This window comes from Salvia splendens, chromosome 1 (assembly GCF_004379255.2).
Source record: "Salvia splendens isolate huo1 chromosome 1, SspV2, whole genome shotgun sequence".
In the NCBI taxonomy this organism is placed as follows: domain Eukaryota; kingdom Viridiplantae; phylum Streptophyta; class Magnoliopsida; order Lamiales; family Lamiaceae; genus Salvia; species Salvia splendens.
This window is the reverse complement of record NC_056032.1, coordinates 16,435,540-16,507,628: the sequence shown is the minus strand read 5'-3', so window position 1 is coordinate 16,507,628 and position 72,089 is coordinate 16,435,540. Positions and strand designations below refer to the sequence as shown.

General features: G+C 35.1%; 5 protein-coding genes and 1 long non-coding RNA gene across 6 annotated transcripts; 3 read left to right on the top strand and 3 right to left on the bottom strand.

Moving 5' to 3' along the window:
- Window positions 1–834: 834 nt before the first annotated feature.
- LOC121746858 lies at window positions 835–1,223 on the bottom strand. Its single transcript, XR_006039079.1, has 3 exons — window positions 1,120–1,223; window positions 935–1,007; window positions 835–855 (listed from the first exon to the last, which is right to left on the bottom strand). It is a non-coding gene; the product is annotated as an uncharacterized LOC121746858 (long non-coding RNA).
- Window positions 1,224–13,060: 11,837 nt separating this feature from the next.
- Window positions 13,061–13,918, top strand: LOC121809949 (ethylene-responsive transcription factor ABI4-like). The gene has a single exon (XM_042210803.1). The coding sequence runs from the start codon at window positions 13,061–13,063 to the stop codon at window positions 13,916–13,918; it is 858 nt and encodes a 285-aa protein (XP_042066737.1).
- A 10,820-nt stretch (window positions 13,919–24,738) lies between these two features.
- On the top strand, window positions 24,739–25,466 carry LOC121803134 (RING-H2 finger protein ATL66-like). The gene has a single exon (XM_042202838.1). It carries the CDS (start codon window positions 24,863–24,865, stop codon window positions 25,301–25,303), a length of 441 nt encoding a protein of 146 aa, XP_042058772.1. The 5' UTR covers window positions 24,739–24,862; the 3' UTR covers window positions 25,304–25,466.
- A 7,446-nt stretch (window positions 25,467–32,912) lies between these two features.
- On the top strand, window positions 32,913–36,291 carry LOC121807188. Its single transcript, XM_042207432.1, has 2 exons — window positions 32,913–33,068; window positions 35,743–36,291. Exons 1-2 carry the CDS (start codon window positions 32,913–32,915, stop codon window positions 36,289–36,291), a joined length of 705 nt encoding a protein of 234 aa, XP_042063366.1.
- Window positions 36,292–47,177: 10,886 nt separating this feature from the next.
- Window positions 47,178–50,671, bottom strand: LOC121796733 (GDP-Man:Man(3)GlcNAc(2)-PP-Dol alpha-1,2-mannosyltransferase-like). The gene is made up of 7 exons (XM_042195523.1): window positions 50,337–50,671; window positions 49,589–49,875; window positions 48,720–48,906; window positions 48,424–48,492; window positions 48,125–48,318; window positions 47,678–47,787; window positions 47,178–47,587 (listed from the first exon to the last, which is right to left on the bottom strand). The coding sequence occupies exons 1-7, from the start codon at window positions 50,637–50,639 to the stop codon at window positions 47,343–47,345; spliced, it is 1,395 nt and encodes a 464-aa protein (XP_042051457.1). The 5' UTR covers window positions 50,640–50,671; the 3' UTR covers window positions 47,178–47,342.
- A 3,864-nt stretch (window positions 50,672–54,535) lies between these two features.
- Window positions 54,536–66,961, bottom strand: LOC121744202 (clathrin heavy chain 1-like). The gene is made up of 30 exons (XM_042137679.1): window positions 66,601–66,961; window positions 66,136–66,340; window positions 63,910–63,998; window positions 63,722–63,800; window positions 63,507–63,634; window positions 62,743–62,841; window positions 62,543–62,651; window positions 62,342–62,421; window positions 61,993–62,220; window positions 61,840–61,905; window positions 61,462–61,578; window positions 61,160–61,357; window positions 60,930–61,046; window positions 60,761–60,820; window positions 60,543–60,629; window positions 60,295–60,378; window positions 60,061–60,195; window positions 59,908–59,970; window positions 59,729–59,833; window positions 59,429–59,541; window positions 59,079–59,331; window positions 58,859–58,995; window positions 58,501–58,779; window positions 57,412–58,414; window positions 56,808–57,293; window positions 56,534–56,704; window positions 56,271–56,456; window positions 55,685–55,807; window positions 55,188–55,298; window positions 54,536–55,035 (listed from the first exon to the last, which is right to left on the bottom strand). Exons 1-30 carry the CDS (start codon window positions 66,643–66,645, stop codon window positions 54,886–54,888), a joined length of 5,106 nt encoding a protein of 1,701 aa, XP_041993613.1. The 5' UTR covers window positions 66,646–66,961; the 3' UTR covers window positions 54,536–54,885.
- Window positions 66,962–72,089: the final 5,128 nt, after the last annotated feature.

Here is a 72,089-nt window from a genome sequence, read left to right as displayed (position 1 = left end):
AAAACCAAAATACGGCATGATAAACAATTTCCATTTCATTCCCATCGATAAAATAATTAGGACATTGTCCTTATTTAAAAGAAAGCCCACTTCAAGTGCTTAATCCAAATTAATTTAAATAACACCTTTAGAATTTAAATAACACATAGATCAACGCAACATTTCAAATAAATAAATAAGATGAATGCATCCTATGTCTCCATTTATTTTCTCGATCAAGATTTCAAATTTTTCCTAACTAGAAACTTAAGTATTTCGATTAAATTCCGGCCGCTCGCGCCCCAATAAAACAAAAAGATATATGTACTCCCATTTAAAAAAAACGTACACCCACTGCCGTTCCATTTTAACAAACCAACCTCAAACATTTACATATTCCAAAATAAAGAGCTAAGTGTTTGCATAAAGATTTTAAAATAAAAGAGGCGGAAAGCTCCCATTCCAGAATTATACACGTACTGTATACTCCCATTCCCATTTTAATCAAACACTACAACCCCAATTAAAAAAATATTTTAAAGAACAAGAAACAAGGATACCCCACTTAGGTATGCATACGGTTCAAAAACCGTTGGTTCCGGTTCGGAACCGGAACCGGCAGTTCACAGTTCAAAAAATTCATGAACCTGAACTGGCCCGCCAAGGGTTTTGATTTAATTATTTTTTATTTTTAATTCGGATTGCTTCGATTTATTCGATTAGGAGATAAATTGCAGATTGAAGTATACGGTAGTGTAGGATGTATGAATGTAATGAAATAGAATTTGATGTTGGTGTTGGTGTGAGAGGACTATACCTTAGATTGGCAGATTTGCAACTGAGCAACAGAAACTGCCTCTCTCTAGCTCTCGGTTTCTGATAGGAATGATGAATTAGTTGATTTCCAAAACATTGTAGAATAGTAGGAGGGGGGTAATTCAGCATATGAGATTACCTTGAATCTGTTTCGATTGAGATAGGAGGAAAGACAGCCTTGTTCTTGCAGGAAACTTAGGTTTGGTTGTGACCTGTAGGATTTCAGAGTGTATAGCAAACAAAAATTGGATCAAGTTTAGCAGGATTGTGTAGTCTAAAACCAGGGTAACCGAGAGGAATGGTGGAGCATAGAAAAAAGATTACCGTGCACTCAATTGAGTAAGAGTTGAGGAAAATTGACCCTCCTGTGGATTCTTGTAAGTTCAGTAGAGCAACTTGTGAAGTTGAACTTGATTGTGAATGAAATATTATGGAGGAGTGGCAGTAGAAATAGAAGGAAGAATAGGGTTGAAAAACCGAGTCTTGCAGGAGTGCTTTTGGTAATTGATTCACACAATAATTGAAATTAAAGGCTGATGGGTGGTTATTTTTGGAGCAGATTGGAGAGTGGAGGAACGGTTAGGAGCATGAGAGAGGGAGTAAAAAGAGTAATTGATTTCACAAATAAATTGGGTTTGACTGATTTTGAATTGAAACATTATTTTGCTTTATGGGAGAGGAAAATCACGGTAGAGGTAGAAGAGATCTGAAATGGGACCCTCTATTTTCCTTGGAATTATTTTGTGCAGGATTTAATTTATTTGGCTCAAGACTCTTTGTATTTTATTTAAATTGTGTAGCCCACAATTTATATTTCACAAGATTGAACTTGTATTAATTATTTAATTTATTGTACCCAACATGAAATTGAGTGCAATAAATATTCCTAAAGAAAAGAAGTTATTAAAATTCAACTTGTGATTTCACCATCACAATTTCGAGCTCATAAAACAAACAAATTCACCAAGTACCCATAGTTCAAAAAGCCACGTCATGTAATCAATGAAATTGATTCAGAAAACGCATAGTCAAAACTCCAAATCAAAATAGGTCTCAAGCATTTCGAAAACCAAAATTCACTCGCTAAGTAATCCACGGACTTCACGACATTAAAAGCATTAAATGCAAAAAAAATTTAGGGTTCGAAAATTAGGTTCAAACATTAGGGCGTTACAAATTAGATCTAAAATCATACTATCAAAGTAAATTATAATATTTTTAATTTTTCTATCAAAATTATAAGAATACAAGTAAAAATATACAATGATGTCTAAGTGAAGAAGACTAAAGACGGCGAAGCCATGCTCCTGCCCTCCGATGGTGGAGGGCTAGTCGGTGTCTTCGAATTCGAAATTGAAAGAGACATCCTAGACCCAAATCAAGATACAAATAAAATTGGAACTGTCCATTCGCATCAAATTAGTCTAAACAAAAATATTGAACATATAGAGTTACATGCGAGCTCCTGATTTTTAGTATACATTTTTTAGAATTTTTACATTCATCCAAAATATTAATAAAACATACATTTACTTAGTTAATTAAGTAACGTGTTAAATTAATTTAATGATAGTATTAGAACGACTTGAAATTCGCACGGTGGTTGCATATCATGGATATAGAAAGCTAAACCCTAATAAATGAATAATTTGTGTGTATTTAATTTGCACTGCGTCTAAGAAAGAATGACTTGAGATTCGCACGGTAACTTGAAATTTGCACGGTACCATAGGTTTTGCAATCACCTTCCTTTTTATAACTATTCCTACTATTGCAAATCTTTATCTAATGAGGTCTTTTAATCTGCGATGGGGTCAAAATTAGGGATGTCAATGTAGCCCGCAACCCGTGGGCTGACCCGAATAGCCCGCCAAATTTATAGGGTTAGGGCTGGAAATTTCTAGCCCGATAAAATTAAAACCCGATTAGCCCGCACCCGATTAACCCGCGAGCCGTTAGGGCTAGACCCGAAAACCCGATGGGCTGGCCCGAAAACCCGATAAAATTTCTATTATTCTATTTTTTACTCATAATTCGACATTTTATTGATTAATTTTATAATATAGATAACTAAAAAAATAACTTTCAATTTTATATTAAATATACAAATTATATATTGAATTTTTATTAATATAATAATTGATAAATAAATTAAAAACTTCAAATTCACTTAAAAAAATATTTAAATTTCTACAACATGCATTAAAATTTCTCGAAATATCTCAAATATTAGTATTTGATCATGTTTATGATTGAGTTTGACCATATATCTCAAATGTATCATAATTAAATATTTTACATTTTATGAATATAACTAATTTTCATCGTTATTTATTGGATTGATTGCATGTAAATCTTATCGGTAGCAACCCGATTAACCCGCTGGGCTAGCCCGAAACCCGAGCTTTTAGGGTTAGGGTTGAACTTTTACAACCCGAAAAAATTCACAACCCGATTAGCCCGCACCCGATTGACCCGCAACCCGAGTATGGCCGGCCCGAAACCCGATGGGCCGACCCGATTGACATCCCTAGTCAAAATATAAGAGCACAATGCTTGAAGAGCCTCTCATCACTGGACATCCCCACGCCTGTGGCGGAGAGGTCAACAAGCCCGAAGGGAACAACGGATGCCTCCACATTCCATCAGCCACCGCTGATGTGGTTTATTCCAGGTATGTATTGCATTTATTAAAAATAGTAAAAGTAAAATAAGATATTTACTGATAAACGGTCGAAAAAGAAAAATGAGACATTCATACTAGGCATAGAGTCTATTTGATTAGATATGAAAAAGAAAAAAAATAGAACATTGGACCGTGGTGCCAAAGAAGGCGGATTTGAAATGGGCTAGCCATAAAGTACATACCCACTCTTGTCACGCTCTTCACCTCACCTATCAATTAATCCTTTAAATGTCGAAAATAAAATTAAAGTACAAATGTGAAAACTTACACTCTTGAATATTTAATTAGAAAATAAAAAAAGAGGTTGGGGTATTAATTAGAGAGAAAAAGTTATTAAAAATAAAAATGTGGCATCTTAGTTGGGACAAACTAAAAAGAAAAGTGTTGCATCTAAAGTGGGACAGAGAGAGTATTATAATTAATAGTTACTTATTAGTAGTATTATATTTGAAAATTACTATAATTTATAATTTTAAATTATCATTAAGACTGATTTGATAATTTATTAATTTATAATAAAATGATAATACTAATAATAATAATTGTCATTATTATTAGAATTATTAGTTATATTAAAAGAAAACAATAACAATTATTATTATTAGTAGTATTATCATTTAATTGTAAATTATCAAATCACGCTTAATGAAAATTTAAAATTATAAATTATACTTTTCAATTATAATTAAGTACTATGATTTATAATTTAAATTATATTAAAAAATAAATAAATTATTAATTTATAAATAATAATAATAATTGTGCTTCATTAAATACTTAAATTTGTATGAACCCAAAAACTGAGAAAAATAATACCTAGAAAAAGCTAGAAATCAGAATTCTAGAAAATCGTAGTAATATTTTCTTCATTGTTCAACATGCTGATTACTTTCTCAGTTTAACTAAAAATCCAATTATACATTGAATTCTAAAAATTTGAAGAATCATATTACTTTCCTTAATAATACCCTGACAAATAAATATAGTTGAGGGTGTGTTTTTTATTTGCGAAAAATGGAGCATGAGATTTGGTGGGATGGAGTTAGACGCGATGATTGGATCAAGCTATATGGAAGATAACCGAACCGAGTGGATCAGTTAACAAAGGTCGTTGCCATTTGATCAAGGCGTTCTCTCTCGTTCCACCGAAAGAAATATTTATAACTCCCAAACTTGCACTACTTTAACAGTAAAGCGGCAAGTACGGGGTCGATCCCACAGAGAAACCGATGCGTTGAGTGTGTGAGTAGTGAACAGGAGTCGACTGCTGCCACGCTTTGAGATGGGAGTTTAAAACTACTAGGTTACGCTAGACGGAATGTAAACTAACTACTGGATCAAGTAACTCATCATGCTGGAAATGGACTTAACTACCTAGGCTTGCTACGAAAACACAAAACACTTTTCCATTCATCATGATTAAACACTGGATCAGAGACTTTAAAGCTGGACTAAACTAGAACAGTAAACAAGATGACGAAAATAAAATAACTCCGATTTTTATACTCAATGCTTAAAACAGAACTGTGATCATGAAGAAAAACAAAAACAAGAACTATTCTTTAACTACGAAATAACGAAGAATTGAACTTAAGCAGCTAAAACTGGAAAGTAAGAAAGCAAATACAGCCGAGAAACTCTCGGTCGGAAACTTGAGGCGGCGCCAAACAGATATTGACTACCCTGTCGCGCTCCCTTAGGTCGCTCTCTTTCTAACTGACCATCTCTCTAACTAAGCTATCTTTGGAACTGGAAAACCAAACTAGAAACAAGGAAAAGAAAAACTAAACTAGAAGCTTAATTAGGATGGTGCATCCTCTATTTATAAGCTCGTCGCAACAATCTCCAGCTAGGGTAACGTCTTTGGCAGCGAATATTCGTCCTTGCTGGGATTGAGCGCCTCATCGATTGATACGTGCCCTTCTTCTAGAATGACGTCACTGCTCAATAACAGAATGATGATCGGCTTCGTCCTTGCGTCTTACGTATCAGCACGTGTCCCCTTCTAGAATGTCGTCCTTGATAACCGATTGATGATCGTCATCCAGCGCATCAGCCTCACGTGTCTTTCTTCTCGAACGAAGTGGTCCCCCGGCTAACTGCTTGATTACTCCCCTTGATCAACCCACCCGGTTTTTGGCCTTTTTCGCCTTCTGTACCAGCTTGATCAGCTTGGCCTTGTTGCCCTTGGTCAAGCGGCATTCATGCACAATTAACACTCGCTTTGCGCGATAAACTGATCAAGTAGCATATATTTTATCCCTAAACCGATGCATGAAATAGGCCTTATCAAGATTTCATCCATAACTTTCTCTTATAATATTGAAATAAATTTTTAATTTATATCACAATTCAAAATTTATTGAAGTAAAAGTATGGAATTTATGCATATCACTACACAGTTGCATGGCTATACTCTCTATCTACTAGTTAAAATCTTGATAATGGACAATACGAATTTTAAAAAGTATACGAATTTATGCATAACTTTCTCTCATACATTCATCCTCGTTCCGGAATTTTATCCATTTCACTATCATGTAGTATGAAATTGATATAAATCAAAAAATATAATAATATTTTCAACAAATTAACAAAGAATTTAGAGAAAATAATTAACAAGTAATAAAAAATATACTATCGATCATCAAAATTATAAAATATGCGTTAGCACTTGAATAAAACAAAGTAAATTGCGTTGCACTTTTAAGTTAAGGCCATTACTTGAACAAAAATATTATTTCAAGTTATTAAAATTCTCAAGTTTCTTACGCTAGAGAAGTTTGGCATAGAATAAAAACTCAGCTACCCTTTGAACAAATAAGATTAGATTGTCAATTACAACAGTAATACTATATAATCAACTCATTATCGTACATGCTTGTTCATTGTCTATGTAACCATGAATTTATTTAAATCTTGATATTTTACTTGAATTTGTATAGATCTATTAAGCAGAAAATCATTTTGATAAATACTGAAAGAGCTCTCTATATAGTTCACCTTATATTTTATGTTGGCAACATATATTGGAAATGCATCTACAATTTGCTGGACTTCATGGGCAGTTTATGATAGTTAGCTAATCTAACATTTTCCTGTGTAAACCACAATATTAGTCATTAGATCCAAAAATAAATCAAAGTAACTTATCCATTTTACGATCCTATAGCATAAAATTAATATAAATTAAAACCGATATAATAATATTTTCAATTAATTAACATAGAATTTAGAGAAAATAACTAATAAATAAAAATTATACCTTTAGATAACAAAAAGATAATGAGGCAAGGTGGCTACGGCCAAAGAGACTACTTTGATTCGAAGAATTTACAAGGTAAGATTGAAAAACTGTAGGAAAAGATTGAAGAAATCGAGTTGGAGAGAAAATGAAAAAAGTAAAATGAGAGAAGTGAGACAGTAGATCTTATCTGAATTGATATCCTCATTTTTCTGAGCACCTTGCAAGTGCTAGGAATTTTCCGTGCACATTCAGTCCGTCCGAGCACATTAAAGTTGTGCTCGGAAATATTTCAAGCACTTTTATGGTGCTCGCAAAACATTGGTGGAAAGTGAACACCGGTTTTTGTAACACGGCAATTAGTCTAGTAATTGAGAGAGAAATGAAAAGTCATTTAATTATTAAAGAGAAAAAGTGAACAAGTGATTGAATTGGTCGATCACATAGATATAAATTATAAAAAAAAGTCAATATAATTAAATACAAATTTTCATAAATACACAGAAATTAATTTTGTTTATGATCTGATTTTCATGTAAGACTCTAAATTTTAGTAGCACAGTATTAGAGAGGAAGCAAAATTTTTTAATTATGTTCATAACTTTAAAAGACAATTAATGCCAGAATTATAAATAAAAAGCAAAACAATCTTTATGTCATATTCAAAGGGTAATTATATGTTTCATACAAAATATTTTACCTTTGTTTCAATTTAGTACAAAAAATATTAAATTTACATATTTCATACAAAAAGTTTACTTAGTGTTACAAAATAATACATTTCGTTAAGTCCCTACTAACACCGTTATTTCCAATTACGTCATACATATAAAAAGTTTCATCAATATTTCAAATTTGTACAAAAAGTTTAAAATTAAAACTTTCCATTATTTATTTCAAACACAGTCATTTTTATTACTCACAAATATGAAAAACACGTAGAAAAAAAATCACCACTCTTCACCATCAAATTACCGAATTGCATTTTATTGTCGAAGCTTTCTCATGTAACAATAATGGAGAATACAACTAAAAAGATATTGAATCTTTTTATGAAAAATTAAATATTGACTTATTGACTGTTTGAAGCTCAAATTAGCCATTTTTTAAATATGAAATATGGACTTATTTTATATTGTGTTCTATAAAGAATACAATAAAAATAGAGTATATTGAGAGACGGGATTTTTTAGAGTGATTAATTGTATTAAATCTCTAATTAATTTTTTATTATGATGATAAGTTGGATAAATTATAAACTAACTAACGGTGTTTAAAATATTTAAAGGAATGTATTAATTTAAAACACTAATGTAACTTTTTGTATGAAATATGTAAACTTAATACTTTTTGTATTAAATTGAAACAAAGATAAAACATTTTGTATGAAACATGTAATTACCCCACATTCCGCCCTAGCTATTTAATACTCTCTCTGCCCCCAAAATGACAAAGTTGTATATGACACATATTTTAATGTGAAATTGATAAATTAAGAGAGAAATAGGAAAAAGTAAGAGAGAGGAAGAAAAATATAGTGAAAATAAGAAAAATATAGTGAAAATAATGTTAGTAGACTGTGGAATCCACATTATTAATAATGGTGTGTGTTTATTCAAAACTTTTTTTATTTAGAATTTATCTAATTTTAAGGGAATGGTCTAAAATTGAAAAACGAATCTATTTTTCTTAGGGAGAGAGAGGGAGTACACAATTGTCATCAAGTCAAAGCATATGTACCATAAATGATGATCGAATTCCCAGGAATGATAGTAAGAATTGCGAAGCGTTACTCGTCCAAGATTATATAAAACATCATCAACTTCAAGATTTTGTGTTCCTTTTCTATGACTTGATATTAAAATACTACAGCTACAGCATGTTTTTATATACGAGTATCTCCATCAAGGAAGAATAAATGAAAAGGATATATTATCTATTTATCTTTTCAAAAAAGTAAAATATATTCTTCTAAAAAGTAACACATTCCAAACTTAAAAAGGTATATAGAAAGGTAAATGATTTTTTAAAAATAAAATAATAGTATAAAATATATTAAAAAACATAAAGTGTAATATCTTCTCAAATACATTCCCCTTGGATAATAGTTTTTCATGAAAAGAAGACAAATATGATAGTTATAATATTTTACCTCTCCATTGATGGAGAGGTAAATATACCTATTCAAAACGGGAAATTTATAATAACTTCTCAAATATCTCCCCCTTAGAGAATGATTTTTCATGAAAATAAAATAAATATGATAGTTATATAACTTTACATCTCCATTTACTTCTACTCTTAGAGATGCTCTAAGAAAAGAGATTTGAGTATCCGATCGACTCCAGTATAAAATGGGAAACTATATAATAAATTTATACTCTAATATGCGGATTTGCATGTTCGATAGTTTATTTTTATATCATAAATATAGACAGTTTAATTTACATTATGAATGTAAACATATTATAATTATATATAGTTTATTTTACATAATAGACAATTTATGTTCATAATTAATAACAAAACTAAGCAATCTTATAATGCAAAATCGCATATAGCAATTTGTGGAAATTCATCTACAACATCCACTAATCTGAATTGCATTGTAGTGTTCTCAATTTTTGCATGTTAGGTACCATGTGGCAACATAGGATTAGAAATATGTTGTCACTTTAAGGATGGATGCACCCTAATATCCAGTGAGGACTTTTTTTTAATGAGAACTTTGAGAACTAAAAATCATATCAGTTCTCTAATACGTTAATATTAGTTGCATTACAAAATATATTAGTTATTGATATTGAGTCAGAAACTGATATAGAGTCGTTAACTAATATTCAAGAATCAACGAACTGATATTGAGTAAAAATCTGATATATTTTGTGATGTCAACTGATATAAATATATTTACGAATAACTAATATAGTTATATTTGCGAATAACTGATATAAATATATTTACGAATAGATATAGTTATAGGCTATAACTTTAAAAAAGTTTTGTAATGATCCATCTCTTATATTTTCTATAGTTAGAAAAGTAATAGTGGCACTCACTCTTGAAATATAAAGAAGCACAAATAGCAAATTATGAAGTAAGACCATAGATAATTAATTGAAGTATAAATGTTACTCACGAAATTAGTTAGAGATACTACTAGTTACAGTACATCACAACAGATTTTATGCCATGAACAACATAAGTAAATGCAATTTATTGATACACAATGAGAAATTCACCAACTACAATCAATTTTTAACTAAAATTCCAATAGAAGTCCCGTGATAAATTATTTTATCTTGGTCGCCTAGGGCAGAATAAATTATTTTATTCTTTTACAAAGAGATTTAATAATGCTTCTTCATGTGTGGACACGAACCTCTTACCTATTGGTTAAAGATGAAACGTTGAGTTGCGCTTTATTGTCTCCTTTCGTATCTTATTACATTTCTCACTTTGATCCCGCATGAGTTTAAGAAATATATAAAAAAAAGTAGTAAATAATAAAAGTACTCCCTTCGTCCATCAATACAAAGACAGATTTGACTGAACACAAGTTTTAAAAAATGTAGTACAAAGTGAATTAAAAATGTTAATGGAAGGTATGTCCTACTTTTATATATTAATTTTATAATGAAATATGAGTTGGATAAAGTTAGTGGAATATGGGGTTCATTGCCAAAAATTATAAAAAGTAAATGGACTTTTATTAGTGTACGGACGAAAATAGCAAAATGAGATATTTATTGATGGACGGAGGGAAATAGTTGAATGTGAAGCTTATTTTCATATACTATTAGTAATATTTATAATTTTATTATAAAATTAAAATTAAAAATTAATAAAATATGAAATTTATTATTGCATACAATAAAACCAAAACAAGACGATTGAAAATGAAACATTCTAAAATAATAAAGTTAGAACATGAAGGACAGACATAAGTAGTACTCCACTACTATAGTGAGGAACTCGAAATTAGATTAATACGACTGGCGTCATTATATATACTCCCTCTTTCCCCTCAATTTAACTTGCGTCATTATACTCCCTCTTTCCCCTCTATTTAACGACTTTGGATATAGTATAAATTTTAATTTGGATATAATATAAATTTTAATTTGAAGTTGGTAAAGTAATAAAAATATAAAGAACAAATTATTGAAGTATTATTATTAGAAATTAACCCATTTTATAATAGAGAAAAAATTATTAAAAATGAAAATGGACTAATTTTACTGTACTATACAAACCATTAAGTAATAAAAGAAGACTGTTATTTGGGGATGAATAGATGTCAACTGAAGCTGCTCTGATTACTAAACTAGGGCGGTTTTGTCTTATTTGAGACAAAAATAGTGGGGACTATAACAAATGTCTATGGAAATAATTGTTTTTTTTAAATTGTGGAACAGTAATGTATAAACAAGGGACCGCTAGAAGAATTACTGATCTGTAGTTCCCTTTTTTGTGTCAACGCTCAATTTATCTGTGAAGCGGCATTAAATTAAAATTTAAAACCCAGCCTAACAAACTTGTAGCAAGCATGCATGATACAATAAAAACTTGATGGAAAATTTGATAATTAACTGTTTTGCAATGTATGACATGACAAATTAAGCATATATATATGCACGTATGAAAATTCAAAAGAAAATTATTTGCTGTCAGCTGTCACACTTGACACTACAATATGTGAAAATACCGGATTACATTCATTCAACTGAAAAATATATTCCCTCCTTCCGCAAATATGAGTTCAGTTTTATCATTTTAGTTCGTCCGTAGATAGAAATCACAGTTCATTATTACTATAAATGATAAGAGACCACATATTCCACTAACTCATTTCACTCACATATTATTTAAAACTATATATAAGTGGAACTCATATTTCACTAACTTTCTTCCAGTCACTTTTTTTAACATTTCCTAAAACCCGTGTCGAAAAGAAATGAGACTTCTATTCACGAACGAAGGGAGTCACAATATCTTAAATTAAGTGAACCGTATCCATTTACAAATATTTGTTCCAAAAACTACTCCATCTATCTTTAAAAATTTGTCACTTATTTCCATTTTCATCCGTCCCTATAAATTTGTCACTTTTCCCACTCACATTTTATTACTCCCTCCATACCAAGGAAAATGACTCATTCCTTAGGCGACAAGAGATTTTATGCAGCTTTATTTTATGTGTTAATTGGAGAGAGTAAAGTAAGAGAAATGGAATACAGTAGAGATAAAAGATGTTTCCAATTTTAGTAATGACTCATCTTAGTTGGGACAAACCAGAAAGGAAAGTGCACTACAAAAAACATATTTTGAGACGCAATTACTTGCGTTGTAAATTTTTTTAAAAATAACAACAATTAAGGATGCAAAAGAAAGCATCCTTAAATTAATGATAAATTAACATGATCTTTTATTTTTTTAGGACACTTTTGTTTGTGTTCTCTAATTTTAATTGAAACACCGACAATAAGGATGTTTTTTGAAGCGTTGATGGTATATTTAGAAACACAAATTAGCGTACTTGAATGCATTAAGTGGGTCATTTTTAATGGCACAAAAGAAGTATAAGACTAATTGTAGAGGTGGGTCATTTTTAATTGTACAAAGGAAGTATAAAACTAATATACTCCCTCCGTCCCACAATAATTGTCACTCTTTTTCCTTTCGGTCCGTCCTATAATAATTGTCACACTTCATTTTTAACATAAATGTTAAATAGGTCTCACATTCCACTAACTCACTTCACTCACATTTTATTATAAAATCAATATAAAAAAATAAGTCCCACATCCACTAACTTTTTCAGCCAACTTTTCTTTACATTTCTTAAAACACGTGTCCACAATAAGAGTGGTAATTATTGACAGACGAAGAGGGTATAAAAGTAGAATTCACCCGCCACTAACTTTTTCAACCCACTTTCTAATATTATTTCTTAAAACTCTGCAAAAGTTAAATAGTGATAACTTATTAGTTATGGAGTGAGCACTTAACTTATGTTAACTTCATCCCATATATAGTATCATTTCCAATTGAAAAAATTTTAAAAAAAATTGCATGTCCAAATACTCGAATGTATCTTCGGGATAGAGCAAGCAGGGTCGTATAAATATTTAGAAATCGGTAGAAAATAGAAAACATATTTAAGAACATGAGCACCGCCCTCTTCAACCATTTACAGTGGAAGCCCTTTGAACAGAAGCATAAACACACCCAGTCTTCTCAATTGGGTAAACACAGAACGAGGCAAACCCTCTCTCTCTCTCTCAAAAATTTCTTTAATTTTAATTTCCCACCTCTCTCGGCGTCCACTCACCATGAGCGGTGCTGCAATTTCAGACCCTAATCAGCACCCTCCCCAAGACGATCACACCAACATCAACACCTCCTCCAAAAAGGGCAAGGGCAAGGGCAAGGGCGGCCCCGACAACGCCAAGTTCCGCTACCGCGGCGTCCGCCAGCGCAGCTGGGGGAAGTGGGTGGCGGAGATCCGCGAGCCGCGCAAACGCACCCGCCGCTGGCTCGGCACCTTCGCCACCGCCGAGGACGCCGCCCGCGCCTACGACCGCGCCGCCGTCATCCTCTATGGCTCCCGCGCGCAGCTCAATCTCCAGCCCTCCGCCGCCGCCGGCACCGGCGCCGCCTCCTCCTCGCAGTCGTCGTCGCGGAGCAGCTCCTCCTCCTCCTCCGGGCAGACGCTCCGCCCTCTCCTGCCGCGGCCGTCCGGCTTCGGCCTCACTTATCCCTTGCCCAATTACGTGCAGTACGGGTTGTACCCTAGCGTACAATACCCTAACATTTTGCCCCAATTAGCTCCGCAGCAGCCGTACGGAATTCCTGATTTGGGGATTTCTGAATCGAATTCCCAAATTAGGGTTAGTTCCGATACAATTACAAACCCTTCCTTTCCAAACCCTAACAATCACGATTGCCAAAATATGCAACAAAATCAGAATCAAAATCAGAATACAATTAATTATGACGAGATCAACTCGCTCGTATGCTCGACCGGTTCGCTGCTGTCGGAGCCTGCGCCGGTGCCAGCACTATCGGATCCGACGGCGGTGCTGAACGGATACGAGGCCTCGCCGTCGTGGCCGATGATGGCGCAGGAGGAGTATCCAGCGATGAGCATTTGGGATTACGGCGATCCCTTCTTCTTCGATAGTATCTGAAAATTAGGGTTTTGGACATTGCATGCAAAGAGTGTTAGTGTTACATGATTGAGGTGAGGTGGTGAAGATTTGGAAGATATATATGATTGTATGTATATGAGGTAAGTTGCATGGAGGGATGAATTCTTGATTTTCCTGCATTTTATGTGTGTTTTAGGATTTGGAGGAGGGGAATATGTTTCAGAATTATGTCTTCAATTCTTGATTTATTGTTCCTTTTTCTTTGTTTTATTAGGGTATCATGTTATATAATGTGTAATTAAACAGATTCTGTTATAGAGTAACTTTTATGTTGTCGCAATTTCAATATTAAGCCTGTCATATGTTTCTTTACCATATGCAATCTGATGGATATGACAATTTCTTGTAGTAGGGAATTAGGCTTCTTTAAAGAATAATACATGTAGAAATTCACTGATATTAAAAATTAGGCTTCTTGGAAAAATATACTTTCTCTATCCCAAGATAAGTGACTCACACTCATTTTTCTCTCTACCCCAGAATAAGGGAACCATTTCCGTTTTTGGCATTCTCTCTTACTTTTTCTCTCTACTCCAGGATAAGTGAGCCATTTCTTTTTTTGACATTCTCACTCTTACTTTTTCTCTCTACTTTATTAACTCTCTTACTTTATTCAGTTTCCACTTTACTAATAAAACTTCATTTTCTTAAATTTCATGCGAAAAGTTTTGGCTCACTTATTTTGGGACCGTGGGAGTATCAAATAATCGAGATCATTAATTATTGCTTTGGGACTGTGGGAGTATCAAATAATCGAGATCATTAATTATTGCAATAGTGGTTAGTGTAGTGAGCTTCATTTAGATTTTATGAATCATCTTACACAAAGTTATCCACAATGCATCACGTGTAATGATGGAATTAATAAAGAACGGTCGTGTAAGCTTGAATAGCAAGAACACTTGACTTTTTAAATTCTTGAGTTTTCCAACTGTGCATTCTTTGATTTTTAATGTGTTTAATTATATGACCAAATGGGAGCTCCTAATTGCTGATGAGATCTAGGGATTTGGATCCCCTTGCTGTGGTTGATAGCGTCGCAGGGGTGCTTTTCGACCCATGTTAATATTTTATTTGAAAATAATAATATTAAAGTATTAATATTTTTTATTATAAAAATTTTGATGTGTGTGTGCTTAATAGCACAGCCCCGGCTGTGCACAGCAGGGGGTGAATCCCACCCCGAGATCTAGCTAGTTTCGGAAGTTGATACGCTTAGACAACAAATTCTCTTACTTGTTCACTGATTGTAGTTTCACTTATGTATATAAAAAAAATGAGTGATGCTAAATGGCCATAATGTGGCCGGCCATAAAAAATTAATTTAGTCTATTTACATGTATAAAAAAATTAGAATTATCGATATAAACTTATATGTGTGTGAATGTACTTGTGAGTTGATACTTATCTTTGAATTCCATTACGTAAAACACATTAATATCACGAATTAGTGTATACGTTGAGAAACAATCAAGAAATGACAGTAGTAATAAGTTGAGCAAAAACTACAAAAGAGTAACACTAACATGTTGAGCAACAAATAATGAAGATGATATAAAAGTAAAATCAAGTTGTATTAAACCAAAAATTCAAAAAAAATCAATTTTTTATGTTATTTAATTAATTTATGGCCGGCCATAATGTGGCCGTATAGCTTTATTCAAAAAAAATTGTATATAAGAGCATCTCCAAGGAGTAGGTATATAGAAAAGGTATATCATATATTTACCTTCTTAAATTGTGAAATATACATTTTTAAAAAGTTACATATTCCAAAGGAAAAAGGTATATACAAAGATAAATTATTTTTTTAAAAATAAAATAATAGTATAAAATGTATTAGAAAATATAAAGTGTAGTACCTTCTCATATACCTTTCCCTTGATTGTTATAAGATTTTACCTCTCTATTGATGGGGAGATAAATATACCTCTTCAAAATGAGAAAATGTATAATACCTTCTCAAATACCTCTCCCCTTGGAGAATGATTTTTCATGAAAAAAGATAAATATGGTAGTTATATTAGTTTAACTCTCCATTTAACTTTTTCCTTGGAGATGCTCTAAGCTAGTTACATTTTATAGCTATAAGTAGGGCTGGGGAAACATATCGAAATACCGAAATACCGACCTTATCATACAGAAAAAATATCGAAAATACCGAATTTTTAATATACTGTGATTTTCGGTACGGTATGATACCTTACCGAAAGATTTCGGTAAGGTAACGGTATGAATTTTCATATACCGCGGTTTACCGCTTTATACCGAAATTCGGTATATACCGTAAATTAAGGTATATACCATAAAATATAAATATAATTATATATAAAATATAATTTATATTTTTTTAAATAATAAATTTTATTGTGAAATATAAATATAATTATGAATAAAATATATTTAATATATATATTTTTAATTATAAAATATAAATAATATTCTAAAAACTCAAATTATTTATTTTCATTGATCTTGAAAGTATGGTATACCGCAAACGTACGGTATACCGAACTTTGGTACGGTATATCAAAAATGAGGTACGACATCGGTATGGAAATTGGTCATACCGAAAATAAGGTATACCGAAGTTCGGTATGCCGAAAATTTTGATAAGGTAAAGGTATGATTTTTTCAAATACCGAATTTACGGTAAGGTATACAGTATGGTGGTTTCGGTAAGGTATACCGTACCTACCCACCCCTAGCTATAAGCTAGCTATTCTCGGATACTAAATCGTATTAATATATGTTTGAAGGAAGATGCACGCTTAGACTATAATTAAGTTAATTATGTATGGTAATTTTCGTAATTTTTGGTATGTCTATATTAAACATAATTATTACTGTGTCAATAAAATTATCTCTAAAAAAAGTGTGTTTTGCAAGCACCTAAGTGATCATAAATAACCAAATATGCTCTCCATTAGCCTCGTCGCAAATAATTACTAGGCACTAGCACCTGCTAAACACATATGTCTAGGATGAAAAAATGAATTTTATATTTAAATACAATAAATAACATCTTATAAATATACAAATAGAACACATTATGACAAAACACTCCTTCTTACTGACTGAAAAATAAATAAAGAGTTTTTACCATAAACAAGCAATCGAAAGATGTGATACGACAAAACTCACACAACTCTTACTTGTCAAACCTACATTAGCTCCTGTACACTTAGGTGGTGTTTAATTAATAGAGAAAATAGTAGCAAGGTATAATCTATGATTAAGTTGTGAGATTATTTAGTAGGAGAGGGTTGACTACGACTAATTATCACACGACTTTTCATCAAGAATTAATTCATGAGATTCAATCTCATGAACCAAACATAATACAAATTTAATTATGGAATATAATCTTACAAACCGAATACCCTTAAGAGATTACTTAATTAGTAAAATAAAAGCGAGTCAGATATAAGTCTTTGTAGTCTCCCCTTCTCCACCTGACAGGGTGGAACTTCAAGCACAACTCTTACCCAATCTTGTATTAAGCTGTGGCATTAGCCTTATGTTGTTCAAGCGCTCATTCTTCCTTTTTAACCCCTTTTCACCTATTTCTTAACATATACTCATTAAAGCACCAAATAATATGAAATTGATTGAAAGCCTAACAATCAAGCTATAAATCCCAATAATAAGCACGTCAATAAATTCTAATTTCTACTACAAAATATGACTTTATTAGTTAATGAACAAGAAATCCTAAAGTGAGTTTTTTCTACTGCTTTTTTTTTTTCAAAGTCAAAACCTTACTTATATGTTTTCCTTAGTTTTATAATAGTATTATACTCTCTTCATCTTATTATAAATGATTGATTTTTCATTTTTTTTCTCATTTCTTGATTTCTATTTTTAGCTAAACATAAAACATTTACTTTCTCTTACTTCACTCTCTTTTCATTTCTCTATTTTATTCTCTTCACTTAACTCAATAAATACCATTTTCTTAAATCTCGTACCGAAAAGAAATCCATGACTTGTAGTGGAGCGAGGGAGTACTAACTTACTACTCTCATTGTACAATTTTCATTGAAAATGAAACGTTTTCCTATTTGGATTGACCCATTAAAAATGAAACGTTTCCTAAATTGGAAACAACACCATCTCTACTTTTTTCTTCTCTCACTTTATTGTCTCTACACTCAACTCACAAAACAACAATATATAAATCTTGTGCAGAAAATCAAATATTTCATATTTAGTGAGACGGAAGGAATATTATTTTAGTCTTAATAGTACAACCTTCGTTCTCAAAAAAATAGAAACTTCTTTTTGGTCTGTTCCCTAAAAATAGAAATTTTCTACTTAAAAAAATTTCTTTCTCTCTAAGGCCATCCCCAACCATTTACTCAAACTCATTTTTGGGTATATGTTAACACCAAAAGTAATTTTATTCCAATCATTTATACTAAGCTCAAATCCAAAAGAATATTCCGTATCCATCTACTTTTTATACCTTTTTAATTACACCTACATACTTATTTAAATTTTACATTAATCTCACAACATTATATCAATAATTTAAATCAAATAGTTAAATAAATTTTCTTATTATATACATATAGTACTTTATACTCCCTCCGTCCCCAAAGAATATGCACTTTGGGTTCGACATGGGTTTTAATGTAAAATTGGTAAAGTAAGAGAGAGGTAGAGAGGAAAATTAATTAAAGTATTGTTAGTGGAGAATGAGTCTCATCTCATTAGAGAGAAAAGACTTTCAAAAATTAGAAAGTGCATATTCTTGTAGGACGAACTAAAAAGTAAATAATGCATATTCTTGTGGGGCGGGGGAGTATCAAAAAAATTACACTAACTTGAAAATTAATATACACTTCACATGATATATGATAAAATTAAAATATAAATAAAAATATATTTAAAAATTTCACATTTACAAAAAAAAATACCACAATACGCATATAAAATTTTAAAAAAAAATCAACTCAGAATTTATGTTTGTTCCCACAACTGATCAACTAGTGCAAGTCTAGAGGAACAGTTTATTTCTAATTGCGTCATATCAAGTCAAATACTTTTGAAATCGACATCTTCATCTGTTATTGTACTTTGTTTTTCCTGTTTTAATTCACTTTATTAAATAATAATGGACTGATTTGCAACATCTCATAAATTTTTGCAGTAACACCATATTTGGTGTAAATCCGTAGATAACACTAAAAATAAATTTGAGTTTGTTGTATGATTGAAGATGATTTTTACACCAAAAATGGGTTTTGGTGTATGGTTGGAGATGATTTTTACATCAAAAATGGGTTTTGGTGTATGGTTGGAGTTGGTTTAATGAGGTGAGTCTCATTTTCTACTAACACACTTTTCTTTTTCCACAATTTTGCATAAAATTCATATCATTTCAAAAGTTCTTATTCTTAGAGCATCCACAGTAAGGGCGGCGCGCCGGCCGCCCCGGAATTGCCGCCGCCCCGGCTGTCTATTGTAGGAAAAGCGTCCGCCCGACGCGGACGATTGGGAGGGGGGCGGAAGCTCCATCGGCGAGCAGGCGGCTAGGACACGCCGGTGCGTCCGCCCCGGCGCGACGGTGGCCGGATTTCCTTTTTTTCGTTTTCTTTTGATTTTTTGAGAGAATGCAACAAATTGCAGTGAAGAAGAAGATGGGTTGATGAAGAAGACGAAGGAGATGGATTTTTTTATTTTTGATTTTATTTTTTTATTTCTTTTTTTAGTTTTCTGTTTTTTTTGGGTTTTGACTTAAAAAAGGAGCTGGGTTAATTCAATTAAAATTTTTATTCTAATTGAATTAAAATATATAAAAAATAAAATAAAGTGAAATGAGGCTAAAAAAAGTGTCCACTATTGCTGCGGACACTTTTTTTTGTGGGCGCGGACAAATACGAAGTGGCTGTGGACAGTGGCGGATTCAGGATTTTTAATTCGGGGGTACGACTTTTACATTGATTTAGAGCATTAAAATTCGATCGATCATTTTCTTTTATTTTATTAGTAGTGAATATCTTATATCAATATTTTTATTAATTGTGAATGAATAATATATACACAAAATGAAATATATATATATATATATACATAAAAGTATAATAACTAGAAAATAGATAGAAACATAATAGCGCAATGAAATTGAAAAAAAAACAAAATGGAGCAAAATATATAGTACTAATATTACAAATAGCAAAGCATAAAAACAAAAGGAGCAAAGTTGAAAATAAAATACCACCCCCGCTGAGAATCGAACTTGGGTCTGTAAGACCAGAAAGCATGTTCCTACCGCTAGGCTAGACCAAGTCTATTAACATTGTCTAAGCAATATATTAAAGCAAGCAAGATTTGGGGGTACAGTGGTACCCCTTGTTCTACACTGGATTCGCCAGTGGCTGTGGATAAAAAAATGGCGGAGCTATTGGAAGTGCCCACCTTATAGTGGATGCTATAGGAGACAAAGCAAGGAGTACTATGATTTATCTTAGATTTAGATAAATAGTGTCTCTTGATTTGAAGATATTACGTTCTTAGTTCGATATTGTTTAATCTATTGTTAGAACGTCTTATAAATTCCTTCTTAGATGTTCTACGGTTCTATTCCATATCCTAAAAAATAAATGGAATCACATGATTTACACATTTTAAATAGACTCTGACATTAAAACGAACATGAGAGCATCCACATCCGTGCTCTTGCCAACGAGAACGGATGTAGGCCCGGACCCACTTTTACTCCCTACTCTTAGGCAAGAGAACAACACCCACATCCGTGCTCTTCCGCAAGGATAAGCTCAAGGGTCCCACCATTCTATTATTCAATTTAAATAAAAATATTTCCACAATATTAAAATACATTAAAAATAACCGGAATAATATTACAAATTACAAAAAAATTAAAAATTACATAATTAAAATCCTAAAAATTAAAATTTTCATAATTAAAGTCTTAAAAATTAAAAATTACATAATTTAAATCCTAAAAATTAAAAATTACATAATTAAGTTCATAAAATTAAAAAAATCCACTACTCGTGGCCGAATTTTGCCCAAATGTGTTTGATTAGGTCTTCTTGTAGCTCAATGTGGGTTCGGGTATCGCGCATTGTGTGCCTTGTTTCGATCCTCTCACCCACCGTCGTATGCACACCTCGGCGTGGGGGAGACCTTGCGGTTGAGCTTCTGGCTTCATCCTCGTTGTAAAAGCTAGCCGCCCTCGGTCCTTCATCGGCTATAATCATGTTGTGCAAGATAATACACATGTGTACATGATGTCGGCGATATTTTTCACGTACCATAGCCGAGACGGGGCCTTCACAATGTTGAATCGAGCTTGAAGGACCCCAAAAGCTCTTTCGTCGTCTTTACGAGCGGACTCTTGACGCTACGCAAAAAGAACCCATCTCGGGTCTTGCGGGTTGCTGAGTGTCTTCACGAAAGTCGACCACCTTGGGTAGATACCATCAGCGAGATAGTAACCCATGTGGTATGTATTTCCGTTGGCGGTGTAGTCGATCACCAGTGCTACACCATTCAACACATCATTGAAGAGTGGTGAAGAATAGAGCACGTTCAAGTTGTTGTTGGATCCGACAACACTTAAATATGCATGCCAAATCCATAGGCGGTAGTCGGCGACCGCTTCAAGGATAAGTGTTGGGCCGCCGCCTTTGTAGCCGCTTAAGTGTTTCCCCATCCAAGCAGTCGGGCAATTCTTCCATCTCCAATGCATGCAATCAATGCTGCCAAGCATACTGGGAAAACCATAGACTGTTTCGTGAAGACGAAGCAACCGTTGGCAATCATCGGTGGTGGGTGCCCGAAAGAATTAATCCCCAAAAGCTGAACAAACGCCCTCGCAAAAATTTTTAAGGCAAAGGATTCCAGTGGACTCACCTACATGCAAATACTCGTCGAAGAGGTCAGTCGTTTGCCCAGTAGCAAGTTGTCGGATGGAACACGTACACTTCTGCAACGCCAAGAGACTTTGCCGACCGGCTGCGTCTGTACTTGTTTGAAAGTATTCAACACGGGCGGACGATGTGTTGACAATACGCATAAACAAGTGTTTTGACATGCGAAAACGGCGCCGAAAGTAATCTTCCGGAAACCGCGGTTGGTCGGAAAAATAGTCGGCAACGAGCCTTTCGTTGGCTCCCTCCCGGTCACGATGGATGTATCGGCGAGTTGATCTAGTTGGTTGAGGAGGAGGGGTGGGGTGCGACATAGGCGGCACGATGTTGTTCATAGTATTATTGTTCTTCGCACTCCGCTTCCGCAATGAGATGGGTGAAATTCATTTGAGGGTTTGAGTGAGAGAGGAAGCTGTAGATATAAGTTGTATGAAAAAATATGAATGAGAGATGAATGAGAGATGATTTGATGTGAAAAATGGATGATGAATGTGTGTATTTATAGATGATTTTGGGGATAATAAAAATAAAAAAAATCCAGAAAAATGGTAAAAAACGGCCATATTTTTGGCATTCTGAATTTTTTTTTGGTATTATTTTCGATTTAAAAAAATATTGAATTTCCAATGGAAATGCCGTTGGCCAATCGCGTCACGTCAGCTGCTCGCTGGTACGGGCGTGCTCTATGCATCGAGCAGCGCCGCGGCGGACAGTGGTGCCGTGCCGCTAGCACGGACTGACGGACAACGTCCTGCTCACCGCTGCGGATGCTCTGAAGACGTTTTTATTCCCAAACTCCATTTCAAAGCCTAACTTCTTTATCGATCCCTTATCTCTCATCTCACGTGGTCTCCAATCTCTCTGTGCTCTCGCCGTCGGTTGCCTAATAAAGGGTAACAATTGGATTGTTAGGAATTGGCGGTGCAAAAAATGAAAGATAATTGTTTACTTAATGATATGTGATAATAATAATAATAATAGTAGTAAAAAAAATAATAGTATCTGATTATGTTTGCACTACTAAAAAATGTTGAAAACTGGAATACACAAGTGTATTTTTTCAATAAAAGTATGTAGCATTATTGTGTTTGTAAGAGATTAAATATTTTATTAGGTTTACGCGTGATATACCGACTAAGGTTGAAACCTAATATCATTAGCCGCAATGTGATATGTGATGGGTAACGAAATTTGATTGCTGTAGACATGAACCGTTTAGTGTAAGTCAGTCAATTCAGTGTGACAATTTTATCATGCTCAACACATGTTATTAACCAACTATCACTCTACCATTATTGCTGATTTTATAACTAGTATTAATAAAATGGTAGGAGTATGAAATAATTTTTCAATTACCAGCTATTTTGGGTCATGTCATTTTATGATCAACCGTATTCTCAAGTAGTTGGACTTGGCTAGCTCATCAAATATCCCTAGTCCTTAGAGCATCCACTATAACACGCCCGCGGCTATAGCCGCGTTTGGGGCGGAAGCGGGGCGCCTTATAGTGGCGGAGTTGTCCGCCCCGGAGGTGGACGCGGCGAGGGGGGAGGGAGGCGGCGGACGCGGGATAGCCGCGTGCGGGGCGAGGACGCGGCGATGGAGCTATAGCCGCGCCTATAGGCGCGGCGCCTATAGTGTAACGAGGAAGAAGCCGCGGCTATTCGGCGCGAATTTTTTATTTTTTTTTACATTTCAATTCACCTATAAATACACCCCACTCCATTCATTATTTTCACACCATTCAAACACAACATCTATACAAATTTCTCTCACTACAATTTGGGGTCGGAAATGAACAATTTGTGGAGAGACAACTGGAATGCTCTGATTCAACAGGTGCAACAGGATGTAGCGTACCACGGAGCAATGAATATTTGATCCAACGCTTCGCTGATATGCGCAGGACCACATCACATAACACACTGCAGGCCGATTTGATTGAAGAAGTATGAGCACGTAGGGGAGGTAGTGGCGTTGTGTAAACTTGGTAGTGATTTGTACTAGATTCAATGTAGTGTGTGATTTTAATTTTAATTTAGTGTGTAATTCTAATTTTAATTTGTATTGTATTTGTATTTGTATTTGTATTTTTATTTTTATTTTTATTTTTATTTTTATTTTTATTTTTAATTCGTATAGTCGGCCTTTCTTAATCCACTAATTAGAGCCCGATAAATTTGTTAATAATTACTTGATATATTATAAAATGAAAGTTGATTATAAAATTTTGGGGCTATTGGAGTTGTCCACTATAGTGGCGGAAATAGAATTTTGGGGCTATGGATAAAAAATTGGGGCTATGGACAAAAAACTGTAGCGGGGCTATTGGGCGTGTCAACCTTATAGTGGACACCCTTAATAGAAGATATTTTATATACTCCATCGGCCATCGCTCTTGTATTTAATTTTTTCTGTCATAATATCCAAATAATATCTAGCCAAATTTAAAATAGACCATTGTTTTTCCCAAACCTGAACAAAACCACGCGCACATAATCAATCTTAAAATGTTACGTGATGAAATTTATTACTCTCTTCATCACTAATGAGAGTGAACTCGTTTCATTTTAGTCCGTCCCTAAAAAGCATGCACTTTCTAATTTTAAAGGCTCATTTCTTTCTAATCGGTGAGACCCATTTTCACTAGCAATATTTTAAATTTTTTTTTTACTTTATCAATTATACATTAAAATCTATGTTAACTTAAATGTTCATATTTTCAAGAAAGGAAGTAGAAACTAATATTGAAACGACATACTATATTTTTACATTAAAATAAAACAAAGATATTTGATTAATGGAACCAAAATTAAACCCAAAGAAAATAGGTGAGCCGAAATGAAATTAGTTGATCCAATTAACATCCAATAAACTCCCTAATCCCAACACGTTTAATGCCTAAACAGAAGCACGCGCCTCCCGTGGCGCGTGCATATGCAAGCGGAACTCATCTCTATTAATAAACCCCTTCCTCTTCAAATCCAATCCAATTGCATCAGTAATCTTCATTCCCAAATCGATGACGTCGTCTGAGCCGGAGCCTTCGATGCAGCCGTTCAAGTGGCACTACGCGGAATTCGACGACAGCAGCTTCCAAATCCGAGGGCGCACGCTCTTCCTCATCGTTGTCCTCTTCTCCGTGATTCTCCTGGTGGGGTTGCTCTTCCTCTACGCGCGGTGGGTGTGCCGCTTCGACCCCCCGCCCCCACCGAGCGTGCAGCTTCCCCTCCCTCCACGGCTGGGACTCGACGCCGCCGCCATCGCCGGCCTCCCCATCGTGCTCCACAAGGCGGAAGGAGAGTGCTGCATATGCCTCGGAATATTCGGCGACGGAGATAAGGTGAAAGTGTTGCCGCCCTGCCAACATTGCTTCCACTCCGAGTGCGTCGATAAGTGGCTCCTCACTCAGTCGAGTTGCCCACTCTGCCGCTCCTCTATCCGATTCGACTCACCTGTTTGACTCGCCATTTCTTTTTTTCATTCCAAAGTGGGATATACTGTTGCAGTGTAAAGCTGCTTTTTTTTTTTGCATAGATTGTAGAATCTTTGCTGGAAACTGTAGATAATTTCGAGTATTCTTTTTCAAAAACTAGGGATAATTAATTGATTTGGGTGTTCTGTCTTGGGCCATCTTATTTATCACATATCATCACATAATTTCTCTCCCTGTCGTTATTTATTTCATTTTTTTACAATATGCTCTTTTTTAAGATTTCGAAAAGCTAACGACGTTGGAGTTGTTCAATTATCTTTTACCCAACGCAAATATCTTCTATTTTATCATAATCTAATTTCTATCGTCAATCACATGCCAGTTTAGGCGCATTTAATATCTCTTATTATAAAAAAATTTGATGGGTATGTGCTTAATAGCACAGCAGGGGATCCCAGCCCCATTTACTACTATCGAGTAGGAAGACGAACAGAAATTGATTGCTATAAGATGAAATTAAAGGATGGGATACAGAAGTTTTTCTCTAAACAATTTATATCAATCAAACTATTTTTTTCATCAATCACAAATGGAGAACTTGCCGCAAGGAAGAGAAGAAAAGAATAGATGTAACAGGCATACATTCATGAAAAAAATGAAGGGTACGTTAACATTTATTCAAATATTTTGTTAACAAATTCATTACAGGTGTGTGCTTTTAAATTTATTTCGAAACTATAGCTACACTTTTCCATTCTGATCGTTGTCCAATTTATGAAAATATTAAGCGAAAGTTTGATTTATAGTTTAGGGGTACCTTGGTTGATTCGTTGAGTGAAATTTAAAAGGCCGGTCGTTTGTACCATAACAGACCATTTGGATCTAATCTTGCACAGCGCTGCCGGTATGCTATTGTGAAACATAGGTGGAAGCGCATACCATGTTTTAGGATTGAGAGGTGGTGCTAAGGTGGGATAGGAAGCTATACTATTTTAAATGGATACATAAGTACTACTCCAAAATAAAATAAATTAACTCAGTATATACATGTAAAATAATCATGCATCAAATAATAAATTAATTGGAATGTACATGTTAAGATATATCTTATCAAATTAGTACTGTTATATAATGCATGTATTCAACATAAATTCGTGGATTAATATAATTAAAAATGTTGATGATTGAATAAGAAACTGATATCATCTCTATATTTTGAATTGTTTGATAATAGAATAAACACGGAATTAGTTAGAACTAATATATTTAAATTTTAAATTATACAAAATCAAAATGATTTTATACTATAAGTTGATTTATTATATAATAGTTTATTTGTATATAACTAACTGATAAAAAAACTACACACAAGATTAGGATTTTAGATTTTTTAATGTTAATAATTTGTTGAGTACAACTCCTTTTTGGTCCAAAACATATGGTCAAATTACGAATTTTGTCCATAACATTCATTTTCAGGTTTTCGGGTCCATAACATACGAAAATCGCTCTCGGTTAGGTCCTTTTTGGACGGCTCCGTTAAAATACGCAAATCAACCGTTACTTAGCAAAAGTTTGACTAAATTAAACAAAAAACTAGATTATTAGTTACTAAATAATTTGCTAATTATTTTCTTAAAAAGCACCAATTATCTTTTTTTCCTTTGGAAAGGCACAGCGTGCAGTGGCACAAGCGAGGAAGGTGATCGAGGGTGATGTAATCAGGCAATACAAGAGGTTACATGATTACAGGGCAGAGATTATTAGGTCTAATCCAGGGAGCACCGTTATGCTAGCTACGAGGCGGCTGTCAGATGGGACTGAGAAGTTCTCTGGCATTTATGTTTGCTATGAAGCGTGCAAAACGTTATTCAAGCAACATTGTAGACGTATTGTGGGTCTGGATGGATGTCACCTGAGGGGGCAAGCGAAGGGCATACTGTTGACAGCCATTGGATTAGACCCGAACGACAGATATTTCCCATTGCATTTGCCGTTGTAGCCGTCGAGAGTACAGAGACGTGGAGCTGGTTCCTGGAATTTTTAGTCAAAGATTTGGAAATCAATGACTCATGCAAGTGGACATTTATATCGGATAGACAAAAGGTATATATACTCTGAAAGTTATCATAATCACAGTTGCTAATTATGGACTTATGCATAATTTACTATGTTGGCAGGGGTTGATCAATGCGGTACGGAGTTGCTGCCATATGGCCTAGCACCGCTTCTGTGTTTGGCATATGCATAATAACTTCCGGAAGGTGTTCACCTCGACAACGTTGAAGGACAAGATTTGGGAAGCCGCTCGTGCGACGACTGAATATGCCTTCGACAGGGTCATGGATGAAATCAAGCAAATAAACTCTGGAGCACACACGTGGCTGACCACACATACTTCGAAGGAGCACTGGAGCCGAGCCTTCTTCGGTTTTGAGGCCAAATGTGATATACTCGTGAATAATATTTCGGAGTGCAATAACTGGGTTTTACTTTTTGCACGTGATAAGCCATTATATGGTATGCTGGAATGCATCCGTATGTATCTGATGGACAGATTCACAACCCGGCGAAAGATGGCTCAAAGGCTCGAGGACTGTGTCGGCCCCAAGATACGGAAGAAGATCGAGAAGTTGAAGAGCAAAGTTGGAGACTGTAGGGCACGTTGTCAAAGTACGATCGTGAACATGCTTCCCGAAGGCGGTGCCTCATCCTCTAACCCTCTCAACAAGAAACATGGTTCATCCTCACTCACTCGAAAGAAGAAAGGAGGGAAGAAAACAGATTGATTTAGTGTGATCGGTTTTTTGTCATGTAACATATACAATGAATACTTGCTGGTTTTCCTGCCTGTTGCTGGATTGTTGGTTTTTGGATTTGAGTGTTGTTTTGTTTTGGTATGTGAAGATGCAACCAGCTGCAAGTAACGTAACGTTTGTTTAGGACCAGTTTGAATTACTTTATGAATATGAAGGATGGCTTTCGCACGTATATTTTTGCATATTTATGCCCCAAATTCAAAACCCAATTTCGAACAAGAACATGTTCGAATGCCAAAGAAGAAGAAGCAAGCAAGCTAGCTCGCAAATGGATCGAACTCAAAATACAAAATTCAGACAAAACTAGGATTTTCATCAAATTAATTCACCATACAAAATAACCCAACAATAACTACAAAACATAGAGCATATACAACAACATACACTAATTTCTCCAATTTTGCCTTCATTTCTGCTTTAATTTCGTCCAACATCAACTCTACAGCCTCAACGTTTTCATTAATTTCTGCTAAAACCAACCCTAAATCAGAAGCAACAACTGAGGTTGACGAAGAAGAGGCTTCGCCTTGATTAATGTCACTACTGACGATTCGGAGTGCCGCTACCTCTTTACAAAAGCAGCGCAGGGTCCTAAATCGAAGGTCGCGCCAACAGCCGTTGTCTCCGGAATTGCCGCTGGAAGTCTACCAATGCATTTCAAACGGTTTGTCGGTGTGTTGCAGGGATGGGGGAAACCAGACGAAGAAGTAGGGTTCTTCGCTGATTGTGTGGGGAAGAAAGAGAGTAAGAGTAATACAAGAACAAAATGTTAGTGTTTTTTATTTTTTAATACAATTAATAAATGTTAGTGTTTTTTTAAGAAAAAAAGATAATTGGTGTTTTTTAAGAAAATAATTAGTAAATTATTTAGGCACTAATAATCTAGTTTTTTGTTTAATTTAGTCAAACTTTTGCTAAGTAACGGTTGACTTGCGTATTTTAACGGAGCCGTCCAAAAAGGACCTAACCGAGAGCGATTTTCGTATGTTATGGACCCGAAAACCTGAAAATGAATGTTATGGACAAAATTCGTAATTTGATCATATGTTTTAGACCAAAAAGAAGTTGTACTCTAATTTGTTTTATTTCAAAAATAAGAAAAAAGAGGAAGGTAAGGGGAAGAGAAAGAAATTCATGAAAAAAGAACGATTGAGGCAACAATGCATAAATTCAAAGTTAAACAATTACTAATACTTTGTTTATTTTTTATAATTGGATTGAGTGGGCTTTGAACGGATCATCTATTCGAATAATTTAGCTTGTGAGTTTAAATGAATCAATTCTAATTCATAATGACTTATAAATATTTTTTTAATAAAAAACGCCCTTTGTGGGCGGGAGGTTTAGGCAGACCTCCAACCCGTAAATAATATCAAAATAAAATGTTCTAACAACATGATCTTAGCCCAAAAGTGACTAGGATCTAAACAAGAACACGAAGAAGCCAAATAGAGGTCCCACAAGTCGAGATCCTCCGTACTATCGAGTTGAAAAAAACTGACTATACACATACGAGGGAGAAACGAAAAATTATCAAAACCAACCACCAAAGAAGCTGGATCAACCCACATCTCTACGTCGGAATCGGAAGTTAGGATATCCCAGCTGGTCCATCCTAACCAGCGCATTCAGATACCGAGGCGCAGAGATTGGATCATAGTAAGTAAGGGCAGGGGTCTGAACCCCCTTACCTGCAAGAAAGTCAGCAGTAGATACATTAGATTTATTTATCATGTACTTCCTCCGTCCCACGATATATGTCACACTTTTCTTTTTAGTTTGTCCCACAAAAGATGTCATATTTCCTTTTTTGAAAAAAGCTCTCTCTTACATTAATAAAAATATATTATTTTCTCTCTCCACCCACCACACAAAACAACATCACCTAAAATCCCATGTCAATCCCCAAGTGTGCCACCTATTATGGGACGGAGGGAGTACTTTTTAGCAAAATCATTTTTTAATACGTGCGAAGAAAATGAAATGGACCGTGGATAGCACGGGTGTGATATTAGTTTTATTATAAGAGTGAACTACATAAATGGTACATGATCTTTCACTTTGGCACATAAATGGTACCTGATCTTTATTTTATATCATTTTTGGTACTCCATGACAAAAATAACCCTAGGTACCAAACATGTGATTTTTTTGTTATGGAGGATATTTTTTGAATTTCAATTAAATAGAACCAAATATGTGATTCTTTTTCTTCCTTTCTTATTTCTTTTTTTCTTCTTTAGTTTATTCTTCTTTCTTTTTTATTCATTTTCTTCTTTCATTTTAGTATTTTATCTTCCTTTCTTCTTTCTTTTTTCTCCTTCGTTTATTTTTTTTTCTTTTCACTTCTTTTTCTTCTTTCTTTTTAGTGTTTTATACATACATATAATTGCATTCATAATATAAATCAATAACAAAACACCTAATTAAATTAATTATTTAAATAAATTAAATCGATTGAATATTTTTAGTTAAATTATTTATACTCATTTTAGGGTTGAAACACCTAACTAAAAATATTCAACTTTTTATCATTATGAATACAATTCACAATTTTAAATTTTGACTAAGACTATATTGATTAGTTATTAATTTAATATAAAACATTAATTATTATTTATTAATTACTACTATTTTTTACTATTATAACAATAATATTATTATAATAACTAAATATAATTATAACTATAATTATGATTAATTATATTTAAATGATATTAAAAATTAAATTATTTATTAATTTATAACATCAAAATAATAATATTAATATTGATTAATAATAATAGTATAAAGAGTGAGGATAATGAGAGAAGATATTATAATATCACATTTGGTACTAGTTTTGTCAATGCCCAAAATATCATTTATGACACAAATGGAAAAATGAATTTGTTTAGAGGGTATTTTGGGGTCAAAATTGCATCAGGTACCAAAAATGTGATTTATAGGTACCAAAAACGATATAAAATAAAGATCAGGTACCATTTATGTGCGAAAGTGAAAGATCAGTTACCATTTATGTAGTTCACTCTTATTATAAAACTAATACTTCATCCATCCTACAAGAATATGCACTTTCCAATTTTGAAAACTTATTTCTCTCTAATGAGATAAGACTCATTCTCTTGTCACCTTCCACTTATACTTTTTTTGTAGTGGGAACACATTCCACTAACTCATTCTCGCTCACATTTTATTACTCCATCTGTCCTACAAGAATATGCACTCTTTCCTTTTTAGTTCATTCCACAAGAATATGCACTTTCTAATTTTGGAAAGTCTTTTCTCTCTAATGAGGTGTGACCCATTCTCCACTAACAATACTTTAATTACTTTTTCTCTCTACATCTCTCTTACTTTACCAATTTTACGTTAAAACTCGTGCCGATCCCAAAGTGCATATTCTTTGCTGACGGATGGAGTATAAAACTAATACTCCATTCGTCCTACAAGAATATGCACTTTCTAATTTTGAAAACTTATTTCTCTCTAATGAGGTAAGACTCATTCTCCACTAACATTACTTTAATTACTTTTTCTTTCTACATCTCTTTTAACTTTACTAGTTGTGCATTAAAACCAAAAGTAAATATTCTTATGGGACGGTGGGTATACATTTCAATAAATTTTTTTGTCAAAATATTTTTGTTGTGAACTTGAAATTTCATTTCATCCCTTCATCTTATTTAGTGTTGAATTATATTTTTTTGGGCCGTACTATTACAATTGTTATTTCGTTGTTGACAAAATACATAACTCAGAGTGTCCACCAAAAATACTTGTTAACACTATAGTGGACAAGCCCAAGCCATCAAATATTATTTTTTTTTTCATTTTTTGAGGTATTTTAATTTAACTATAATAAAAATTATCGGACTATAATAATTATAAAAAAATGCATAATTTAATAAAAATAAAAATTAAAACCAAATCTTCGTTATATTATAGAAAGGGGTAATTATACAACGAATTTTTTTTAAAACACTAACAAAACACCGAAAAAACACCGCCACCGCCGCCTACTCGGTGGCGTCATCAGAATTAGTCCCTTCTTCTTCACCAGCTGAATCGCCATCGCCGTCACTGTCGCCGCCCTCAGCTCCAGCCGCCGCCGCTTCCTCCCACCCCAACCTCGACCTCAGCCGCAATATGAGGTCGTAGTATATCCGCTTGGTAGGCGGGTCGGCCGACTTCTCATACAAGGACAAAGTATCCTGAAGTTGCTTCGTCTTCTGCACCTCCAGGGTGTTGTTCAACGCCACTTAGGCCGGTCCGGGGCAGGATGCAGACGCGTCCGCAACAGAGTGTTGGGAGGCGGATCTAGCGTCTCGGATTGAGGACTGCTTCCTCTGTGGACGTGGGCACCGGGAGAGTGACGAGGATGGCTCCCCCAAAACATCATCGTTGAGGTCGAAGGGACGTGAGCCGCTACTACTACTGTAGTTGTCGGCCCTACCGAGTCTTGTACGCTTCGGCCTAGGAGCAATCTCTTCCTCGCAGATGGCTCTGAATTTCGGGAGTCCCGCAGAACGAGGAATTCTTCCCAGTAGGCGAACTTGGGGTTGCCTTCAGTATTGTACAACTACATCGACAACGCTTTTATGTCGGCTTCGATGTGGCCACTCTCAGCAGTGCGCATTTGGTTCTCGTATATGCCAATGGACCTCTTGAGGGCTGTAGTGATCCTGCCGAACTTCTTCCTGACCTGGTCGTGTGTACGCTCGGCGCTACCTGGTGGTTTGAATTCATTGTACACCGCCAGGACACGCTTCCAGAAGCATATGTCGGTCTGATCCGTGCCAACTATGGCATCCGTCATGACCGCGTCCCAGGCCCTAGCAATAGCAACGGACTCCGCCTCTGTGTATAGAGTCCCCCGTCGACCACTACTGCCATCGCCATCTCCGACCCCGCTACGGTCCCGCCACCACGGCTACCTTGCTGCTCTTCATCGCCGCCGGCGCCTCGTGCAGGTCTGCCGCCTCGACTCCCACCGCCACCGTGGCTTCACCCCCCACTGCCGCCGTCGCTTCGCCCCCCACCGCCGGCGATGGTGGACTCCACATCTGGGATGGAGGGGGGGTGGGACTCGATCTCCAGTGTTGGGGAGGTGGAAAGCTCTCGTATCCCGAATCTCCATAGTCGGGAGAATTATCATCTCCTCCTTGCATTTTTCGAAAGTTGTATAAAAATTGAAGAGAATGGGGTAAAATGTGTGTGAGATAAAAAAAAGAGTGGAACGAGGTATTAATAAAAAAAATTGAAAATATTAAAAAAAATTCGAAATTTAAGGAGCCGTGGCTCTCGGCCGAGTCGCCGGCGTGGCTCTCTCCTGGGCACACCCCCCCCCCCCCCCCCCCCCCCCCCCCGAATTCCATGACTCTCACTATAGGGAGCCGCGGCTCCCCTATAGGGGACGCTCTTAAGGCCTTCTTGGCAGAATTTCCGGCCAATTTGTTTAGCCAGTCATGACACGGTGGGAAACCGAAGAGCCAATTTGTTTGTACTTTTCTTTTTTCTTTTTTTGCTTATTTATTGATAATAACTTGAGCATGTGAGCAATAAGTTAGATTAACTCAATTTTATTTTTTGTTATCTACTTTTTGCCTAACTTGGAAACTGTATAATTCATATTCGAGATACGTGTTAGTACTAGGATTAGACACTACTTTGTAGTTATTCTTTTACAGCTTGTTAAAGCGCTTATCTTTTGATAATTGTAACGAGACGAAAGTTAAGTAGTACACCTAAACCTCACTTAAATTACACCAATTAAACCTAGTGCTACAAACTGAATTAATTAGTTGTCAAATAGTATATGCATTTTACATGATTAGTCACGAATGGAGTAGTATAGAATTCATAAGAAAAGGAAAAATATAAATAAAAAAGTAATATACCCTAATCACATGACGTTCGCTAATCTGAAATTTAATGGTCGGGCCTCAATCAAGAAATATAGTAATAAAAAAATTTAAGATTCAAGCCAAGAGAAATATCAATTAAGTATATGGGCGAAGAGAACAGCCTCAATAGTAATAACATTGTCAGTGAGTGACAGAAAAGTTCAGCTTCACAAATAGCGGTGGATCCAGAAGTTGGAAATGGAAAGACCGGATAAAAAAAATAAATGATTAATTATAACAAAATAAATAATACTATAACACAAATCAATCATCATTATAGCGCATGTGACCATGATAACTAACTTCTAGAAATATTCCAAACATTAAAACGTTTTCAAAAATTCTTTTATTAGGAATAGTAGCAATACTAGCAAAGATGATCATTTCTCTATATGTCATCAAATCGTCATTTAATTACTCATCTCGAATCTTATTTTGAAGGTAAGTCTTGACAAATTTCACGGCAAAAGTCATATTTTAACCCTCGATACAAACTAGAGCAATACCAATTAACTCAATTGATAAACTAATAAAAATATTACAGTCGTTAAAAAAATTGGTTTTTTTTTTCATTTAGGACTTCCACCAAATTTTTCTTTATCTATTTATGGTATTTTTCTCTTTCTAATAAGGTAAGTCACATTTTCACACTACCAATATTTTAACCATAATTTCTCTATATCCCTCTTTACTTTGCATTAAAATTCATATCCTCCTCCCAAACAACATGAAGCATTTCTTTCAGAAACGAGATTTTATATAATGTTATTTTGTACTATGTTAAGTGAAGAGAAAATAAAATATAGATGGTGATATTTAAAAAAAGAGTGAACTACAAAAATGTCCTTGGACTATGGGTGTATATCGCACATTCGCACATAGTTCCTGGACTTTAAAAATATCGTCAGTAGTCCCTGAACTAAGAGTTTATTTCAAAATTGGTCATTTTTGCTTTTTTTTTACCCGAAAATGCCCTTTTGGGGTGTTGCCGTGTTGGGTAATTTGGTCTTTTTATACTTTTAACTTTTTAAATTTGATATTATTTCAGTAATGTACTAAATTTGATATTATTTCAAAATTATCATTCTCCTTCCCTTTTGGCATCCTTCACTTTGTTAAACTAACTACTACTATTAGTAGAACATCATAAGTTTGTTTTTAATTTACAAAAGAACTATATAAATACAATATCATTTCATATGATAGAAATTTAACTTTATAATAAATTTATGTAATATACTATTTTAACTTGTTTATGAATGATTTATTAACTGTTCCGTATTAAACCAAAAAGTCATAACAAGATCAATTAGTATTGAAAATTCTATCGAATATTTATTTAGCAAAAAAAAAGGGAAATGGAATTCAATTTAAAATTCGTTTAAAAAAAAGCTAAATTTTAGAACTCCTTATTTTATAAAAGAATTGCCAACATAAACTAGTCCAACCTATTACACTTAGCATCCTCTTACCCATTTACGAATATTATTGTATTGTTGGTTTGCATTTTATTGTGTATTTATTGGAATTTTTAGGTATTATTTGTTATATTTTCAAATGTTTGATTATTATTTTATTAGGACTAAACGTCCATTTTGGTCCTTAACATATTGCGATTTTTTTATTTTGGTCCAAAACATTATCTTTTAAATTATTCGGTCCCTCACAAATAAAAACGGGTCACATTTGGTCCATTTTTGGACGATTTCGTCAAATTTTTTACGGAAATTCCCCCCTCCAGCATCTCCGCCGCCAAGCTCCACCGTACCATCACCTTCGGTCCTCCTCCTCCCTCACCAAACCAATCCAGCTCACTGTCACCGCACCATGCTCCTACCCCCTTCTCCAACACGATTTCTCCTTCACCTACGGCCAGCCGCCGGTCCTCGCCGCCTACACACCGCCGCCGCACTGCCCCTCCCCAAGCTCCGCCAAAATCGTCCTCGAGTGGACGGTGACGTGCAAGGACAGGCAATTCGACCGCATCCTCGACTCCGTCAGCCCAGGCAACCCCTGGCGCCGCCTCTTCCCCGACGACCTCTGCTCCTCCGCCCCCCACGGCGTCGTCTGCGACTTCTTCTACACCTCCGCCATACCTCGCACGTCACTGAGCTCAGCTTCGGATATGTCTCCGACTACACCCCCAGCCCCCTCCCCCCCCCCCGCAACCCTAACTCCACCCTCACCCCGCAATTCCTCGTTAGAGGAGCTGATCTTCATCGAGATCGGCGGCGCCGAAGGCCTCCTCGTGAGGTTTAGGTCAAATTTTAGGGTTTCCGTCAAATTTTAACGGAACCGTCCAAAATGGACCAAATGTGGCCCGTTTTTATTAGTATTGAATTATTTAAAATTATAAAATAGATTCGGATTAAAATTATACATCGATTCCGGTTTCGATCCAGAACCGACCGGTTCTTAACCGGCCGGTTCCAGTTTCAGTTCCGGTTCTAGAATTTATGAAAAATTGAAACCGGTTAACCGGTCAACCAACCCGGTTAGAATCGGAACCGGCCGAATAAGCAGGACTAGTTAGTTCATAAAAATAGATTGGAGAAATAATTATAGATTCAAAGCATCACAGTTTAAATATTTTAAATACTTTAGAAAACAGAGCTTGCAAATTTGACTTTGTTTAAATCTTAAAATCACTAAATGTTTCAAGTTATTTTATTTCAATTCAATTGAGTTAGATTTATTAGTATATTAAATTATAAAAAAAATTGAATTGTAATCCGATTCCTGGTTAGGAACCAGAACCGGTTTTATACAAAAAGTTGGAACCGGTTTTTAAATATCAATAAATTTTTTTAATTAAAACTGTTAATTGATGGACACTATAAATATTAATTAAAACTATCAATTTTTATTATTTAATATAATATTCAGCTGAATTGAAGAAGTACAAAAAAATAATAATGAAAAAATAAGAGTTATTCTACTTAGCCTTCGTTCGATTGTTATAATTGCTTGTGATTAAATATTATGAATTTGGCTAAAAATTTGATACTACTAAAAATTTTATATAGGAGTATTTTTGTTTAAATTTTCTAATTAATTTTGATTATTTTCAAATAAATAAATGAAAATTATATTATTCTTACATTAGATGCATATTTATTTTAGAATAAATCGTGTTATATGATTTATTTATGATTAAAATTAAATATTAATTAAAAATAAGTTGGCGTCGGTATACCTTATTGATTAAATATTAGACACTATCAAATATTGATTAAAAATATTAATTTTTGTTATTTAATAATTTTAATAATTAATAATAATTTATTGATATTTAAAAATCTAATTTAAAATTTAATTTATAAAATTATATCTAATATTGAAATAAAGAAACAAAGTGAAGGATGCCAAAAGGGGAGAAGAATGATAATTTTGAAATAATATCAGATTTCGTACATCACTGAAATAATATCAGATTTAAAATGTTAAAAGTGTAAAAATATCAAATTGTCCAGCACCTCAAAAGGGCATTTTCAGGTGGAAAAAAGCTAAAAGGACCAACTTTGAAATAAACTCTTAGTCTAGGGACTACTGTCGATATTTTTGACGTCCAAAGACTATAAGCGAGATACACCGATAGTCCAGGGACTATTGGACTTTTAATTGCAATTTCGCAAAAGCAGTTGGGAGTGTTGGCCCAAACTCGCGCATAAACCATCTCTCATCGTGGATAAAAAGTCCATTTTCCGTTATAGTGTTAACTCTCACATCAATTCATTTATACATATTTTTATTAGTAATTTATATATTTTTTATGATAGAAGATGAGTCATTTTTATTTTATTTCGATATTGATTTATTTTATATAGTATTAGTTATTGGTAGAATTTCATTAAAATAAACATGTCAACACAAAATTTTAGGGATATTTTTATCCTAGAGAAAATATAATTACTTTTCTCATCCATTAAATGTATTTCTCTTATTATAGGAATCGTATAAACTAAATAATGATGAACAATTAAAAAACTGATCATGCTATAATATGAATCATAGTATAAATTTTTGAGGGATTTCGATATTTAGGTCATAATGATATAAACTCAATAATGTTCCTTTAGTGTGGATTAATGCATCTACACTGATCATGTTTCTAGTTGAGTAAAAAAAATTATGCGGCTTATGTTAATGACAAATAGTTTTGAAGTAAATAATAGACTGGTCAAATTAATCATAAATTATTTTCAGTTCGTACGCATTTTAATTTATCCATATTATGACAAACAATGTTGTTTTGTAAATTATACTAATACAATAACATTTCAAATTTTCAATTGATCTTGTATTTAATTTATTTTTGTTTACGAAGAGTTAATATTTCTTTCAAAAAAACAATTTGGCCAAATATCTCGAAACCCAAATGATTATGGTTGAAATATATAAAAAGAAAAAGTTTATAATCTGAATCGCCTGATAACTCGAGGAGATTGGCCGAATGAAGATGTAGTCTATTGTGTAAACACGTAATGTCTATTGTCTAGTACTTTATCCAATTTACAAACGAAGACTTTGTCCAAGGTGAGACTCTTTTTTATATATGTTGAAGAGTTTTCAATATTTGGATCCCAAATCAAATGGAAAAACAAGAAACAAACTCGAGAACATGATTGAAATTGTCGAATTCATAACCCCTTTTATATAAGTTATCAAAATAAGTTGAATTGCGACAAATATTTGACTAATAATACACATTTTCCTCTGCCTTAGCGTGACCAATTTCATTTCCCTCAATTATGGAAAAGTTTGCATAAATCTTCTTTACCCAAATAGTTAGTCCTCACAATTATATATTAGCCAACTTCACTCAATCCCATTTTATGAAACTCACAATACACACCAGACACGTCTCCATGGTTAGGTAACAAAAAAAGGCGATGCCAGTTTCAACAAAATGGTTTAAACAAAATTTAAAATGTGTGACAAATTTTTCATGAAATTGAGTTGTACTCCAAATAATAGCCTACAAAAATAATTTAGTGAAAATAAAAAGTTGAAGGCGGAGTGGGATAAAAGAAGCTCTGCCTCCTCTTGCTGTGACGCGGGAAAGATGATATAAATTTATCAATCTTTTGTTTTTGTTTTTGCTTGCTTCCTTCACTCTTTGCCTCTGCTTATCCATCTACATTGCAATTGATAATAAGTTTTGTTTAATTCAATCCATTTGATTTGGTACTATATAGAGAAGGGGTGGTTGAGGTTTTATAGCACAAGTAGTCTGGGTTACTTTTTCATTCTACTAAAATAAGAACGATATCGCGCATGTCTTATTCTCATCCATATTCCTACTCCCTCCATTTCCTAAAAATAGAAATTTTGAAAATGGCATGGATTTTAATGTAAAATTGGTAACTAAGAGAAAGAAAGACAACAAATGGGTAAAGCAAGAGAGAGTAAGAAAAAAATAGTGAAATTAGTGTTAATGGATTGTGGGATCCATTTTCTAAAATCGAGAATATATACTCCCTCCATCCCACTTAAAATGCAACATTTGGGAATCGGCACAGGATTTTATATAGTGTTGTTTTGTGAGTTAATGAAAAGAGAGTAAAGTAAGAGAGATGAAAAAGTAAGATAGAGTTGTTTCCATTTTAGAAAACGTTTCATTTTTATTGGGACAACCAAAAAAGGAAAACGCTTCATTTTTAATGGCACAGAGGGAGTATATTTTAGGAAACGAACTAAAACGGAAAGAATTTCTATTTTTAAGAAACAGATAGAGTATTAATTATGATTAAATCGTCTTCAACCTAGTTCTGCTATTTAATATTGCATGGTAACTCCATGATGAATGTTTCAATTTAGGGCTGGGTAAATATACCGAAATATCGCAATATCGCACTTACCGTACCGAAATTATACCGAAAAATACTGAATTTGCAGTATATCGCAATTTGCGGTACGGTATGATACCTTACCGACTGTTAGTATGCCTTGAATCTGTATAGGATTATGTTTCCTAATTGTGATAGGATTATGTTTCCAAGGCTCAGTCTGTCTCATGTGTGCCTATTTATATGGGAGTAGAGCACATAATTCTGTAATCTGAAATCTGTAGTCATAATCTAAAAACACTCTGAATAAAATTTGTTCTCCGTTTCCTGCCCGTGGACGTAGCCAACAACGTTGGTGAACCGCGTAAATCTGTGTCTTCTTTACCTTTCTGTTTATCTCGATTACACAATTGCTCTATTCAATCACAACACCAACAGACTTCGGTAAGGTAAAGGTATAGATTTTCGTATACCGCAGTATACCGCACATTCGGTATATACCAAAAATGAGGTATATACCGACTATGTGATATCATATCGTTATTAATTTATACTGAACATATGGTATATATCAAAAAATGAGGTATTTACCGATTATATGTATTTATATATTTCAATTATATATTAATATAAATAATACTCCATCCGTCCCTCTGTAGCTGAGTCGTATTCCTTTTTGGGTTGTCCCACTGTAGCTGAGTCATTTCATATTTTGGCAAAAAGTACTTTACTCTCTCTTCATCCCTCTACCTTTTTCATTTCTACTTTATTCCTTTTTGGCTTAATTCATTTAAAACAATTTTCTTAAATCTCGTGTCGAAAAAAATGCCTCTACTACAGAGGGTGATGGCAATTTAAAACTAATTGCTATCTGCAACTACTGAACTACTGCATTATTGAAATACCATGTAGCTATGACAGAACAAGTGGATTGTGAAATCATGTAGTGAAACGATGCAAATCAAGTCCATTTTTTGGATTTTATGGTTGAAGTTTTGTTGATTTGAATCATATGAACAAGATTTTATTGTGATGGAGTTTTAATGTTTTGGACATTATTTTAATAGGTGAAATTTTATTTTATATATTTCGTTATAAAATAGGATTTTTTTGTATGAACCACAAGTATAATGATATGTCATACCTTATTTCGGTATACCTTAAACGTACGGTATACCGAAATACGGTATGATATACCTAGGGGTGGGTCGATACGATATACCGTATCGAAAACGTTGTATCGTGTATCTTGTCGAAAATATCGATATGAAAGAATTTCATATCGTTAGCGTATCGAAAGTTTCGATATATCGAACTTTCGATATGGATAATATCAATATCATTATCGTATCGATATTTCGATAAATCGTACCGAAATTCGATATATCGTTAAGAACGATATATCAAAGATCGATACGATATATCGAAATATCATTATCGTATCGGATACCCGTTTATCAAAAAATATAATTTCAAAACTGAAAAATTACACAAAAATTAATAAAACTTCAACACAATAAAATAAATAGTGTTCTTATCTCCATAATCAAAATACAAATCCTAATTCTAAATCCTATTAGGGTTTCATATTTATATTTTCTAAATATATTAATGAATTAAATGGATTTATACATATTTATAATATTAAACTTCAATATGTATTGAATTTCAATATGTTTCGATATACATGATATATATCGTATATTCGATACAAAATGATATATCGATATATATCGTATATTCGATATAAAACGATATATTGCGATATAACGAAATTCATATCGTTATCGTATCAAAAACTTACGATACGGTATTGTATCGTATCAAAAATTACAATATACCGAAAATTCAATAATTTTTTGATATTTTCAATACGATACGAGCAATATATTATTTTTTTAGTATTTTTCCCCAGCCCTAGATATACCACATAAACGGTATGGTAACGGTATCGGAAATTGTCATACCGAATTTTCGGTATACCGCAATGCGGTATACCAAAAAATTTGGTAAGATATAGGTATGACATTTTATCATACCGCAATTTGAGGTACGGTATGCGGTATGACATTCTACCGCACCATCCCTAGTTTCGAATTTTCAATAGAACTCATCCGTCCCAACTCCCAAGAAAGATGACCCATTCTTTAGGTGGCACAAGTTTTTATGCTACAACTTTTTAGTAATGGATTTAGGACAAAAAAAAATTGGTCATCTTCGGTGGGACGGAGAGAGTATGTAATAGTATTACTATGATAATATAATACTACAAACAAGACTGGCCGATCAGTAAATTCCGATTCTCTAATTTTCAATTGTAAATACTACAGATGGAATGACTTGTTTATTACTCCCTTTCATTCCATAGTAGTGGAGACATTTCTTTTCGGCACGCAATTTAAGATAAATTATGTTAAGTGAGTTAAGAGCATCCGCAATGGAGGATGTCCCGACGGACGTCGGATCGGCGTGTCGGGCATCCGCGCGGGACGTTCGCCATTGGGTCGGGAGAGGCGGACGCAGACCTCACCGGCGAATGTGAGGTATCCGCGGCCTTCCGGCGACGTCAGTCGTGACGTCCACCATAGCGGTGCCACGACAGACGTCCCAATTTTTTTTATTTTTTTTAACTATGTATTTTTTAAAAAAATAATTATGTACTCCCTCTGTCCGCGAATAGGAGTTCCGTTTTTCCATTTTAGTCCACCCGCGAATAGGAGTCCTGGTTCACTTTTACCATAAATGGTAATAGGTTCTCATCTTCCACTAACTCATTTCACTCACATTTCATTTAAAATTAATATATACAAGTGGGACCCCTATTCCACTAACTTTTTTCCACCCACTTTTCTTAACATTTCTTAAAACTCGTGCCGCCCATAAATGGGACTCCTAATGGCAGACGGAGGGAATATGTTTTTTACTATTTAAATAAAATCGGTGCATTTTCCCCTTGTTCGTGTCGAAATTTTAATTGCGTAAATTCAATATTTGTGAATTTTTATTATTGTGAAAGTCCATTGGGATGTCCTTGGGGATGTCCGCTATTGTTCAGTGGGATGTCCTTATGACGTGGCAGTGCAGTGGGATGTCCTTATGATGTGGCAGGAGGTGTTTTTTGGTGTCCGCCGGGGCATCCGTCCCCATTGTGGATGCTCTAAGTAAAGGTAGAAAAAAGTAAGAAATTGAAAAGGTAGAGAGATGAATAGAAAATAAAGTAAGTAAGAGATAGTAAAGTAAGATAAAAGAAACATGTTGACTTTTGCTAGAAAAGAAAATTACCCCACTGTAATGGAACGTACCAAAATGGCAAAATGGCTCCACTACTATGGAACGGGGGGAGTAGTACTTTATCCATCTCCTACAAACAGTGGCAGATCCAAAATCTGAAATTGGAGAGGATTAAATATTTACTAATTTACCCCAATATAGGGATGTATTCATATTCATATGGTAAATATTGTTCAAAAACAAAATACTATTAGTCCGTTGGATCTTGTGATAACGGTTAGATCGATGTCATAGGTCATCTAATAATGTACTCCCTTTGTCCCATTAAATATGCAACTTTGCTTTTGCGCACTTGTTTTGGAAAACTTATAATAACTAAAGTGGTGAAAAAATAAAGTAAGAGAGAGAATAATGTAGAGGAGAGTCCACTTTACATTATTATATTTTTTACTTTATTTTTTCTCCACTTTAATTATTTATTATCATTTTTCCAAAACATTTGTGAAAAATCAAACGTTTCATATTTAATGGGACAGAGAGAGTAGATTATTAGTCTAATTATATACTTTTTTTTTGTAAAATAATGTAGCATCTTAGTCCAATAATGTAGCATCTTAGTCTAATAATGTAGTTTATCACAATCATCCAATCCAATGATCCAAGAGGTGTGATTTATATTGTGTTTTATACTAAGGAGGTGTGAGTACCCTAAGACACCCTTTTAAATATAATTTCATATATTTTATAAATAAAATAATTATTACATTAAGGTCATGTTTGGTTGACAAGATTCTATCTGGGAAAGTAATCCGATTCCTTAATCTTTAAATTCTTGCGTTTGTTTTGAGTTTCAATCAATTTGGGAAAGTAATCAGAATCCTAAAAAACAAGGAAAATAGTACAACTTTCCAGGATTTTAAATCCTAGCTTTTCTTAGGTATTCTGATTCTCGGTTTTAGGATTCTTACATATTTAGAGCATCCACATCCATGCTCTTTGGCAAGAGCATAAATGTGGGCCCGGACCCACTTTTATTAATTTTTTACTCCCTGCTCTTCCCCAAGAGCACAACACTCACATCCATACTCTTCCGCAAGGACATGCTCAAGGGTCCCACCATTCTATTATTTAATTTAAATAAAAACATTTCCACAATATTAAAATGCATTAAAAATACCCGAAATACTATTACAAATTACAAAAAAATTAAAAATTAAATAATTAAATCCTAAAAATTAAAAAATACATAATTAAATTCATAAAATAAAAAAAACCCACTACTCGTGGCCGAATTTCGCCCAAATGTGTTTGATTAGGTCTTCTTGTAGCTCAATGTGGGTTCTGGTATCGCGCATTGTGTGTCTTGTTTCGATCCTCTCGTCCACCGTCGTATGCACACCTCGGCGTGGGGGAGACCTCGCGGTTGAGCTTCCGGCTTCATCATCGTCGTAAAAGTTAGCCATCCTCGGTCCTTCGTCAGCTATAATCATGTTGTGCAAGATAATACACGTGTACATGATGTCGGCGATATTCTTAACGTACCACAGCCGAGACGGGGCCTTCACAATGTTGAATCGGGCTTGAAGGACCCTAAAAGCTCTTTCGACGTCTTTCACAGCAGACTCTTGACGCTGCGCAAAAAGAATCCGTCTCAGGTCTTGCGGATTGCTGAACGTCTTCACGAAAGTCGACCACCTTGAGTAGATACCATCGGCGAGATAGTAACCCATGTGGTATGCATTTCCGTTGACGGTGAAGTCGATAGCCGGTGCTACACCATTCAAAACATCATTGAAGAGTGGTGAAGAATAAAGCACGTTCAAGTCGTTGTTGGATCCGACAACACCGAAATATGCATGTCAAATCCATAGGCGGTAGTCGGCGACCGCTTCAAGGATAAGCGTTAGGCCTTTGCCTTTGTGGCCGCTTAAGTATTGCCCCCTCTAAGCAGTCGGGCAATTCTTCCACTTCCAATGCATGTAGTCAATGCTGCCATGCATACCGGGAAAACCATGGACTGTTTCGTGAAGATGAAGCAACCGTTGACAATCTTCGGTGGTGGGTGCCGGAAGGAATTCCTCACCGAAAAAAGAACGAACGTCGTCGCAAAAAAATTTGAGGCTTAGGATTCCAATTGACTCACCCACATGCAAATACTCGTCGAAGAGGTCAACCGTTTGCCCAGTAGCAAGTTGTCGGATGGCACAAGTTCACTTCTGCAACGCCGAGAGACTTTGTCGACCGGTTGCATCTCTACGTGATTAAAATTATCAACACGGGCGGACAATGTGTTGACAATACGCATAAACAACCGTTTTGACATGCGAAAACGGAACCGAAAGTAATCTTCCGGAAACTGCGGCTGGTCGGAAAAATAGTCGGCAACAAGCCTTTTATTGGCTCCCTCCCAGTCACGAGGGATGTAGCGGCGAATTGATCTAGTTGGTCGAGGATGAGGGGCGGGGGTAGTGGCGGCGACATAGGCTTCATAAGCGGCACAATATTGTCCATAGTATTCTTGTTCTTCGCGCTCCGCTTCCGCAATGATATCGATAAAATCCATTTTTGAATTTTTTTTAGAGAGGGTTTGAGTGAGAGAGGAAGATGTAGATGGGTTGTTTGAAAAAATATGAATGAGAGATAATTTGATGTGAAAATGGATTATGAATGTGTGTATTTATAGATGATTTTGGGATTAAAAAATTATAAAAAAAATTTAAAAATTTTCAAAAAAGGGTAATAAAACGGCTATATTTTTGGGAATGTGAATTTTTTTTATTTATGGTATTATTTTCGATTTCAAAAAAATCCAACGGATAATCCGTTGGCGAATAGAAATGCGCCATGTCGCCTGCTCAGCGGCACGGACGTGCTCGATGCATCGAGCAGCGTCGTGCCAGCAGCGAGAGTACAGCGGCGGATAACACGTTGCCGCGCCAGCGGCACGGACGACGTCCGTCCCAGCGAGCACCGCTGCGGATGCTCTTAGATATTTAATAAAGTGAAGTATAATCTTATACAACTATTATTATTATTAAATAAATATTTTGTTAAAAATAATTTAAAATTATGAATCATACTCCACTTAATTTCATTCTATTAAATAATTATAGTTATAGTAATGACAATTCTATTATTATAATATTTATAATTGATATTATAATTATTATCATATTAAATGATTATAATATAATTATATAAATTATGTACTCCATATAATAAATAATATTATTATTAATAAGAAAATATTATTACTATTTTATAAATTAATAATTGATCAACAAAGCCTTAAAATGGATTTTTGAAATCATAAATTTTATTCAATTACAATATCAATAAATAATTATAATATTAAATTTATTTATATATGATTATAACTATATAAAATAATAAATTAAGAAAAATATTAATCTAATTATTTAAATTATCATTATAATAATAAACAAAATAATATATACTTATAATGATTTTTTAATTAATAATTTTTTAAGAGAATCTTAATAGTATAATATTAAAATTATTAATATTATTATTATTATTAAATCAAATATGAAATTTAAAATCTTGATATTTTTTCAAACACAGGAAAATAAAGTTTTTAGGAATCATATTCCAAGAATTCATTTTCTTATGAATCATTTTTCTTATCAATTTTACTTTCCCAGCAACCAAAAATGGCCTAACATTCAAGTAGCGCTAGCGTCTAGGAGTGGAATATTAATATTTATGTATTCCTAAATAAAATATAAACATGAATTAGATTGCACATATATACATAGGTTCTAATTTACTAGTAACTTTGTTAATGTCATTCTATTAACATTTTTAATATGCAGCGTTGACAAGTTAGTAAATTAAGCTAGTTAGTCACATTCCTATATAGTTTTCCATTGAGGCCATAAATTATTATTTCAATTCTCTACTTGGATCCATTACTAATACAATCATATACCCATATACACACAGCAGCATCAGAGTGGGTGTTGTGATCACTTAAATCTTTTTAAACTGTCTTAAAGGGAGAGCATAGTGATCGATTGTGGTAAGTTTTAAAATTAAATACTATGGATGAACTCAGGTTTTGGCTTTAAATCGTCAACAATTTTTCTTTTTTCTTTTTCTTAAACAAAATGTCCTGGAAAACGAGATATTTAAATTTGGACAAACTGTGGGGATGCTTAACAATAAAATAAAGAAGAGAAAAAAAACAAGTTATATTCTGAGTGCAAATGGAGGAAAATTAAGTCATCCTCATCTGTCTGAGTAAGTTCAACAAATTCTCCAGTTGAAGATTAGTAGTATGTAGTATGATAAAATTCTGTCATGGAGTGGTATTTGACATAACTGGTCGAACTGCAGACTTGAAATCTTGATAAAATCTTTGTTCTGAGAAGTGTGAGGCTCGTTTCCTCGCCGCAGCAGCCATCTCAAGCCGATGGTACGCCGTCATTTTAATAATGTTAACGATGGCATCTGCATATTCTTCCAAATTTTGAGCAAGAAATCCTGTTTGCTTTCCTTCTTCGGGTAACACAATGTCCATCTTAGGGCCTGCTGAGTTATTTGCTGAAAAGAGGAATAAGAGAAACCGAGAGGTGAAGGCGCTTTACATAACCTAAATGTACAAAAACCAAGTGCTTAACTATGGCTACGAACCAATCGGTATGGCACCGGCAGCCATATATTCCACCACGCTGATGCCAAAATGCTCATCCACCATGGAATGAATTCCTACTGAAGCACCACCCAAAAGACTCACCAGCTCGCTGATAAGGATTAAGAGAACGAGTATCAAGCTTATAGTTGTAACGGGTATGAAAGTAAACAAGCTATAGAAACTATAGGCAGATAAAGGCTCGAGGACATAAGCAATTAGAGCACTAGCTAAGCAGTTGTGAAGATGTAACTACACTAGTATTGCTGCGGTTCATGGTGTAGTGAGCTGGTTTACACTTCAATGATAAAAACGCAGTTGCACTGGACGACTATCATCTCAGTGTTTAGACTTTAAACGGTACAAAACTTATAATCACTGGAAATGTCTACGATCAGTACAGTAATATAAGGTGGAATAAAGCCATGCATATCGTAAGTATTGCAAACCTGTAGGTTACATTTTTGTGGAACTCCACATCATTATCCAATTTAAGCTCTTTGGCTCGGTCCTTCAAGTATTGCAATCTTTTCTCATCAGCTTCATTCCTGCAGCTACCAACAAATTGTAGCTTCGGTCTTGGCAGATCTGCATCCAAAATCTTGATGGCAGCAGCAAATGCCTCAAGTTGAAGCATATGTGCCTGTTTCATAAGAAATCGAAATCTAAGTTGAAATTCACCAGTGCAATGGACCATGAAATGAATGATTCCATAAGCATGGGTACCTTGGTCTGAAAAAATGCCCACCTTCTCTGGACGAAATTGGGCCACAGAAATAATCTTTATTGGCTCCACTGACCTTTCTAACGCCAGTATCTGCTTAGAGCCAAATATTAGGATTTATAGAAGAAGACATACAATATGAATCATACTCACACCTAACATGTGAGCAACAAGATTAATCATTTTCATAAACCAATAAGCATAGATATGTATACAGAGCAATCGAAAGCAAGAAGCATTAATTCATTTTCATCAAGTAAATGAAGATCTGTGTAGATAATTGATAGCAAGGGATAGAAGATGAGATATAAGATACACACCTGAAGACCAGAAGTGTCACAAGGAGGGTAGACTCTCTTAATACGATCTGGAATCCCCCAAAGCTTTTGAATATGAGTTTGTGTCCATGAGGAATTAACCATTGCAAGATGTGCATGAGAGCCTACAATTCCATACATCAAGCTGAATAGCTTATAATAGATAACTTTGCACTGCGAGAAAAAGGCACTGGCAAGAGAAAGTAGTGTTAGCTTCATGAACACACAGGGCTTCGGGAATTTATCGGTTTTTAAAGATATTTCGTGCATATGCCATGACATTTAATGAGGTGCATAGCTACATATTAAATTCATCAGTAGATATGGGGCAGATAAATGACAAACTAAGTGGGAGATAACTAGCATATCATCATATATTCACCATCTTTTCAGCAGCAGGAAGATATAACAGAGCTTGGACTGTTGAATCTAGGGCATTCCTCTACTTTTATTCTAAGATTTCGCTAAGGAGAAACCTTTGAAGGGATGCAAATAAGTTTCAGTCCTCTTCCATTATTTTGGTGTTATTGTGCCTAGCTACCAAAACTAATGGCCAAGTTGAATTTGTGGTGGAATCAGCATTACATCTTTTAAAATTTCTTGCAACCATAAACTAATCCTTACGCGTTCTGTGAGATGCGACAAACAATGTACCATTCGGTTTCTTTCAGAAATTGCATCATTTACCATAAAACCCCAGAATGTATTATTTTACCCATTCTCTCCACAGTTATCATGCTTTTGTTTTCATTTAAACAGAATTAGATAAAATACATTTTTTTCTTATCAATTCATGTAACCAACATAATATCATAGAATCCTGGGTAGAAAAATATGCTGAAATGTGAACAAGATTGGAGTAAGAACTGTACCTTTTAGAAATCAAGGCGTCATTGTTATACATAGAGTTCCGTGCATTTACCCTGGATAGCATGTCTAAACTAATTGTTGGATAATGTGTGTAGCAAATGATTTTACATCCAAACATCCATGCAACTGGATATGTGAATGCATATCCACTGGTATCAATATAATACAGAGGAGTGAATGCGCATAAGGCTTCCCATGAAAGATACATTGAACCAAGGCTCTGACCAATCATAGTGAATCGAGGATATGTAGCTTCTTCAATCCATTTCCTTTTATAAAGATGCAACACCTGCCAAAGCAAAAGGTAACCAGAAACCCTATCAAGCAAGTTTTTGCTAGTCTTCTAATTGAAGTTCTCAAAGCCAAGGTAACATGACACAATCCAAATCACCCTCCACAAATTTCCCACCTCTGAATTAGGAACTCTACTTGCATAATCTTCTGCTGTTTATCAAAACGAAGCAGTAGAAATGTAAAGTGATTTCCTCAGGGAGTTCAATAAAATCAATTCCAAAATACCAAAAACCAGGTAATCTCAAATCCTGACTGGAAACCACTATACACAATGAAAACACTGTTATATTTTGATGAGCGAATTCCATTCACATAAAACAAATACTCGATTTCCACTGCAATCCACATCCACTAAACCGTAATCAAACTAATTTCTAAAGTAGAATCAATTATAAATCAGTATTGCTTCCAATAAAGATATGTACTTAAAATAGCGGTTATAGAAATCGAATGTACCTTCGGGGGGCGGATCAGCTTGACGCCGAATCTATCAATCGCCCGAGCGGCAAGAGATTCAGGTGAAGCATCATGATCGCCGGTGTATACGACACAATCGAGGTCCGGCGACTCTTCTTGGACGGCTTTGACGGCGCACCATAGTACTCGCTCGCCTCCACCGCCATCATTGGTGTAGGGATGAAAGAAAGCGACGGAATTGCAACGCCTTCGCCGGTGATAAACTACGACCAAGATAATCCTTACGATTAACGCCAAAATTAGGGTTGCGAGAGGCAAAGTCAAGATGCCAAGTGAAGCCATTGAAGCGGAGTTGAAATTCAACGGATCTATACTTCTATACTGTGGTTCCTACTTTTATCACTATTCATATTACGAATTATAAACATTTTAGACAACACTTGGCTTCATCTGTCCATGGAAATTTGTCACTCATTTCATTTTTCGTATGTCCCTAAAAATTTGTCACTTTCACTTTTATCATTTTTGTAGTGGATCTCACACTCCACTAACTCATTCCAACTCATTTTATTATAAAAGTAGAACTCACGTACTATTAACTTTTTCAACTCACTTTCTATTAAATTTCTTAAAATTTGTGTCGAGTCAAATGGTGCCAAATTATTAGGGACGGATGAAGTAGTATATTTTTATTCCATATTTAACGATTCCATGAAAAATTAAAGGTCAACCACGTTTAATGTATTAGCTTTTATCCTAGGAAATAAATATTGTTTTGATTCATATTTAACTCATCAAGTAAAATTACTGTTGATCATTAATCTTTTTATGAAATCATTAAATATAAACTTAAATATATTACTCCCTATCACCATTTGATCCAGTACGGGTTTTGAGAAATGTAATAGAAAGTAAGTTAAAAAAGTAAATGACATGTGAATCCTACTTTTATATATTAGTTTTATATTAAAATGTGAATAGGTATGGGTTAGTGTATGTAAGGTTCATTGGCAAAAATAGTAAAAGTAAAGGTGATAAATTTTTGGAGACGGACGATAATGAAAATAAGTGACAAATTTTCAGGGCCGGAGGGGTATTCATGATCACAAGTTACCATGCCTAATATGTACAACCAAAAAAATTAGGCAAATGGATGGAACCAATTTTGATTTGGACTTTTAGTCTTTTACTATATTATTTACTTTTACTTCGTTAGTCCATCAATACAATCCCTAGTTTGATTAAGCACAAGTTTTAAAAATGTAATACAAAGTGAAAGAAAAAAGATATTGGAAGATATATTCTCTCTGTCTTACTTTAGTTTGTCCCAAATAAGATTATACTACTATATTGCTATTTTTAGAAAATTTATCTCTCCATTTAATTCACCGACCACTTTTTTTCTCCCTAAGTATTCAACTCTCTTTCTTCCATTTAATACTTACAATCACATTTCCTCTCTCCAATTAAATACATTAACCAGCAACTCCTAAAATCTCGTGTCGACTAAGAAATGTGTTATCTTAGCCGGGACGGAAGGAGTATTAGTTTTATAATAAATTATGAATAAGATAAAGTTAGTAGAATGTGGGGTTCATTATCACAAGTAATAAAAAAAGTAAATGCGACATTTATTAGTGGACAGACAAAAATAGCAAAACTAGACATTATTGATAGAGTGAGATAGTACTTGTTAGAGCATCTCAAAGAAGGAAAGGTAAATGAAAGAGGTATATCATCTCAAAAAGTTAAATATACCATTCCAAAAAGTAACACGAACCAAAGGGAAAAAAGGTATATAAAAAGATAAATTATTTTTTTAAAATAAAATAATACTCCCTCCGTCTCATAAAAATATGTACATTTTCCATTTTCATCCGTCCCACAAAAATGTGTGCATTCCATTTTTGGAAAGTTATATCAATTTAATAATGTAGGTCTCACTATCCACTAATTCTACTTTAACTATCATTCTCCTCCCTCAGCTTACTTTACCATACCATTCACCTCATCACTCTTACTTTACAAATTTTGTCTTAATTCCCGTGACATACCCATTGCACATATTTTTATGGGACCGAGGGAGTAGTACAAAATGCATTCAAAAACAAAAAGTTTAATACATTCTCAAATACATTCCCCTTTGGAGAATGGTTTTTCAGAAAAAGAAGGCAAATATGGTAGTTATAAGATTTTACCTCTCAATTGATGAAGAGGTAAAAATATCTCTTCAAAATGGAAAAATGTATAATGTCTTCTCAAATACCTCTCCCATTGTTGAATGATTTTTCATTAAAAAATGTAAATACGATAGTTATAAGAGTTTACCTCTCCATTTACCTCTCTTAGAGCATCTCCAAATGGAGAGGTAAATTCTTATAACTACCATATATACATTTTTTTTAATGAAAAATCATTTACTAAGTGGAGATATATTTGAGAAGGTATTATACATTTTTCCTATTTTATAGAGGTATCTTTACCTCTTCATTAATGGAGAGGTAAAATCTTATATTTGTTTTCTTTTCATGAAAAATCATTCTCCAAGGGAAAAGATATTATACCTTTATGTTTTAGAATGCATTTTGTACTATTATTTTATTTTAGATAATAATTTACCTTTCTAAATACATTTTCCCTTTGGAATATGTTAATTTTTGAAAAGGTATATTTTACTTTTTGAGAAGATAAACAAAGGACAAACCTCTTTCATTTACTTTTACATTTCCTCCTTGGAGATGCTCTTAGTGGAATCCATACACCTTTAAGTTAAAACTCCTTCCCATAAAATAATTTACTTTGATATTTTCACCAATATAAGGTCCACTTTTATTAACACGTTAGATACATTTTTATTTTATTTTTCCCTCTTATTTTATAATTACATATTAAAATTGATACCATTCTCAAAATTAGAAATTTTTACGGGAACAATGAAGTACTAAACTCATTTATGGGAACAATGAAGTACTAAACTCAAGCCCATCACAGCACGCGGCACGCCTCTCTTTTTGGACACAGTTATAACCAGGGATGTCAATCGGGTCGGCCCATCGGGTTTCGGGCCGGCCCTACTCGGGTTGCGGGTCAATCGGGTGCGGGCTAATCGGGTTGTGAATTTTTTCGGGTTGTAAAAGTTCAACCCTAACCCTAAAAGCTCGGGTTTCGGGCTAGCCCAGCGGGTTAATCGGGTTGCTACCGATAAGATTTACATGCAATCAATCCAATAAATAACGATGAAAACTAGTTATATTCATAAAATATAAAATATTTAATTATGATACATTTGAGATATATGGTCAAACTCAATCATAAACATGATCAAATACTAATATTTGAGATATTTCGATAAATTTTAATGCATGTTGTAGAAATTTAAATATTTTTTAAAGTGAATTTGAAGTTTTTAATTTATTTATCAATTATTATATTAATAAAAATTCAATATATAATTTGTATATTTAATATAAATTTGAAAGTTATTTTTTTAGTTATCTATATTATAAAATTAATCAATAAAATGTCGAATTATGAGTAAAAAATAGAATAATAGAAATTTTATCGGGTTTTCGGGCCAGCCCATCGGGTTTTCGGGTCTAGCCCTAACGGGTCGCGGGCTAATCGGGTTTTAATTTTATCGGGCTAGAAATTTCCAACCCTAACCCTATAAATTTGGCGGGCTATTCGGGTCAGCCCACGGGTTGCGGGCTACATTGACATCCCTAGTTATAACTATAAGGCCATTCTCGGTATTATGAAATAAATGTGATTCTTACTTCCATTCTACCAATTTGCTTCATAAGATGTATGGAAAAGAGAGGATAAAAATTGCAAAAAAATATCATTTCATCCCTATTCTCATTCCATTCTCACACCATTCCAATTCACCATATCAAAAAGAGCCTAACATACTTTCAAGCATAAAAGAGAAACATAATTCAAAAGGTTAGCTTTCTTTTCGAAGGCACAAAATAGGTAACAAATATTGTAAGATCATAATAAAAATTGTACTACTAGGATACAACAGAGGTATAGATCACGTAGGGCTTCGTTGAATATTTATTACTAATGTTCCTTACTTCAAGGGAATCAATGTATTTATCTAGTTATACCAAATGAAATAAATAAAGAACTTTCATTCATAGAATTACACTAGATCAGCTGAACTGCAGCATCTCATAGAATTTATAACATTTGACAAAGTAAGCATGCAATCTAATTGTACATAAACGTTCTAATGGAGAAGAAATTCGAGGCAGTTTATACACAAACAAAAATATAAGATAACAATTTAGTCCTGTAATATTTGTTTCTCATGTTCAAGTACTTCTTTTTAAAATACAAATAACCTCAGCTTGCGGCCTAGACCTGGAAAAAAATGCCTCGCTATCAAAGAAAAGAATATTACAATAAACCTCGTATCCCACCACCCTATCACAGGAAACACCAAATCAGCTTTTATTTTCTATCCCCCATCTCTACCATTGGCCCCTTCAACTGTTAGGGAAGCGAGGTACTAGATAACACGAAAACTTCATGGACATCCATCCACTTCTCGCTCACCAACTATCACACAATTAGTTCGGGCTCAATATGACCCCATTGATGGCATTCCAAATGGAGGCATTCCCATTCCCATACCCCCCATGGGTGGGGGTGGCTGACCAGCATAGCCCCCACCCATGCCTGGCATAGGCGGGGCTGGTAAAGCAAGAGGCAACAGCTGGGCATACATATTCTGCACCAGATATCAAGCAAGATGAATCATCAGCACCATCCAATCAAGTAATTCTCAAACCAGAGCATCATAGACTGAACAGCAGCAATGCTGTATAGCCGGAATTATAATACCAACTCTATCTCAATAAAGAACTTGCTAGTATATTATACCTGTTGCATGATGACATCTTTCTCCTCATTTTCTTTAGCCTTCTCTTCCTTCTTAGCCTCGATCTTGTCCTTGATTAGCTCATCAACTTTGCCAGAGTACTCGCGGATGAACTGCAAGATAAGAAAATATTGGACATGGTTATGTATGAAACAAGTGATCAAGTACACAAATTATACTCCATCCTTCCACAAAAAATAGTCCCATTTGTGGACGGCACGGGTTTAAATGAGAAATTGGTAGAGTAAGAGAGAAGGAAAAAAAGTAGGTAAAGTAAGAAAGAAAGAGAGAAAAAGTAATTAAAATATGGAAAAGAGAAGAAAAAGTATGTGAGAAAAACTCTCCATTTTCAGAAATGGGACTATTTTCTGTGGACCCCCCAAAATGGCAAAATGGGACTATTTTTCGTGGGCAGAGGGAGTATTAATTTTAGAAGCTCTTTAAATTATTATGAGCAACCTAGGGATATATTATGAAGGTAAGGAGAGAAGCTTGGTACCTGTAACAGATAGGGGAAGGCAAAGTCAATCATGTTATTCACCCAGGCTAGTTCAAGTGCGACGTCTGGGCGAATCAAGTCGTAACAAACAAATAGGCAAGACGCAAAGCACTCCTTCTTCCCCTACAAATCACAGAAATAATAGGTAGACATCAGAATTACAAACATCCACAGAAACTATTCACATAGCTCCACCAGAAAGTAAGTGAACTGCCCAAAACATGAATATTTCATGCACTATCAAGCTGGTACAAAGTTCAAAAACATATCTAAAACACGAGTTGATTGAAGCATAAAGTAATACATAGTCAACCAGCTATTGGGAGCAACAAGGGTTGTGCACCATAAAACCAGCCCAAATTAAATAACGTTACAACAGAAATGTCAAAGACCTTACACGTATGAGTTCTCATATACAACATACAAATTGTTAAAGGCTAGGACAACCAAGTTTGTTAGGGTAATTACAGAAAACAGAAAATTATTCTGAGAAGAGGAAAAAGGAGGTATATTTTTTATGTAATTCCTTATCATAATATTTTGATAACTGCAGAAATAAGATTTTATATGAAGTTTAGTGCCATACCTGTTCAATGAAGTAAACAAGCAACTCCTCAGCAAGTTCACGTCCACCGGATTGTGAAGCTGTCTCCATTGCATCTTTGTAGAGGTTATCTTTCTTTGACAATGCAATCGACTGCTTCCATCTGCCTGCCTTTTTGTAAATGTAGGCTGCAACACGCCTCATCTCAAGCAGTTCATGTTTCTCAATCTGTTCAGGCAAAAAAAAGGTGAGAAGTTTACATTTTTCTAATGTTTCACGGATGTTGTATAAATACTCCAACTCACCTTTTGGGCAAGGCCAATTAGGTCAAAGTTATCATACAAGTCAATAGATTCACGTAATCTGTCATAATCTTCTTCTTCTGTGTAGATCTCATTCAGAGCTTCATTCACTGCAGAGACATTATTGCTCTGGACTGCAACCATATATGGCTTAACAAGACGTAGATGACCGGCCTAAATGGTTAAAATTAAATGTTATTACAACAAAGTTAATGCTGATGCTGGAAACCAAACAATCACAAAGTTAATAGGCATATAACACATTAATTCAACATACCTTTCGCATAATGTCCACAACACGAGTGTGATCCAGGCGAAGTGCAAGGACATTCAGAACGTCATTGATGAGATCTGGGTGCTCTTGTAAATAGAAATGTACGGCCTTGTAGTATAGCTCCACATTGGCAACCTTGACAATAATATCTTTGAATTGCATGTGATCCCAGGCTTCAGGTGAATGGTTCATGACTGTAGTTGCACCATTATCGAACTCATCGTACTGAATGTACAAGTATGTAAGTTCTTGCCAGTGCTGTTGTTCATCACATGCTCTGATCAGCTTGGGAATATTGAGACGAGTGGAGAACAATTTAATGTGTTCCATGAGCTTCTCATGGCGGTATCTGGCATATAAGACTCCCAGCTCTGTAAAGATACCCATATGTGCACGTTCCAACCCTAGACCACTCTCCATAAGAGATATTAGCTCATTGAAGCATCCTCTATTCTGATAATACTCACTGACCTCTTCCAGATCATCCACCTATAATAACAAGAGTGTTAAAAGGTCACGAAGAGATTAGAAGTTCACAGCTCACTGGATGTGATACTGGAACCTGCTTTTATCTTATGAATCTACAGTAGAAATAACTATAGAATACCTGTATGATAATATTGAGACCACAGATCTGAGCCAATCGGAACTCCTCGGCATCCACACAGGCAAAACATACTTCTTTCCATGTCTTTGCACTATTAGCTTTGCGAGCGGCATCAACAGCCCCTTGGAATTGCTTCAACTTAACTAATGTGCAAGCCAGCTTGCCCCAGTTAGATATAAAAGCAAAGATAATCTTTGCAGCCTCATACAATGCTTCATCATACAAGCGGTCACCAACACTAGGCAGATTTGCAACATTTGGCATGAGAATAAATTCTTCAATGTCACCCAGCCTCTCGATCTTTGCATATGCATAAATGAGCTCACTATCCACTTTGGGCTCCTTTGATTTCTGCCTGACCATGAGAAGGTATTTCACTAGGTCATGATATACATCAGCATCTTCCGCAGCCCGGATTACTTCCGGAAATTGGGTTGCATCATCTGCACGAATGAATGACTCTATTGCATCGCTAACTAGACCTTCCCGAAGCTGAGCTTTAGCAACTTGACTCCAAACAGCATCCTCTTCAACACGATAAGCAAATTCCACAGCTCGGTTAATATCCCGAATATTGTCCAGCAACACATTAACAGCCTGTACATTCAAGTTGAACTTCTTGAAAATAGCATAAGCTTCTTCATACAATTGAGCATCAACAGCAACTTCACCAACAGCTGGTCCATCAAAGTTATCGAGTCTATTGATATAGTCCATAACCCTCGATGGGTCAGCTTTAATTGCTGTCAAGATAAGTAAATTTTGCAGATTAAAGTTCCCACTGAATGCTGAGTTTTGAAGCACAATCTTTTCAAGCAACTCAATGAGTTCATGAGGAAGGTCAGCTGTCATAAAAGCTTTAACAGCAGCAGAGACTTGCTCAGGGCTTTTGCTTTCAGGCAAAGCAGTAGATACAACTTGATCAATGAGCAGCCTTCTGAATTCATTTTCAGGATCAAGAACTTTGGCCCAGAGATCACCATCCATTCTTTCAACAACATACCTGTGAAAAAGATGACAACAAATTAGCTTTCTAGAAAAAATGATACTGAAGTAAGAAACCACAGGATAAAGCCTTAAATGACAAACCTAGCCTGCAGCTTGAACAAAGAGTTCTTATTTGTCACATTGATGAGTTCATCATCACATTGCCCTCTGCGGTATGCAACAACAGCAAGTGTAGGGTCACGCTTCTCACAGTATTTTCCCACAACACGCGAATCATAGTATGGATTGGTAGTGAGGAAGTGTTCTGGATTGTTATTGCTATCTATTATGATTTTACCCAAAGCATTGTGAACATGCACATCCTGGCTTCCTTCACTCACAAGATGTTCCAGAAACTGGGTAAGCAGGCGAAGCCGATTCCTGCACATCAGAGGCTAAGCATAAGGATATCAAGGAAAAAACATGCCCCCAATTCAAGTTAGGAGAGCAGATATAGTACCTCTTCTCACACTCCTCCACAAGAGGTTCAACTGGAAGCAGAGAGCGGACAGAAAGGATAAGGCCTTTAATGAAATCTTCTGGGCATTCATCATCTAACAGCTGTCCAACAACTAATGGAGCATTTCCAGGATTGACCTATATATAGAAACAGCAAGGTTAGCCTTGCATGGATAACAAATTCTTCATCCAATGAAAATTTTCAACAGAAAGATACAAACCTTTTGCACATAACCTTCAATGTAGCGAAGCATGTTGTTGGAGTACAAGTAATGTGTGAGGTCGGGCACAAAACCAAATCGGTCACACACATTGATTAACGGACGTGCATCAGGAAGTTTTGCTTCCATTAAAAAGTTCTTAGTCTTTTCAGGGTCATAGAACTCTGATTCTCTTGTAACACGTTCGACCTCTTTAATTTGTCCAGTCTTAGCAGCTGCCTCAATATACTTAAAGTGGATCTCAGGATCCTCACTGCCAGGCAATAAATAGTTAGTAACCTGATTAGCCATCAGGTTGAATGGAAAATGCCAGCCACTCATGCTACAAGACTCGTCCATAAATATGTTACCTGGAGCTCAAATATGATCCTAGGAAGAAATACAACCCTTCATATGATTTGAACTGCTCAAAGAGCTTAATGCATGCTTCGACTCCCAGATGTTCACAATACTCCTTAGCAACCTAATAATGCAGAAAGACAACTTAACATAAGAAGACTACTACACATCAAAATTCGTTAATGGTTTGATTAAAATCTTCTGAGGGCAGCTTTCCGACACAGTTCAGAGATAGCGTGACAAAAGGATAAGGAAAACAGGGTTTGAAGGGACAATATATTATAGGAACCACATTTGTACACTCTTTATACCTGCACAATTATCTGAAGATTTCCTCTTAAATTAACCAATAACAGATCCTTCATACACTCCATAGCCCATTCCTTGGAAAGTGTCCCAAAGAACTCCACAAGTGCCTGAAATGATTGACCATTAAACACTGACAAGACCAGCTTAAGACAAGCAAAAGATCAATAAAAATGTTAGCAACCTGTGGCTCAATTGCATGGGTGTTCACAATAACTCGCTTGATGTCAGGCAGTTCGGAGTAATGCTGCAAATAAAAGTGAATTGAGCAAGACATACGGGAACAAATACTTCATATACTTGACAGTGGCCAAAGGAAGAAGACGATTGCCAAAACCTGAAGTGCCCGAATGTAAAGACCAGCTTTCTCACATAGTTGTGCTACACGTGGCCTGTCATAATGACTAAACATGCCATTTGCCAAAATAGCATCAGCAACATTCGGAAATGTCACAAGATTTATCTCCAAGACCTATACAGAGAGAAAAATGGTCATGGACTCATGCCATGGTCTAGATATATCTAAGTAGACTGATTTTGATTAAAAGCAGGATGAAAAATAATGATGAACCTTTGTTTGCAAGAAACCATGTTCTGGTAAATTTGGTTTCAAAACATCCAGCAGAAAAGCCGTTGCTTCACGAATCAAGTTCCTCTGGGGAAAAAATATTTAACAGCCACATATATTACCAAATTAGTGAATAGCGTTGCAGGGGGAAAAAAGACATGCTTTCAATGTTTCAAACAAGAAATGGAGAACTGAGAAGAGGATGCTGGCAATGCAAGTCAGAATGGTTGCAAAACAAGATAAACACGGACCTGAAGAAATAGATCGGTAATGGTATTGTAATCAACAGGACAACCTCCTTCCATTTGAGACATCATAAGGGCAAAATTAACAGCTCCCTGCAGGCAAGTAATACATTAAAAACCCAAACGACTCCCTAAAACAATAAGTCATCGGAAAACAAGAACTTTAGAAACAGAGCATGCACGCATCCTAATATAATGAAAAGACCAAAATCTGTTTAGTATACCTGAGGATCTGCTCGAAGAATGGTTTGCAGAAGGAAAAGATAGTCAGGTGTGTACCCAACCTGTTTCAAGATAAATAACTCCATTGGAGCAGATTACACAAAGGATATGACATTAATAACAATAAAGGAGTCCAGTTACTCCAACAAACATAGCTATCCAAAACCAGACCTGTTTTGAGTAAATCAGGATTTTGTCAAACTCCCGACGTTCGGCAAAAGCAGCCACAACTTTCGGTGTAGCTCTGGCTTTGATATAAATTTTCAGTGCAAGGTCGTTGTCAACAGTCTAGAAGGTTTAATATGAAGCAGATTCGTGTTAGGCAAAAAGAGATGGAGATATTCAGGGTAAACATGTAAAGAAGTGGCCAGTGGATACATTAAAGCTTTTGAGAATTTCACCTTGACGAGATCTCCAAGTTCCTCACTGCATTCCAGTTTGTCTTCAGCCAACCAGTTCTCCAATAGATTCTTCTTGTTCTGGTTGACCACAAGTCGAGACAATTCCAAAGACTCAAATGCATTGAGCTTTCCTTTGGTTAAAAGTGTTCCAAAATACTGCAACAAAGGTGGTGTCTGCCCAGCTTGTACAGGAACGCTCTGAATAAAACAGAAAGTGTTAAAGAAATGATACCGCTTGTACTTCCACCAGCTGCATGCTTGGGGCTGGGGAAAATCATTGATAGATAGCGAACATGATTTACCTGAAATTTGGAAACAGTATCAGGTGTCCTAAGGATGCCTTGTGGAGATTCTGCAGCAAGCTCAGCAGCCTCTTTGTACTTTGTCTGAGCAAACAATTCTTGAAAACGCTGAACAACCTGAGAACAAGGCGGAGAAATTTAAATCTAGGTATACCCCCAATCATACTAAATAATAAATCATAGGAGCAACAAAGACAGTTGTAACCTTTCATACATAAAAATATGTAGCCAGTCTACCAATAACAAACATGAATGATTTTAACACAGAAATCATAATGGAGAAGCTTCCAAGTTCCATTAGTGGTTCACGAGAAATGTTTTGCATATCACAAACATGTTTTGCAAGAAAAGAACATGAATATCCAAATAAAAACTTACCAAATTCTCTGCACCAGGTAAGTTTCCTCTTTTGGCAAGATTTACCGCAAGCTCCAGATTGTTCAACTGCCATTAACCATTTAAGACTCAAATTCTTGAAACATAGTAGACTTCTCAAAAACTGATGCAATACGTAGAAGTTGGAAAACCTACTTGCCCACTGACAAATGGGACAATAGTCGATTCATTTACTGTGGCAAGTAAAACTTGGCCACGCCTATTAATTGCATAGAAACCTCCAACTGATGTAGCTTCGGATGTTAGAAATATGGGATCAGGGCTGATTCTGTTTCTGTATACAGCTGTTGCAGTTTCAAGGTCATATACAAATAGCAGGCCAAGCTTTGTGATCACATATGTCAGGCCATACTTGTGGGAAATCTGCAAAAGAAAAATATAATATAATAAGCATTGTGGAACAAAAGTGAGATGCCTAACTACATAGTTATACACACTCACATAGACAACATAATAAAATCATAAGTTCTCCAACAAGGGATACCTGCATGGCCACTGGAAAATCGTCAGCAAAATCTGGTGGGAAGAAAAGATCTGCCTGCTTCTTCGTAAATGATGGTTTTCCTGTAAATGTTGACAGTTGTGAGGTGAAGGACAGAGACACCCGTGATAAATTACCTATCCACTTATATACAGATAATATGACAATGACAGAAAACAACAAAGGAAGGAAGGTAAAATCCACCTGGCTGAGCACCAAGCTCAATAACATGCAACTTAGAAGTAGTCTGTCCAGCATTAGAGGTCTTCGTAGCAAATGAAATAAGAATGGAATCCTTATCATTCCCTGGTACCTGTTCACAATCAGACAGAAAGGTATTATACAAAATTTGTTCATAGAAACAGCATAGAGCATGTCACAAATCCAAAGAAATGATTACGTACTCTGATAGAGGCAAATGATGCAGCATGTGCTTCAAGTGCTTGGCTACGTTGCTGATCTACAGAAAATAGCTGCATACTTCCTTTGACAAGTTGTGGCCTCTAAGAAAAATAAATAGCATCTCACTGTATTAGTTTTCAATGATGAACATAAAAGCTAATTGATGGATGGAAATACTACAATAGATAATAGCCACTGAAGCGCAATATATATCTGCAGTTTGATTCAACTGAACACAGTCCGGAGAATCAAAAGAGAAGGGACTGCGGGAAAAAGAGGACCTGCATCGTTCTCCAATGAGCCTATGCACTATTGTTATAGTATGAACAAAGCTTAGCAGCATATTAGAATGGGGAAGCAGCAAAATGATTTTAAATCCAGTAAAAGGACATAAATGGCTGCCACAAGCGCTTCTTCCTTTCCCAAAATACAGCTAGAATCTACCACTTGGTTCAAACGATTCTAGATACTCTTCAAGATCCATGAAAGCAGTACACAAAGTAACACACTGACTTACTTTTCCACAAAAATTCTACCACTATGTACATTTATGTTACTCCCATAGATCTCTATTATTGGAACGTAGCATTCTTATATTTTTACTGCCAATTTCCGCATGTATACAAATGAACACAGTACAACAACCATCGGAATATTTGAAGTCTTGTAGTCTGAATTAACAGAAGGAAACTTTGTCACTAGCAAATAATCCATGGAAACTATGCTATACAGGTAAAATGTTATGCATGGTTTAGATGAGTCGAACCTCAGCAGAACCAGGAGCGATCCCTATCAAAACCAACCATTTTTCAGATGGATCGCACTTATAATTAATTATCTGATTGTTTGCTAGATTGGCAGCTCTGTCAAACATCTTTGCAGGTTCAGACTCACCTGTTCAAAAAGAAAATCTTCAAATGAGACCACAATGAAAGAAACCCAACAAAACTGAATCAGAAGCTAAGAATATGCCATCATTACCTTCAATTGACCAGTGATACACTGATGATTGTGTAACTAAACCCAACATCTTAGGTGTAATCCACTTCCAAAATATGACCTGTGGGAAAGTATAATATCCAGGAAAATCATCATCTAAAATCTACCCACCATATAAAACATTATACGAGAAGGACAAAGTACTTATTAAACAGGCAAGAAAATCCCACCTGCTCAGGCATCTGATGGGACTTCAGTTTGGCCTTTGCCTCAATGTTAAATATTTGTAAGTGGTCTTGTGTAGTTCCAGGAAGTTGAGCTTCAATACATTTTAAGGGAAAAAATCAGTATAAAAACCAAGAGAAAATTAAAGCATGCTAAATTGTTATACAAACAAAAATGGTCCCGGTGTACAGCCCTGAGCATATTATTCAACATGACAACATTAGCAATTACAGTAACTAACGGGGTGCCTGATCGAAGGTTTTGGAGAGGGGAGTGGCCCCAGTTAATACAGCCCTGAGCATATTATTGAACATGACAACATTAGCAATTACAGTAACTAAAGGGGTGCCTGATTGAAGGTTTTGGAGAGGGGAATTGGAATGAAGCAGTTGTTTAGTATGGAGGAACCGTTCCTCCAATAGGACCAATACCACTTCCATATCCCCAAAAGTGGAGAATGGGACATTTGCATCACAAATGGAATATTCTATACATCCATTGCAACGGCCACCAATTCAAACATCCCTCATATTACCAAGCACACCTTAGATGTAACACGGTATAATATTAACATAAATAATACTCCCTCCGTCCCACAAAGATTGTCTCACTTTAACCGGGCACGGGTTTTAAGAAATGTAATGAAAAGTGAGTTGAAAAAGTTAGTAGAATGTAGGTCCTACTTTTATATATTAGTTTTATAATAAAATGTGAGTACGAATGAGTTAGTGGAATATGGGGTCCACTACCAAAAATGGTAAAAAGTGAAATGGGACAAATTTTGTGGGACGGACGGAAATGGAAAAATGGGACAATCTTTGTGGGAATGTGTTTGATATCAATATCAATTTTGGGAATGTTGAAGAGAGTTTTCGTGAAGAGTTGAGGAAATTGACAGTGTTTCTGATTATGTTGTAAGGAGTCTCAGAAGTGGAATTTCTAATAATTATACATAAACAGATACCACTATTTGTTCAAATCAATATATTTGTAAAGCTGTAAATTGGTTTTTCACTTGAAATGCAAATTTAGATACAATGGTGATGGTTAATGGTCATTGGTTGCAAAATTGGAGAATTTTAAGTTTATTTGAGAAAAATACATGCACCAAATGAGAGATCATTAGGACAGGATTAGAAATTCATATGTATGCTTCTACTTTAGATAATATACAAACGATATTTCATAAACATATTTAACTAGTAATATTACTATAAGGGGTTTTATATAGATAGCATGCATCTAGCATGTTCTATGTAGGGAGACAATCTACACTCTGAAGTGCAAACTAAATAGTCTGTGTCACAAAACTGAGGCTTTGACATCACCATGCAGAGACTTCTTTATAAAATAATTATGTTCTTAGAATAATTATGACCAGAAAATTGCAGAACCAAACATGCAAAACAATCTCCCCGATAGAACAGGAATAATCCTCAGCCTTCTTGACATCCCTGGCTCCAGTTTAAAATAGCAGGGATATTATATGACATTAATATCTTAACTTAGAGTAGCCAAGGGAATTTCGTCATTGTTGGGTTCAGCCCTTCAACCCAAAGCTTTAGAAACTAATGGTCTTTTAATATATAATCTATTGTTTGTTTTTTAGTATTATAGTCATTTAGCCTCTCTAAAACTATTTAGTGCACAAGTGTTTAGCATCTAGCTGCGCCTTTTAAAAATCAACTTCCCATATCAACAGCTGTTATACCTCACCCTTTTAACTGCTTTAAAAAGTTATATTGAAAAAATAGCATTGGATGCTAAGGCAAAAAAAACAAAATCATAATCGTAGAATGATCAAACGAACTGAAATGGTAAAAACGTCACCATCTTGAGTTCTCATCAAATATTTCTCAACCCAGGTCTCAATTCCCTATCTACAGCTGCAGCTCGTTGTTCATTATATACTGGCTCTAAGTTTAAAAAATTCTCCCAGATTGACATTCATGGTTGTTGGTTATTCAAAACATTGATCATGATTCATACCAGGCAGCTAATGTTAAACAGTACTCACTCAGGCACATGAGTTTCAGATATACGGAGACAAGAATATGTTTTTGGCTACTTTGAAATACCCGCGAGAACACACAAACAAATCAATCTAAGTATTGATGCCCTAATAAATGACGTCCCAAATAAAAATTAGTACAATCAACTCAATCCATTGAAAATAAACGTTAAATATAAAAATTTTAAAAACTAAAAAGAGTTAATGAGAACTCAGTCACCTTTTAGAGCTAAGATTCGAGAAATTGGATTCATAAGAGCGGAATCTGCAGTGATAGGACGCCTCAAAGGCTGATTTGGCATGCTCATGTCGACAATAACCACACTGTTTTGAGGTGCCGTCTCCCGAACACATATAAACTTATCAGATTCCATAGTCACATTTGTGAAAGTAATGAACTGTGGATTGATCCCGATGCTAGTCAGCTGCAATCACCACAAGACACAATCAAAAATATGAATTCCACTGAAACCAGCTCAAATCACAAAAGCCTAAGACATTATTGATAGATCTGATATTAAACTAAACGATATGTTTGAAACAAATAATTTCGAACTCCACAGTGATTAACAGTGCCAAGTGATGATTAAGCTAAAATTGAATCATTTCATCAAATTGATTAGTCAAAACAGTTTGAAATTGAATCAATGTTCGAAATTGGGTGGGAGAACGATCAAATTAATACCGTTAGGGTTTCCTTCATGGTGATCGGAGCATTTGCGGCCGCCATGATGTCAGACGGCGAATCAAATCCTCTAGTTCAGAGCTCCGGATCTGGGAAAGGTACGGCGCCAACGGGCGCTCTGAGATCTGGAGCAGCGGGAGAGAAACCCTTGAACCCTCTGGTAACCAACAAGAGTGAGATCTGGAGAGGGGAAGAGAGATGTGGAGAGACACAGGGTTCTTTCTAGTGAGAGAAACTAAACTAAGGAATGTATTTAATTCATTTTCTGGTTGTATATAAAAACTTTGAATTTTCGTGAGTAGGATGAGAGGGATCTGAACCAGATTGTAAAAGGAGAAATTGTTTTGAGCGGTGGGAAGGCTGATGATTGTCTACGGTTGGTGTAATGCAGTTACTTGTACGATTGTCCTTTTCATTTTATTTTCTCTATTTTATTTAAAATTTTGGCTAACTTATCATTTTAAAAGTTTAAACCCCAAATCATCCTCACAATATTTATTACCGTTGTTCCACTAACACATTTTTCTTTTTAGTCGTTTCATTTTAATTAACATATTTTCTATGATAAAAATATTTTTATTTCCTAATTTATTATCTATTCACTCATCTTACAAAATAAAATTACGGAATATTATGTGTTGAATAGAAAATGCTCAACTAAGATTGGGACGGAGGATATAAAAATATTTTTCTTTCCTAATTTATTATCTATTCACTCATCTTACCAAAATGGCTTCTTAAAGCATAAATTATTACTCCCGGTCTCCCTCCTTCTCGACTAAAATAAAACATTTCTTGGTCTACATGAAATTTTAGGAGTTGTTGGTTAATGTATTTAATTGTCTTATTTTTGTGTAGTTTAACTCTCTAAACAAATTAATACATATTTAATTGAAAGAATAACATATAAGTTAGATTTTTTTAAAATTTTGGGTTGATAAAGAAAAGCACGATGTGTTCATTTAAAAAGGAAGTAAGCATATTCAAGGAAATTAAACAGGGAGCAATATAAATAAAGAAAATTATAAAATCTTGCTAAACTCGATAAAACTGATAACATGTAGAGTAGTTTAGAGCATCCGCAACACGGATGGTTGGACCCATCCCGGTGGGACAAGACGGGGGAAGACACGTTGTTGCAAGTGTCCCCTTCAAGGGACTTACGCGAAGGCTGAGGGAGCGCAGTTGTCCTGCTACGCAACCCCCACTACATGGTTCCCCTGGATTCGGTCGTGAAGCCCACTCGCCCTGTGAATGACCTTCGTCAATTAGCTATTGGAATTTGTTTTTTTTTTAATTGAAAATTAATATTATATATTTAAATTATCTCACTTTTCTAAATATAACTGTTACATTACCTTTTTTTCTTTTTTTATCCTCCAAGTAATTCTATAATCATCTATAAATACTCCCTTCATCACATAATTTTTTTCAGACCAAAAAAACCCTCTCACTTAATTTTCTCTCTAAATTTTTATTCTCATTTATGCAAAAATATTTGGCGGAAGCAACAACTCTTGGGAGCAATTTCATATCAATCTCAATCATCCGGACAAGCTAACTCAGGGAACCGATGGCGCCCACACAAATGATAATGTGTACATCTCCCACATGTCTCACATGCCCTAAAAACCCTACATGCCCCACAGCCCGACACAGTATTTGTCTCAAATTCCGATGTTCGGTGAAGACGTCAAACCTGATGCTCATCATCCCTACTCCCCAATCGAGTCATAAAAAATTATTCGAAGTGTGGGTCGCCACTTTGGAGGATCAAGTCGTTGGAACCCATGTAACCCGCAAGGTTTTTTGGGATAAGGTTAGTGCGACGTACAATGCGCATAAGTGGAAGGAACTCCCCGTCATACAACCAAGATGCTTCGGGAACATTTCGATCGAGTGAGTCCGAAAATTCAGAAGTTTGTCGACATCTTTAACAATGAGAAGAGGAGTAGTGGCCAACGGAATGAGTGGGGCTAACATTCTGAAGTCGTCGCTGAAGATCTACCACCAGGACAGGACAACAGGAGGCCCTTCATCACAACTTGGGTGAAAGTATGTCAGATCGACAAGTCGAGCTTGAAATGCTCGAAACATACTGTGGGGGAAATTACTCGTCAAGTGGCGAGGCCCAATCTGAGCTCGGTGAAGGGGCGTTGGGTCCTGGGACGAGGTGTTGGGCCTAGGAGCGAGGGGTTTACAGTTAGGATTGATATACTGAAAAACATGTTTTGAGCATGTTGCACGATTAGAATTGCTTGTATATAATAAACTCTATAATCCGGTTTTATCCAATGCGAGAAGAAGTAATTTTATCATATTGGTGCTTGCTTATGCATGTTTCACAAATATTTAAATGTATAAGAAGTAAACATGTCTAATTCTTCTATATAGTAGACCGGTCAAGAACGTCGTTCACAAGAGGTGATGCAGCCGGTTCTTTGCAGAAGAGAAATGCAACCTCGATAGGATTTAGATACCTATCGCAAAAGATTGCACTGTCAGTCTGCATGTTTCCTTACCTTAGGATAAACGACATTGGTGTGGTATAGCACTGAAGGATCTAACTGTTGAGATTCTATCTTGCTATTTACAAGAAGACAAGGTATTAGTTTTTGTTATTTCTTAATCATTGTTGACAATTTGACATAATGTTGAGCATTAATCAATATTGGAGTATGCTCAATGTTCTACTATTTTATATACTTCTTCTATCCTCTATGTTATCAGTGCATAATCAATATTGGAGTATGTTCAATGTTATGTCAACAATGACTAAGAAATACTAACCATCATTGATACCTCGTCTTTCAGTAAATAGCAAGATAGAATCTCAACCAAGTCTCCGCTAAATGACGGCTTAGCCTACGCTATTTCCATCGCGGTGCGAAACTATCCAAAAGACCAAAACCTAAGTAACACGCTAAATCCATACAATATAACGATATTCATTCTATATCTAATAAATAAAATCGAGCACAACACGCGTTTGAGATTTTGTTAATGCATGAATTTATATAATTGGAAGTTTGGAATGCATGAGACTACATAAATGGATGAATTTACAAAATTGGAAACTATAATATGCAGCCAGATCACACCATGTGGAACCCATGGATGATGACCTAGCATTATCACGTTTTCAAACATTCAGTCAACCCTTATCAAACATCCAATGCGAATGATTGAATTTTATATGCGGAATTTAAAACAAAACAAACTAAATCAAATCACAAATGAACCTCTGTTTTTCCGAAAAACTGTTCATAAGGCCCACGGTTCCGATTTTGGAAATTGTCGAACCAGAACCGAATCGCGAGGGTGTTTTGCGGTTACGGTTCCAAAACCGGTGATTACGGTTTCGGTTCGGAACCGACATTTTTTGGTGATATTTTACTGGTTTTTTCACGGTTTCAAACCTCCGGTTTTTGGCGGTCCAGACTCGGTTTAACGGTTTTCAGGCAGTTTTTCGAGGTTTCGTTCTGGAACTGCCCGGAACTAGCGATTCTGGCATGGTTTCAGTTCTAAAATTTTGGAACTTGAACCGAACCACAGTTGCAAAAATGATGGCTTAGGTTCTATTTAAATCTCACGGTTCCGGTTCGGAATCGTAACCACCGGTAACGATTTTACGGTTAACCGCCCGAACCGTAAACCTTTGGTATCTCTGGTCTCCGGTATTGGAGACCACAAGATCTCCTTCATGAACCAATGCTATCACACAACAAGTCCCACCACAGATATCTTTCTTCAATATTGTATTTTAGGAAGAGCAAACCTGATAATCGTAAGGAAGATCTATAGAAAGAGCAGACCTACTTTGGACTGTATCAATAACTTGAATTCCTCCTGAGCTCAATAAGAATAAACGCCCACACAATCTTAAAACACAAACACAATCTGAAAATCGATAGTAAGATTGATTTAAATACACAGCCAAATATGAGTAGTGCAACATCCGAATAAAACTTTTTGGATTATTTTTAGGAGTTTAGACCAAGCCTTACTTTTACCATGGGTCAAATGAACCTTCTTTCTATTTCTATTAATAAAACTTTTGGTCAAATATTTCAATTTGTTCCTTGATATAGGAAGCGTAAACATGGTTCATTTCATCACACTCTATTAAATGAAGAAGCAGGTGGTAATGCTCACCAGACTCTCGATCCTCTCCCTTTCTTATCCAACGAAGGGCGGTGATCAACTCTAAGGACTCCAGCAACTCCTCCCGGACTCATCACAACACGATAGTCTCCGGTAGAGATGCCCACAGTTCAGGAACCGGCGGTTTTGATTTTGGAAATTATCGAACAGGAACTAAACCGCGAGGGTGTTTCGCGGTTACGGTTCCGGTTCTAAAACCGCCGGTTACGGTATCTGTTATGGAACAAGCAGTTCCGGCATGGTTTCGGTTCTGGAATTTTAGAACATGAACCGAACCACGGTTCCGGCACGGTTTCTACTATTTTATATTTCCTCTATCCTCAATGTTATCACTGCATAATCAATATTGGAGTATGCTCAATTTTATATCAACAATGATTAAAAAATAACAATTACTGATACTTCTTCTTTCAGTAAATAGCAAGATACTAATCTTAACCAAGTCTTCGCTGAATGACGGCTTAGCCTACGCTAATTCCATACAAAAGAGCAAAACCTAAGTAACACGCCGAATCCATACAATATAACAATATTCATTCTATATCTAATAAACAAAGTCGAGCACAACACGCGTTTGAGATTTTGTTAATGCATGAATTTATATAATTGGAAGTTTGGAACGCTTGAGACTTCGTAAATGGATGAATTTACAAAATTGAAAACTAGAATGAATATGCAGCCAGAACATACCATGTGGGACCCATGGATGATGACATGGCAATATCACGTTTTCAAACATTTAGTCCACCCTTATCAAACATCCAATGCAAATGATTGAATTTTTATGCGGAATTTAAAACAAAACAAAACAAATCAAATCACAAATAAAGCTCTATTTTTCCGAAAGACTGTTCACTCAGAAACTCTTAATAATAAATTACAAAGTATTAAAAGAAATCTTGATAGTTAAAAAATAAAACTATTTTATACCACAACTCCAAAGACCAGAATTGATTGGGTAAAAATCTGTTGAGTTAAAAAAAATGAAATGGGAATGGACATGTACAAATTCTATTTGTATTCTACTGTTGTCGCTGGTGAAATGAGCAGACCAGCATATAATATACAAGATCATGTCATCTAGAATCCTCATTTTAATGGATCATCAAAATTTAAATTTCAAAGTAGTCCTCGCTGAATAAATTGAGTTAATTGAATAACCATAATGCTAATGTCATGTTGTCAGTGACAAATTCGCAAGTTTCTTGCAAGCCGTTAGCCTTTCTGCCTCATCCATGCCAACGCACAATGTCCACCGCTTCTTGATTGCTAACCTTCAACAAGAAACACAAAAGGATTCAACATCTAACATGTAGTAGATAGAT

Excerpts from the sequence above, each read along its gene's own strand:
- LOC121809949 (XM_042210803.1), top strand. The coding sequence starts at position 13,061 with ATGAGCGGTGCTGCAATTTCAGACCCTAATCAGCACCCTCCCCAAGAC.
- LOC121803134 (XM_042202838.1), top strand. The coding sequence starts at position 24,863 with ATGACGTCGTCTGAGCCGGAGCCTTCGATGCAGCCGTTCAAGTGGCAC.
- LOC121796733 (XM_042195523.1), bottom strand. The coding sequence starts at position 50,639 with ATGGCTTCACTTGGCATCTTGACTTTGCCTCTCGCAACCCTAATTTTG. Across the intron at positions 48,907-49,588 it reads GACGCCTTGATTTCTAAAAG|TGCCTTTTTCTCGCAGTGCA; the intron begins GTACAGTTCTTA and ends TTCTCTTGCCAG. Across the intron at positions 47,788-48,124 it reads CACAAAAATGTAACCTACAG|CGAGCTGGTGAGTCTTTTGG; the intron begins GTTTGCAATACT and ends AATCCTTATCAG.
- LOC121744202 (XM_042137679.1), bottom strand. The coding sequence starts at position 66,645 with ATGGCGGCCGCAAATGCTCCGATCACCATGAAGGAAACCCTAACG. Across the intron at positions 62,842-63,506 it reads TCGCTCCTGGTTCTGCTGAG|AGGCCACAACTTGTCAAAGG; the intron begins GTTCGACTCATC and ends TATTTTTCTTAG. Across the intron at positions 58,996-59,078 it reads TTGAAGGTTATGTGCAAAAG|GTCAATCCTGGAAATGCTCC; the intron begins GTTTGTATCTTT and ends TTCTATATATAG.
- LOC121807188 (XM_042207432.1), top strand. The coding sequence starts at position 32,913 with ATGACCGCGTCCCAGGCCCTAGCAATAGCAACGGACTCCGCCTCTGTG. Across the intron at positions 33,069-35,742 it reads GCCGCCGGCGCCTCGTGCAG|CATCTCCGCCGCCAAGCTCC; the intron begins GTCTGCCGCCTC and ends TCCCCCCTCCAG.